The sequence below is a fragment of the Apium graveolens genome, chromosome 4, assembly GCF_009905375.1.
Source record: "Apium graveolens cultivar Ventura chromosome 4, ASM990537v1, whole genome shotgun sequence".
NCBI classification, from domain to species: domain Eukaryota; kingdom Viridiplantae; phylum Streptophyta; class Magnoliopsida; order Apiales; family Apiaceae; genus Apium; species Apium graveolens.
The window spans coordinates 241,445,905-241,517,993 of record NC_133650.1 but is presented as its reverse complement, the minus strand read 5'-3'; the positions used below and the strand labels follow the sequence as shown (position 1 = coordinate 241,517,993).

Sequence of the window (72,089 nt, the reverse complement as noted above, 5' to 3'; positions counted from 1 at the left end):
CTGTAATTCTGTGCACAAATTACTACCAGACGCTTCTTTACTTTTAAGGGAAAGATAATCTACTGCATCATTAGCAGCAACAATATAAGTTTCATTGGGAGACCAGCATGTTTTCAATGTATCTTCATCTATGCAAGACCTGCCTACGACAACACCAATGCCATCTGCAAGTTCTTTATTGCATCCAACATCTGACAAAACCTCTTTGCACACTACAGACTGCCCATCTCTCTCGGCTTCACACAGAACATCTGGACTGCTCCGTACCGTAGAATTTTCTACGTTGAATTTTTCACAATGAGTACCACCAGGGACAATTTCTGAGTAATTCATCTGACTATCAATAGGTGTAACATCATCTGGCTCTTCCCATGCTTCCATCACAGTATTCAGGTCCCAATGTGCACGGCTTCTAGCTACACAATCATTCTTATTCTTACTAACTGCAGCAATAGTTGTTCCATCAACAGCCGACTCCCCCATACCATCTTCATTTACCAGCTCAGTACCAGTAATATTGCTTGTTACAGGTGAAACAATACTTTCTAAAAAAGGTATAGTGGTATTAGGGAAATTAACATCTTCCGCCTTTGCAACTGCTTTCAATGAACATGTCTCCTCTAACTTGACATTACTATCAATGCTGCTACTGCAAGCAGCTGTAGCAAGCAGTTCAATACCAGAGAAGTCATCATTACTAGCATATTTCGCTTTTGGCATTTCATGTTTCTTACCATCTGGAACCTCATCAAATTTGTCTTCACACTTTGGTACTACAAATTCATCAAAAAGCCATTTCGTACTGCCGTAATGAAAACCCGGGGGAAGGTGTTTACCTGCACCAGAAGGTTTAATATCTACAATATGGTCATGCTCTATTGCGTGTTGAGGAGTCTGCTGCTGATGCAACAAAGAACCTTTGTGATCTGGTAAAGGGGTTCTCGGTGGTGGTGATTGAGGCCTGATTGAATATCTTCTTTTCTTAATTGGAACATCAACTAACTTCTCAGCAAAGCGTCGTCCAAGAACAGAAACACCAAGCTGCCATTTAAAAAATAGGATAAGCGGCATGCTAATAAGTATATGTGAAAAACAAAAATATTAAAAGATTCATACTTTCTCAGATTCAGGCGAGTCCTGATCCCTATTGCAGTTCTTGTTACTCAATTCCGTGCCAACATTCAAATTTTTATTAAGAGAATTCCTAGATCTCCTAGTTGTACTCCTGCAGCCTTTTTTAACTGTCTTCCAAGTCAGCTCAGGATTGATGAAGGTACCAAGTTCCAGATTGACTGTACTAAGCATGCTTGCAGATTCAGGTTCTATGTCATCAACCACCGTTCTACCAGCACCTTTACGAGCTGCTGCCTTCTTCAAATCCTTGCTCTTCCTGTTTCTCTCAAGCATCAATGCTAAAATCTAAGAGCAACTGCAAATTCAAGTCTGCACGAAGATAACAAAAGAGTCATTTATATAAACATATGCATTTTTTTAACCTATGTTGTAGGTAAATACTTAAAATAACCCATATAAAATATAAACCACCAAATCATGGACAAGTCGACAGATCAATAAAGATGTTGTAAATCACTAAAAAGAGTAAACCCGGATCTGTTACCATACTTGAGTATGGCAGAAATCCAGCATACAGTAAATTAGAGTAAAGCAGAAATCCAGCATACAATAAATTACGAGTAAATAAGCACTAAATCTTCCAACAATAATATCCCACATCAGTAAAAGGAACTAGTTTGCCTTGATAACAACTTAAGAATAAATACTTTCCCCACTATACTCATTCTTGCTTGCTAAGAACTCAAAGTATCGCCCCAAATCGAAAATCGAAATACTACATAAGACGAAACAGCAAACCACCAAGATAATCAAAATGGCCTTCATCTCACTTGAACAAACTTTAACATCCTATTATCATACAGTGAGTTACATAAATCTTTCGGCGAACATTGTCAAGGAATACGAGTAAAACCAATCCAAAACTTTAAAATAAATAAAAATCACTATATACTTAACTAACACATACACGACCCTTCCAGAAAATAAACAATCCCGAATCCGCGATCAATCAAGTCGTAATAAAAACAGCGATTAACAAATCAATTAAACTAATTTAGTAAATCAGATAACAAATAAGCCTTGAATCCATCAATAAAACAACTCGCCGCCGTAGAGAATCACCGAGAGTGTGTAAGCGGAGCAACGTATTCATCGAAAAACAACACCAAACCAAAAGTAGCGCCGTGTTACTGGTTATATTATCAATACCTGAGTGTTTCGAAATCGAAAATCGATCTGATTTCAACGGAATATCTTTGAGATGTATAAATTAAATCTTCGTTCTTCAATTGAATGTGTAAAAATTGGCTTATTTAATACTTAGTACATGTGCATATTGTATCATGAGGGAGGGATATCGATACGATATATATAGAGCTGCCCTTCACCATGTATTTTGATTTTTCCAAACCTGATAGAACTTTGAAAATATTTCAGCCCGGAAAAAACCGGTTCGGTCTGGGCCTTGCTTATAAAACCTTCTTTATTTTTATTTTTTATTTATGGAATGCTGGTTTAAAAATCTTAACAAGGTCCTGTAATTTTTTAGTTCGGTCGGGCCAAAATTTGGTAGTTTTAAAAAATACCATCAATTAATATAATCAGGACCGAAAATTTTATTAATTTTAAAAATTATTATTAATTAATTTCAACAATTATCAAATAATATTTTATACCAAATAAAACTTAATGTAAATATAAAAATTAATATAAAATAAACACTTTACAAAATTATTATATTATAAAAATTGAAATATTAAAAATCTAATCGTATATTCTGGATGGAAATAATGAAAATATTTAAAATATTCTTAATACAATCATAAATAAAAACTAATTATATTATTCTTCTACTATTCAAAAATCAGAATACGATACAATGTTCTAATACAATCCTAATTTAAATATTTAGAATTTTTTTAATTGATTTAAGAGATCTTTTTTTTGTAATAAGGTAAAATCTTGATCTTCTATTTTTTTATCGTAGATAATATGCGACTGCTGGTAAACCCTACGGATACACGCAATAACTGCAAACTACGTGAAGGTTACCCTCTAAGGTTAGAAGTAATCATATTCTATTTAAAATTGTATTATTGTATAATATTTTGTTGTTTGAATAATAGTAATCATCTGAAATTTCCGGTCAAAATTTCGTCAATTTGATCGCAAAAAGTCAAACATGCCAGATAAATTGGGACGGAGGGAGTATAATTTTTTTATATTTATGATCGGTTGAACCTCTAATCATATTCTATTTAGAATTTATCAGGACATTATATCACATTCTAGTGTTTAGTATTAGTAGAACAATATAATCACTTTCTATTATGATTATATTAAAAATATTTTTAATTAATTTCAGAAATCTTTTTTTTGTTTTGTTTTTTTTTTAAATAAAAATCTATTATATATATAATACTACAACATCAAGTTTTGGGGAAATATTTTATTCATGAAATTACTATTTTACCCCAGTTTATTTTTAAATTATATAAAAATAATGTTGTCAAAGAGTTTGGAAACCAAGACTTCTAACATGAAATTAGAGGCCTTAACCAATTAAGTTAAAGACTCACTTGATAAAATAGAGAAAACAACTTACTATAATCACGTGTAACTGAGCTTATATTTAATCTAATATTTCTTTAGTATTGAAAGATGCAATGCTTTTGGATTCATGTGATTAACTTTTGTTGATATACTAATTTTATACTTGTAAGTTATAGCGGGATTATTAATATTATTTGTTGTGTTCGGCATATATATAATTTAATATTAAATATAATAGTCATATAAAACAAAATAATTCGAGATATGGGTAACTAGCTCATTTTGATATACATATTTTATACCCATGGGCTACAGCGGAATTATTATTATATTTTAGTAAAAAAATTTGTTATGCTCAGCCTATATTTAACTTAATATTTATAACTTTATACCTGTAAGTTATAGCGGGATTATTAATATTATTTGTTGTGTTCGGCCTATATATAATTTAATGTTAAATATAATAATCGTATAAAACAAAATAATTCAAGATATGGGTAACTAGCTCATTTTGATATACAAATTTTATACCCGTGGGCTACAGCGGAATTATTATTATATTTTAGTAAAAAATTTGTTGTGTTGAGCCTATATTTAACTTAATATTTATTTTTAAATTAATATAAGATAAATGATTAAAGATTTGGGTGATTAACTCATGTTGATATATCAACTTTATACCTGTGGGTTACAACGCGATTACTACTAACAACATTATCTAGATGCTCGCTTTTTTATTTTTTAATAACATTAATTATTGAGCTAGATGATAATTTGCTTTTATTTCGAAATTACAATTTTATGCCCGAATTCAGATAATTATTTAGAATTATTGTTGTCATTGGGAATTAAACCCAATATATATACGTTTAAATTACTAACATCAACCAACTTAGTTATAGGTTCACTTTTTTACTTTTTAATAACATTAACTATTGAAGTAGATGACTATTTATTTATATTGGGTGTCTCAACCTATATTAAATTTACCATTTATTTTAGTACTTATATAAAATTAAATAATTCGAGACTTGGCTAATTAACCGGTTTCGATATACTAAGTTTAATTCAAATTTATAGTTGATCAATTTTTGGTCATTAAAAGTAACGTATAATTTATACATGTATTATATTATCACCAAATAGTTATGTTTATCCCGACGGGAGTAAAAAATTCACGGGTTGGGCGATATATAACAAACTCAGTTCTCTTTTAGTCATCTACAAGAGGAGATCATAAAAAATAGATTTAAAATTAAAGAATTGAAGGAAAATATTTTTTATGTCAAAACGTATGTAAATTTAATGACAATCTTATAATAAAAGCTAATGATCTTTTTCTATCAACCGGTAATTTTTGCAAAAATGTGAACATTAAATAATATTTATGAATATATAATCCTGGAATCACTTATACTCATAATCATATTATATGTGTTGTAGTCTGTAGAGTATGTCCATGAATTGCACGGGGGAATGAGTCACTATTGCTGATAGTGTAATATGACGGAAACATAAAAAAAATAATGAATCTCTTGAAACGACAACATGATTATAATTATTTTTGTAATTTACATTAAATTCTATTATCATTTTTTTTTCATATTTATATAAAATAAAATGATTCAAGATTTGGATAATTAGCACATTTCAATATACTTACTTCATGTACGCCAATATGATTATAATTATTTTTTTAATTTATATAGAATGTTAAAATCAAATTTAGAATCAGACATGCATACATTAAATATATAATTTTTTGATAATCATAATAAGTAATAATTTATTAATCATAGAGACTTGAGTGATTAACTAATTTCGATATACTAACTTTATACTCGTGCACAACAGTATGATTATGATCATTTTTTAATTTATATAGAATTTTATTAACAAATTTAATCATAGACATTCACACATTAAATAATACTTTTTCGATAATATATTACTAGTGAACTATACTTTATTAATCATGCTATTTTATGTTTCAACCTTCGTAGTTTAATAGCCTCCATGGAAACAAATCACTGACTTAATAGTAAAGCACTATTTTCATTTATAATGCTACACTCTAAAATCTACATTAGCGATATAATATAACACTACAAGGAAAATAGGATGTAACAACGATTTATGCCAGTTATCTGAGACCCTCAAATATTGTTGAGTATCGAGATGCTGTCCGAGACCTGTATCAAACAACGGTACGTAATCGTTATCTGAGATTCGGTAAGACACCAACTATGTCTTTAAAAAAGCATTGTAAGAATGTTGGATGCAACAATAGTTTAGCACTACTGATCATTGTAAATCATCTAATTAATCAAGTATTTTTCAGGTGATTATCAATATGTAATCTCCGTTACTACAATGTTTTCAAACTACAACCAGCTTTGTGTGTCTTCCATGGAAACAACACTAAGTTCTTTGAGAAATATAGTAAGAATGTTGATCGTTAAACAACACTCCAATACTACTGACTATTGAAATACATCTACTTACTCAACTCATTATTAGATGATTAACAATAGATTATCTACCGTAACACAACGGTTTCAGGTTATACCAATCGTTGTATATCGTTCACTAAGACAACGTCATGTTCTTTGAGAAACGTTGAAAGAAGGTCGATCAAACAACACTCCACTATTACTGATTATTGTAAAAGATCTACTTTGTCAGCTTATTGTCAGGTGATTAACTTATAAATTCAAGTATATTCATCGACGCATTAATCGTTCTAACTTGAACCACAAAGTATCGTATTAGTAACACACAAATATTGTAAATGAGTACAGGAAAATCACCAATAATTTTTATCAAAATAGAGCTAGCCCGTGCCTTGCACGGGTAATAGAGCTAGTTATCCTTTATAACCAAACAAGTTATATCTAATTAAACTCCATTTAGTAAATTGGTACATACATATACCTATTAATAAATTTTATAAAATTTTAAAACTATAGTATAGTAGTACAAAATAAGTATTATTTTTAAATATATGAGCAAGTATCAATCTTTATTTTTATGGTTAAACTTTAAATTTATCCATTTTGTAACAATCGGGATTTTCAAGAATTATATTATATGAATAAAATATAAAATATATGGTTTATGTGCAAATTATGTAAATTAATAAAGAAATATTTAAAAATAAATTATTCTAATTTAACGAGTCAGTATAAGATCTAAGAGATGATATAAGATTAATGCATGAGTCGGAATGTCAGTCGGGCCGTCAACTGAGACGCAACCCGTAAAAGGTGTTTATACAAAAAAATGGATTTCATAATATTATAGAAAAATAAAAATTGAATTGATTATGTGAAAGATATGTGATACAAAGAGTCGTATGTGCCTTTATGATTATTTGAATTAGAGTATGTAGAGTTGTATCGTTATTTGAATTATTATTATATGATGGGTACCTATATATAAAGAGAGTTATAAATCGCGTTTAAATAGAAAAATTAGTAGATATGAGATTTGTTGGTTGGTATCTGTAAGTATATGTTATTTGACCCTTACGTGATTGAATTTGTGATTGTAGAATTTTTAAATAATTTAATATGTGAAATACAAGCTTTATTGACCTTTAAACATTTTTATAAAAGTATCAGAATATATTTATATTATAAAACTTATTTTGTTATCTCTGAATTAGCTTTAGAGACTTTTTAAAAATAAGTGTCGGAATTATTTTAATGCCTTAGTATTTTAAAATGATTTTGTGAAAGTTATTTCTGTTAAAACACGTTATCTTGCAAAATTCATTGAAAAACAATAGTTCGTTCAAAAATTATTTTTAAAATATCGGGGGATAGATATTTTCATGAACTTCAATTTAAAAATGAATTCTGCATTGAAAAGTTTATTTTCTTAGTTATTAATTATTTTCAAATAAATTTTCAAATAAAATTTCAGTACTATTTAAAAATAGAAAAGGAAAAAAGAAATGTAGTTGGAAAATTACCATTTTACCCTATGTATAATCCCTTAAAACTCATCCCATTCTTCATCCCCTCTATAATCTCTCGTCTCTCTCTCATGTTATCTCTCGGTACTCCTTCTCTTTCTCTCTCTCGTTCTTCCTTGTTTTCCAACCGATTCTTGATTTGAGACCATGGTTGTGTCTCTTTTCGTTTTTAGTTGCCTGTCTGTGTTTGCATGGATGAATTGTGTTGATTCAAGTTCAAACCCATTAAACCCACTTCATGTTTGAACTCGAATTTGGGCAGTGTTTGTTTTTGTGAAATGGGTGATTTTCGAGAAGGAAACTCTGATTTGGAGCACCGCCAGAAATTTCCGTGATCGGTGATGAACTCCGGTGAACCGGTGGTGGACCGTGATGTCATTACCGAGCCCTACAAAACATAAATTTAAATTTATGATGTGTGCATGTCGTGATTAAGAAATTTCAGATTTTTAAAGTTCTTGATTCTTTAATTTTATCTCGGATTGTGCTTGTGATTGATGTATGATGATTCGAAATCTTGTGTTTGATATGAAAGTTGAGTTCATGTTACATTCAATTCTTTTCGAATTTTTCATAATTATTTAATTCGAAGGTGCATTTTGGATCGAGTTTCTCAATTATTTGTATCGAGTTTCAAGTTCATATTTAGTATAACGACTCGCTATGAGATTATATGATTGAACTATAGTCACATGCCACGTTATAAAATTTTCAGATTGATTAGAATCTAGGAATGTCATTTTTGTTTCAGTTTTGAGAATCTTGGTTGCAAATAATAGGTTTGAGTTGTTAATTGTAATTAAGGGTTCGATTAGAGCATTATTCGAAATATATAATTATTTGCACGTGTCTAGTTGATATGCAAAACATATGAGTTTGATTTGCGAAGGTTGAATTAGATGACTAGATGGCTTGATGATTATTGATTGATTATGGTTATATGGCTAGCGTATTTACGAATAGGTCATGCCCAATTTTCGGGAGAATTATTATGAGATAATCCTATAAGTTAAAGTAATTGTAGTATAACTTTTGAATGTTAGTTCTGACATGGGTGATATATGATACCTATAATCGAATATGTGTTTATATGGCTTTATATTTACTTGGTTATAAGTAATGGATTAAAAGTATTAGCGTATACTAGAATATAAACATGAATGTGTCTTATGTGACTAATATGAATAAGGTACATGTAAGAGTTGGTTATTTTAACGCGAATGGGGTAAGAAAGTTAGACGTTCGAAGAAACGTCGATTGTTTATAAGGTCCCTAATTAGGGTTTATTGTTGTGTTGTAGATTCGAAAAGCGTGGACGCTCGAAATAGGAAAGGAAAGGAAGTATTAGGTGATAGTACCCCTGATCCAAGTGATCACTGTGAAAAAGGAAAGCACTTAAGGCAAGTATTGCCCTTTCTTACAGTAATTGTGTTATGAATTGAATAGGGGGTGATCTTGATATAAAGAAAGTGATTATGTTAATACCATTATTCCAATACCTTAATTACCTTTGTTATTCTAGGTTACCTTAGTATGGCTTTAGATGAGACTAGCGGGGCTAGTCCGATATAAAGGCCAATATAGTGTCTTAGATAACTTATGACCGGAATGGAGGTCAGTACGGGCTGATCACCCGTATTATATTTAAAAGATGGATAGTCCAATCGAACACTATCGAATTTATAAAAATGAACTTTAAGATTTTATATTCATGCCTTAAGCAATATTCTTATAAAATCATTATGATTAGACTTTTAAAAGAGATCTTGAGACTCTCAAGATTTGATGGAAGTTTGTTTTAAAAGATTTATCCAGCCAAAGTACTTAATCCTTCCAGAATCTTGAACTTGAACCCTTAAAATCCTGAACCAGAGATCTAATCTTATTACTGTTAAGTTACTGCCAGTTGTTAATACTTAGAATTGTTCTTATAGTTACTTGTTGAGCCTTTTTTCGCTCACATTGTTTTGTGTTGATCTAACCTTAGAAGTTAAGCCAGGGGATGGTCATACTTAAGCGCACCACTCATAAGAGTGTCTATTACAGTCCCTTCCGTACCGTTAGGTTTCACGTGCTAGATCAGGTAGAAGTCTGTTGTGAGGAATCGTCAATAGATTTTTGGTGATGTAATCTTTTGTTTTCTGATACAATTGGATTATCTGGAAATTATAATTCGGAAGTGTAATATTTAATTATAAAAGTGTTGTAATAATATTTACCTTTCTGGTTGGTAGTTATAATCTTGTCTCATACTTTATCATATATCAATCCTTGTAGCTTTTTCGGGATTTTTATATTGTGATTATGCAAATTTGAATTATTATAAATGTGTCGTGGGTCCTCATTCTTAACCCCGAGTTTGAGGGCATCACAAGTTGGTATCAGAGCTACAAGATTCGGTCCTTGAGACAAGTTAAGATAAAATGGTTTTACGTTAAATTTGAAAGTAAACGAGAGTATTCGAATAATATAGAGTTGAGTTAAGACTACTGGCAATAGTCTTAAGAGTTAGGTCTAATTAGGAAGTTGAGTTGGTTTTAGACTTAAGATAACACTTATGTTGTTTCCTTGTTTGCGTGTTTTATATTTTGATCGTAGGATCCAAATAGAGGTACCGATGGAAGTGATTTTGATTCAACCCATCCTGGCTCTCCTATTGGTACCCCTCCACCCCCATTCGAAGAGCCACCGTACATTAGTTCCAATACCGAGGAGGATCCATCTAAGAACACTACTACCCTTATGCATGTTTTACTTATGGTGCCACCACCCGCACCTGTTAGGGAAGATTCTCCAGCTCCCACTATTGAGTCTCCAGCTCCTACTAGGGCTACTACCATGACTATGCTTGCCCATGTTAGTGCTAATTTGGCCGAGATCGTGACTTTGTGTTTGCTCGTATACCTGAGTTGAGAACCCTTGTGGATAAGATAGCTTATGAGTCACGACAGAGGATGATGGCGCCAGAGCCAGAATGGCATGTTCGTATCGGAATGGTTGAGCAGATTGCGCATCGACGCCTTGATGAGGAACCTTCTTCTAGTGATGATACTGTTGAGGCCCGCAGAGTTCATAAGCTTCTGAGGTGGATGCTTTCTGTTTCGAGGGAGATTCTTGATCGTGATATTTAGATCCGAGATGTTACTTAGTTGTAGACTAGATAGATTGTGGAGCCCGTAGTTTATGGTTGTTATTGTTTTCGGCGCCGGTAGGCTTAGAATGACTTGGTCAAATGTCGGGTTTCCCCTTATGCTGTGGTTTGTTTCTAGTACATATTAGTTGTTGTATCACTAGCGGTTAGTTAGAAGTTAGGGGTAGATAGGGGATATTTTTCAGTTTTTCCCTTATTTAATCCTATTCGTTGTTGTATCTTTAACCTTGAACTACCTATCTGTTAGGTCCGTAATACGACTGTAGAGGGGGTGAATACAGTTTATGCAAAAATCGATAAAACTTAATAGGATCAACAATTTTTATATTAACAGATAAAAACTGATTACAAAAGTACTCTCCCAAAGGATGAACGATTATCCTTGAGAGCTGCTAGGTTATTTGAAAAATATAACAATTCGTAACACATATAGTGTAAACCTAATATGTGCTTATATAGTGCACAATTACACAATCAATAAGGAATCCAATTCTATTACAATAAGAAAACATAATACATATCCATGTATGATTGCTTCTATTAGTAAAGTCCTTCACTGCCTTGAATTCTGCAATCCCTTTCCTTCTTTGATATATACTGATGTGATAAATACTGATAGAAAAATGCTGATCATCAAATACCGACAGACAGATACTGATGACGTCACCTCCAGTAAATTCGGATATCAAGTACTAATAATAACTCCTGATAGTTTACATCCTGATATCATCAATTATATCTAACAATCTACCCCAACTTGTGCATTATGTAATTATGTACAAGTTCTAATTGATGATGTCGAAAACTATATAAATGCATAATTCAAATAAATATATACATTCTTACAAACAGTGATTATCAGACTTTATCTTCAATTCTGAACTCTAGCACAGTCTTCAGCTTCTTCAAGGAAATTCCTTAATAGATTTTGCTTCCATAACATCCAAGTACCATTGCATCCTCTGTTTGATATCTTTAAGCTCATCTGTAGATTCATCATTTTGGTAGATGTCTACCCTGAGATCATGTAGCTTTGAATTTCCAAATGATAGATCATCTAGTTCCAGAAATCCAATCTTCTTTCCATCAGGATTAAAGGTTAAGACTTCCCTTCCCAGACTCATTATTACCTTGGCTCCTCCAAAAGGTATTTCAACAGTATATTCAGTTTGATCAATATATTTTGGAATGTAGTTAGATTTGTAAGGCATCCCTCTATGCTTCAACTGTATCAAGTTCTTCAAAAATGCAGACTATCTTGCAATTACGGGATTGGTTACCTTAAGAATTGTAGCAACAAGTTCTAACTCCTTCCAGGGTTTATCGCTCATCTTCTCTTGTGTCAACCTCAACCTCCTCTTAGACTCCAGAAAATAAATCAGTTTCTCTCTATTAGGTCACACACATTGTAGAAGGGGGTTGAATACAGTGTTTACTACAATCAAATCGAATTAAAGAACACAAGTAACTGAACACAGATTTTATTCAACACAATAAACTCTGTTACAATATGGAACTGTCCTCTCTTAGTGATGAACAAATTATCACGAGTGCTGCTAGGGTTACAAAGAATAATAACTTCGATAATGATAACACATATAGTGTAAACCCTATGTCTGTGTTTATATACTACACAGTTAAAAAATAATGTTCTAATTGATATGGAATATAATTCTGCTTCCTAAAATATATCAACTAGTTATCTTTTCTTCCAAGTATTCTAATCTTCATAGAATTCCTTCTTCATGCATATTTCTTTCTGTCTTAGTCTCGATCTTCTTTCCTTTCGATCAGCCGCCTGCCTTATCTGAAAGTCTCCTTAAGTCCTGATATTATCTCCTGATAAATATCTTCTGATATCTTAAGTTTTGTCTTCAGTATAAGTGCTGATTTCCAGTTAAGTACTGATTTGTCCTGTTAAGTAAGATCTGAAAACTAGACACAAATCATATTAGCCATGACATCACAAATATATCTAACAATCTCCCCCAACTTGTAAATTAGCATAATATACAAGTTTAAAAGATATTTGATGATGTCAAAAATATTAAGTACAAATGCATGAGAATTTGACTAGATAACTACAATTTACAGTCCTTTCAGCTTTACCATCCTTAAGATCTGATATCAGCTTCAGTCTGTATATACTTCAGAATTTAAGCAGTTGTAGATCTTCGACTTGGCTTCAATTTCTGATCTCTTTGATATCAAGAGTTGTTCTGAGATAGTTCTTCAACAAACATCTCTCAGCATATTCAAGTTCATTAACCATCCTCCTTTTTGCATCTTTCAATTCAGCTGTATCTTCACCAGTTTGAAAAATAGCTGCTCTGAGATCATTTATCTTAGCTTTTCTTATCTCCAGATCTAGTCTGATCAGATATGCCTTGTCAAACTCTAGATTGAATTCCACAGCCTTATAACCTAGAAAAGTAGTTATAATCTTAGCAGTGGTAGGCTTCATTTCAACAATATCACCTTTGTGATCTCTGTACGTAGGACAATATGTGATGTCAGACTTTACAGAGTAAAGCTTCTTCTGTCTTTGAATTTGTGACTTTAAATAACCTGCAACACTATCTGTTAATCTGTTTCTCACTTGAAGTAGGAATAGAACATATTCCAGTTCTTCAAAATACTTCAGTGGAATAGCATTTTGCCTGATATGGAATACCCTTCCATCTGTCATAAAATATAACAAGATATGTTCTTTCAAAACAGAATGGTAAACCATTTATACAGATTCAAGTCGATTCAATCTTTCAGGAGTTGCTCCAACACCTGGTTCACTTAAGGAAGTTGGATCACTGGTAGTGTTGTGTACTCTTCTTTCATCAGAACTACCCAATCCAGATTTATCTCTTGCTTCCTTTCCTGTAACAACTCTTGCTTCAAAACTACTTGTTGCAATCTTCAAAGGTTGAGTCTGTTTAGTTTTGGTGAATCCTGGTAAGAGTATCTTTGAAGGTTTAACATGAGCAATGTCAGAGGTTTCCTTTTCCTTATTTTCTGATATCAAGTCAACTTGAGCTATGTCAGAGGTTGCTTGCTTCACTGTCATATCAGAACTTACTACTGAAGGGTTTTTAGCACATAAACGCAACGAAAACATAAATTTAAATCTTAAAAAAAAACAAAACCCTCTGCAGGATCCATGCAAAAAATAATATTTAATTCGTAGTTCAGTATGTTTACCTTAAGAAGCTTTAAGTTAATGGAAAGATGGAGGTCTTTAATAGCGATCCAAGAACGATGAGCGGAGATCCCTAGCATCTGCTCCTCAAGTGTGAAGCACTCCACCGGTATCCACCAAGAGATCAATGTAATGGAGGAGGAAGAGGTTGAGAGAATTAGTTGCCTCCCTCTATTTCTACTTTAGAATTAGGGTTTTTATTTGGGTTGAGGCAAATAGGGTTTATAATAGTATATTTATAGGCAAAATTTTCAGCTGAAAATTTTCCACAAAATATTATTATTATTAACCCTTTAATTGATTATTCTTATTAACCAATTAACTAATAATTAAAATACCTTTTAATCATTAATCCCTTTTCTAAACACTTTAGAAAAATAATTCTCTCACTTAATTTAATTTCCAAAATTAAATTCTTAATTAATAATATTAAGAATTAATTAAATCTTATTTAATCAATTATTAAATCTGCTAATTAATTATTTATTTCACAAATAAATAATTACCAGCCATTATTAATTAATTCCTCCGCCATTAAATTATTTTCTTTTATGGTGTGACTTTGTAGGTTCAATATTAAGCCGGTAGTAGAAATAAATAATAATAAAACTATTTTATCATTATTTATATAAATTCTCTAATTCATTAAATATGATTAATTAATAAATTAATCATATTTATTCTACATCGTGAGGGATACTTCTCAGCATATCACGACTATCCGGATAATACGAATTCACTGCTTATAATACCAAGAACCTATTCAGTGAGTAGTTACCGTACAATCAATTCCTTCTACCCTGGAATGTCACGATTAAATACAAGGCATGGAACTTGTGTCAAGCCTATCTTATTTAATCATTTGCTTTCCCATTCACTATGCTTAGTTCTATTTAATGTAAATTAGAAACTCCTTTCTAATTTCATTCACTTTGGCCAGAGATTCCTGAACTAGCATAAGTAGATCAGCATTGAACATTCTCTTCCTTCACTGGAAGGGGTAGATCCTTTATTGATCATACACTATCTTCGTGTACAAATTCCTATACCCAGTAGAGCCCTTATAATTGTCCATGGAGACTAAGAACTAAACCAAAGCATTGTTCAGTGTACACAAGATGACTATGATGACCTCAAGTCTAAGGATATTTGTACAACTATCACTATATAAACAACTGATGACACGTGAGTGAACTCCATCAGTTGTTCAGCTGTGTGAGTCATGTTCAGTGAACTTATTCTATAATAAGCACCTACATACTAGCTATAGTGTCACCACACAAATGTGTATGAGAACATACATCCTTCATAATGAAGCAAGCATAGTATGTACCGATCTTTGCGGATTACTAATTACCAGTTAGTAATCCTACGACCAGGAAATATTTAAGTTTAGAGTTATCATCTTTTAGGACTCATTATTATGATCTCATCATAATCCATAAAAAGCTTTACTCTAAACTATGGTATATCTTATTTAAACACTTAAATAGATAAAGCCCGCAATAAAACCAAAACAAGTCTTTTATTAATATCAATGAAATCAAAACATATTACATAAAAGTTATTCCTAAATCATCATACATGATTGGACTTAGGACACATCTCTTTCAACTACATCTTGACTCTGAACAACATGAGCCATGTCAGAAGTTGTTTGAAAAATCTTCTTTTGCATCAGAGTAAGACTAGCATCTTCTTCATCAATTATTTCTTTTTTCTTGACTGGCAAATAAACCATTACAGGTTCATCAACTTTTTCTTTGCCCTTGGACCTTGGATCAATTTCCACTTGTGATTTGGCTTTGGTTGCCTCAGAATTTGTTCTTTCCTTTATCACAATACCCTTAGGCTTTGGAAATTTCTTTTCAACAACAGAAGCTTTAGATTTTATCTTGACACCTTCTGCTTTGAGTCTAGCTTCCTCTTCCTTTAGACTCTCAAAGTCCATTCCTGGATTTTCTTTAAGAAATAATTGCTTTGAAATTTCTTCATCAAGTTCCAGATGTTCACCAGAACTTATCCTTTACCAGTATTAAAACTTACTCTTCTCCCAGTATCAGAACTTGTTCCTTGACTTGTAATTCTAGCTTTACTTGATGAAAATCCTTTGTTTTGACCGTGACCTCTACCCTTATCAGAGTTTCCCTGGTCATCATTTCCATCATCCTTTCCCTTCCATGTCTGAATAGATTTGCATTTGGACTTAATCAATTTCTCCCCCTTTTTGGCATCAGCAGGTAAAAGAAGAGAGATAAGCAATTCCACTGAGGATTGGATCTCATTGAGTTTAGCTTGCTGAGAAGCTTGATTCTTTAGAATTTCAGAAATCTGATCTTGTTGCTTCTCTTGATTTTTCTTAATGTTGGCAATTTTGTCAAAGGCTGGCTTGAAAAATCTGTTCTTTTCAAGTTTCACATTCATATCTTGCTGGATCAAGGTTTCTTGAATTTTATTCACCTTGGCATGAGTTGTTGAGTGTTGACCTTGAAGGTGCCTAGTACTCAATGCAGTAACTCTCAGTTGTGCCTTAAAATCATCATTTAACAGCATTTCATCAGCTTTTGCCAGATGCTCAGCAAGAATCTTTTCAGAACGAACAAAACTAAATGTGTTCCATTCCTTAGTCCACTCCTTTCCTCTAGGAGTTTCACTCCAAGGTATCGGTGCTTCCTTAACAAACTTCTTGATTAGATCATCTTTATTAACTATTTGTTGAGGTGCATATCCTGATGGACCAACTGCATCAGCATCTAAATTAGCAGCAGCTTCACCAGTTATATCCTCATTGGCAGCATCAGAACTTGTAGATCCTGCAGGATTAGCATCCTCTGATAAAATAACAGTATGTGAGGCTATAGAGGCTTCTACATCATCCTCTAAATTCTGATCTGTAGCCAGGTTCCGATCAACATCCAAAATTGGTGTAGTTGGTGGAGTGAGTTGAATTGGTGGAGCTTCCAAGTACAAAACCTCAGGCACAATCAAGTTATGAATATCAATTTCAGTACTTGTACCTGGTTCTTGAGTATGTACTGGATCAACTATAGGTGACATAGGAGGTGTAGGTATTCTGTCTTGAGCAGTTTCTGGTTGTGCAGAAGGAAGTGATTCAATAATAATTGGTTCTGTTGAGATCAGAGATTCCTGATCCCCTTCCTTAGCTGCTTCCACTACATCCTCTGAATCTGACTCAACTATGTCCCTGTGAGCTCTCTGTTTCTTTAATTTCTTCAAATGTGGAGACACTGTAGGAGCTTTATCATCAGAATTTAAATTTCTAGGCCTTTTGAGGGGCCTAGAACTCCCAATTACAGTATCTTTCTGAGAAGAGATCTTCTCAGCTTCTACAACAACAAGTTCTGATGTTTGAACCTATTCCTTAGTTGTTTCCTCAAATCAACGGAATTTAATCAAAACATTCATCACAAAATAGAATTAAAAATCGATGAAATTAAGATTAATAAATTGCAATTAAACATGCACAGTCACATAATTTGAGAAACAAAGAACAAATCTTGCAATTAAAGAAAATTTCATTGATATATCAGATGAGTACATTTCATGAAATTTATCAATTATATGCAAAAATTACAAGATAGTCCTATTCTACGATTCTTAACATCAACAACCATAGTCCTAAGCTAAGAAGCCTGACAAAGCTGATGGTGAAGAGAAACAGATGGATGACAATTAAATCTTCTTCCTACTTTCAATAAAGAGAACAACAAGATGAATCATTTGCTCCTATTGTTGAAGAATACGAAGATGAACTTCTCTTTGGAAAGACAACAGATCATTTTTAATGTTCTCTGGAAGTTGAATCCAGATGACGAATGGAATGTTGTTGATAGGATGTGAAGTCGGAATTCTATTTCGAAAAATAGTTACAGTTTCTGTGCCATAACAGTAATACCAACTAAAATGTGCCACCGTTTGAGAGAAATAAACATATGTGGTTTTACTAATGAATGATCAGTCATTTAAATAGGCAATGGAATACTAAGGGACGCGAGGACTGGTTAAAATTTACAAGTAAAAATAATGACCCCTCGACTCCCTAGACTGATGTGTAATAATAACAGTCAGTAAAAGATCTAAAGCCAGAGTTAATGGGCACGGGATATAAGAACAATTACTATGCGCATGCAGTTTTTCAAGACATACACGCTAACCACTAACCCATAATGATTATGACTGTTTTATCTCACATTAACCAATATTCTGTAAAAATATTATCGTTCAAGTAATGACCAAAAATAAATCAAGTAAATAAATACTGCCACGTCAGCATCAGAACTTGATTATTATCAGGATTTAAAAGTCATCATAATATGGCTCCTTAAATCGAAGAGTGAATGTTTATTCCTATAATTCTTCACACAAATACTGATATGGTTTCATCAGAACTTAATCATCAGAACTTCCATCAAAACTTATCCTCATAATTTATGCAATCTGACACATAAACTGTTCATCTAAAACAACATTTATCACCACAGTCATTTTCATCATTCATATGGAGTGTATATGTGTGCATTAAGCTAAATATCAGACAAAGAGTAAAGTCTGATTCACTTCAGTACATCTTAGAAATAAGGCATAACTAAGAACTTTGCTTAAAATCTGTCATTATTTTGAAGTCTTCTGTAGCACGAGTTCATGCATGAGTCCACCTCAACTGTTTTGTGCTCATTTTATGCATCTTTTGAAATTCCATTTTACAGTGGCTTCTCAGTGTAAGTGCGTCACGGCTGCTTATCAGAATTTATGCTATTATCAGAGTATTTCTCCAGTAATCATAGAGTGTGAAAAGTTACCAAGAAAAAATTTGCTTTTCTAATGCATATTACTTAATACCAACAATGCACTTGGGTCTTCCCTTCCACATTTTTTTACTCTAGATCTCAAAGGAGTACTGATATTTATTTCTTTTTTTTCTTTTTTTTTGATAAGTGAGGCTTATCAACACTTAGTACATCCTTCAGATTTACTAACATCAGAACTTAACAGATAAAAGCACTATTCTAGTTTTTGACTTAGTAAGAAGATACACAAAGTAAACTTAACTAAGCTTAATATCAGAATTTGCTTGTGTTAAAAGATTTCCACATAAATATTTACTTCATATATGGGATCTTTAGTATATTAAAGACTACTAGGTCATCATCTAGCACAGTTATCCTCATTGAATTGAATAGTCACAGAAACATTCATATCACTATCAGAGTTTAGAATTCACATCAGACAACAATCAGCACTTAAGCAAATTTCAATTTAAGCACAAAATACACAAAGATAGTAATATCTGTAAATACTGATCATAAAGTCTGATGTATCAGAACATAAACTAGGAAGATTTAGAGAAAGAACCTAAAACCATTCCAAGTTCATTTACCAATCTTGTAAAAGTAGCTTCACACAGTGGTTTTGTGAAGATATCTGCTAGTTGTTGACCTGTTGGAACAAAATGCAATTCCACTGTACTTTCATCCACATGTTCCCTTATGAAGTGGTACCTTATGCTGATGTGCTTTGTCATTGAGTGTTGAACTGGATTACCTGTCATTGCAATAACACTTTGATTATCACAGTAAATAGGGATTTTAGAAAACTCTAACCCATAATCCAGTAACTGATTCTTCATCCAAAGAATCTATGCACAACAGCTTCCTGCAGCAATGTATTCTCCTTCTGCAGTTGATGTGGAAATTGACTTCTATTTCTTGCTAAACCAAGAAACCAATCTGCCTCCAAGAAATTGGCAGCTTCCACTTGTGCTTTTCCTGTCAATTTTGCATCCTGCAAAATCTGCATCTGAGTAACCTATTAGCTTAAAGTCTGATTCTCTAGGATACCACAATCCCAGATCAGTTGTACCCTTAAGGTACTTGAATTTTTTTTTCACAGCTGTTAAGTGAGGTTCTCTTGGATCTGCTTGAAATCTTGCACAAAGACAGGTAGCATACATGATATCAGGTCTACATGCAGTTAGATAGAGTAATGAGCCAATCATACCTCTGTAATCAGTAATATCTACTGATTTACCAGTATCCTTATCCAACTTTGTTGCAGTGGCCATAGGAGTGGATGCACTTGAACAATCTTGCATTCCAAAGTTCTTCAACAAATTTCTGGTGTACTTAGATTGATAAATAAAAGTTCCTTCTTCATTCTGCTTGACTTGAAAGCCCAGAAAATAGTTAAGTTCTCCCATCATACTCATTTGATATCTTGACTGCATCAGCTTGGCAAACTTCTTACAAAGTCTGTCATTTGTAGGACCAAAAATGATATCATCAACATATATCTGCACCAAAAGTAAGTCATTTCCATGGTTGAAGTAGAACAATATTTTGTCAATAGTCCCTCTGTTAAATCCACTTTCTAGAAGAAACCGAGCTAAAGTCTCATACCATGCTCCTGGAGCTTGCTTAAGGCCATAAAGTGCTTTATCAAGCATGTAGACATGATTGGGAAATTTGGGATCTACAAAGCCTAGAGGTTGTTCAACATATACTTCCTCTTCCAATTCTCCATTAAGAAAAGCACTTTTCACATCCATTTGAAAGACTTTAAACTTCTTGTGAGTAGCATAAGCCAAAAATATTCTAATGGCTTCCAATCTAGCAACTGGTGCAAATGTTTCATCATAATCAATTCCCTCCTGTTGAGAGTATCCTTTTGTAACCAGCCTTGCTTTATTCCTTGTAATTATGCCATCACTGTCAGTTTTGTTTCCGAACACCCACTTTGTACCAACAATAGACCCGTTCTTTGGTCTTGGCACTAGGGCCCATACTTTATTTCTTTCAAATTCATTTAACTCTTCCTGCATTGCTTGCACCCAATCAACATCTTGAAGAGCGTCTTCCACTTTCTTTGGTTCAGTCTGAGATAGAAAAGAATGATAGAGACATTCATATGATGTAGCTATTCTAGTTCTGACACCTGCATCAGGATTTCCAATAATCAAGTCAGGTGTATGTGCTTTTGTCCACTTCCTTGCAGATGGAAGGTTATCTCTAGAACTGGATGCTCCCCCATGATCCATGCTGTCTCCATCAACATTTTCTGATCCTCCCCCTGAAATTATACTCTCTGAGTTGGATCCTTCAGAATTTGAGTTTTCAGAAATATCAGAACTTGGCTCATCAGAACTTGAAGAGCCTGTTGTAGATTCTGATACTTCTTGAGATGTGGTTGGATCTTCAATATGCTCCCCCTGCACAGGTGCATTTTCCTTAGGCGTAGTCACCACAGTTTCAATAACATCAGAGTTTAATCCATCAAAGTTTGCAGTATCAGGATTTAGACTGTCAGGATTTTCAGAATCAGAATTTAAAACTTCATTTTCAAATATCTGCTGATCATGATCATTGAAATCTTCAAGTCTAGTAATTTTCTTATCATCAAAAGAGACATTGATAGATTCCATGACAACCCTTGTTCTTAAATTGTAGACTCTGAAGGCTTTTATGGAAAGTGGATATCCAATAAAAATTCCTTCATCAGTTTTTAGATCAAATTTGGATAGCTTTTCAGGATGAGTCTTAAGAACAAAACACTTGCATCCAAATACATGAAAATACTTCAGATTTGGCTTATTTTTCTTCACCATCTCATATGGTGTTTTTCCATGCTTGTTGATAAGTGTTGCATTCTGAGTAAAACAAGCAGTCTGCACAGCTTCAACCCAGAAATAGGTTGGTAACTTTGCTTCATCAAGCATAGTTCATGCAGCTTCAATAAGAGTTCTATTCTTTCTTTCAACAACTCCATTTTGCTGTGGAGTTCCAGGAGCAGAAAATTACTGCTTTATTCCATGGTTTTTGCAGAACTCTTCCATAATCAAATTCTTGAACTCAATGCCATTATCACTCCTTATGATTTTCACAGAGTCTTTGACCAATTTATCCAGTTGCTTGACATGATCAATCAAGATAGATGCAGTTTCACTTTTTGTGTGCAAGAAATACACCCATGTGTATCTGATGAACTCATCCACTATGACCATAGCATACTTATTCTTTGCAATAGACATGACATTCACTGGACAAAATAGATCAACAAGTAGTAGGTGATAAGGCTCAAGAATTGATAATTCAGTCTTGCTCTTGAATGAAGATTTTCTTTGTTTTGCCTTCTGACATGAATCACAAAGGCCATCAGGAGCAAATAATGATTTTGGCAGTCCTCTCACAAGATCTTTCTTGACTAGTTCATTTATATTGTTAAAATTTAAATGAGGGAGTTTCTTGTGCCAATTCCAGCTTTCTTCAATTGATGCTCTACTCAACAGACAGATTGCAGAACCATCAGTACTTGTTGAAAGCTTGGCTTCATAAATGTTACCATGCCTGTATCCCTTCAGAACAACTTTGCTTGTAGATTTGCTTACAACTTCACAGTATTCTTCAAAGAAATCCACATGATAACCTCTGTCACAGATTTGACTAACACTCAGCAGATTGTTTTTAAGTCCTGAGACCAGAGCTACTTTTTCAATGATGACATTCCCAAGTTTGATATTGTCATATCCCAGAGTTTTTCCCATGTTTCCATCTCCATAAGAAACACCTGGGCCAACTTTCTCCATAAAGTCTGATAGCAGGGCTTTATTTCCAGTCATATGTCCTGAACATCCACTGTCCAGAAGTAGGATGTTCTTCCTGTTGCCCTGCAATCACAAAGACCACTAATGATTAGTTTTAAGGACCCAAACTTGCTTGGATCCTTTGGCCTTATTAAGGTTTTTAACATTTGTAGCGGATTTAGCATCAGAGTTTATGCTAACAGTTTTCTTATCAGAATTTGTAATATCAGACTTTGCATCAGAACTTACACTAGAAGGAATAATGCTAACTTTCTTTACAGAAGGTTTTATTTGATAATAATCATAGTACAAACTATGATATTCCTTACAAATATAAATGGAATGCCATAAACTACCACAATGAAAACAAGGATTTTATGGCCTATATCTAACAGACTGACTCTTAACTCCCGATTTTAAAGGTAAGGAGTTTATGTTCTTATTCTTCCTGCAAAAAGAAGCCAGATGGTTAGAATTTCCACAGTTATGACATGTTTTTCTAGGAGCATTAGGAACAGGCTTATAATTGTTACTTTTGTTTACACCTTCCTTTCCATTCCTATTTTTCCTAGGTGGCTTTACCTTATTTACATTTTTAACCTCTTTCAGCTTATGCTTAAGCTGCTTCTTAGTCATTAAGCCTATGTTAACTTCAGTTGGCTTATCCTGTTTAGGTTTGTCAGAAGTTAATTTCTCCTTAACTTCTGATTTCTCAATATCAGTCTTTGCAGTTACAAACTTAACAGGATTTACCTTTGGTTTTTGTTTAACAACTATAGGCTCAGTTTCTACAGTTCCCTTACTGTTCTTATCATCTCCATAACCTAAGCCCTCTTTCCAGTTTCCACTACTAAGAATATCCTGAGTTGCTCTACCAGAGTTAGTCCAAGTCCTGATAATCTCTTTTTCCTTTTCTAACTCAGTTTTTAGAGATTCATTCATTTTTAGCACTTCATCCCTAACATAAAAGGCATCATCTCTATTTTTCTGAGTTTGATGGAACATGACTAACTCTTTTTCTAAATAATCATTCCTCTTTTTATAAGCAAGATTTTTAGAAGTTAATCTTTCACATGTTGAAGTTTGATCTTTATAACTAATGAACATGGTTTTAAGATATCTTATCAACTCAGTAATATCATCAGTATGAAAGGCATAAGTAGTTTGAGGTACCTTTAAGTCAGCAGTATTAGAACTGCTATCAGCATTTGCCATCAAGGCATAGTTTTCCTCATCCTCAGAATCTGAAGCATCTGACCAGCTTTTCTTCTTTGTGACAAGAGCCTTGCCTTTGTCACTCTTCCCTTTTCTGCAATCAGGAGATATGTGTCCTTTCTCACCACAGTTGTAGCATTTAACATTTAAGTAATCTCCTCTGTCAGACTTTCCTCCTTTTCCTTGAGATTTTCTGAAACCTTTCTTATCAGAACTTGCACCTTTCCTGGAAAACTTCTTTCCTCTCCTGAATTTCCTGTATACAATCTTTGTGATTCCTTTCACCATAAAAGCACACAACTTCATCAGGGTCCATCTCAGGTATACTCTCAGTTTCTGAGTCATCATCAGTATCAGAACTTGATGACTCAGTATCAGACTTTGTGATGAGAGCTTTTCCTTTGCCTTTCTTTGAGGCAGCAACTTTGGGACTTTCCTCCTCAACCACAAAGGCAACTGTCCTTGACTTTCTTCCATTCCTCTTGCTTCTTTGTTCCATCTCAAGTTCATGAGTCTTGAGCATCCCATAAATTTCATCAAGAGTTGTTTCATCAAGATTATAGTTGTCTCTTATTATTTTGGCCTTCAAATCCCATCTTTCAGGAAGAGCTAACAGGAATTTAAGATTTGAATCTTCAATATCATACTCTTTGTCAACTAGTGACAAATCATTCAAGAGTTTGACAAATCTGTCATATAAATCAGTTAATGACTCATCAGGCTTTGAGTCAAAGTGCTCATACTCTTGAGTGAGTATTGTCTTCCTGTTCTTCTTGATTGAATTAGTTCCCTGACACCTTGTTTCCAAAGCATCCCATATCTCTTTTGCAGTCTTGCATTGAATTACCCTGTTTGACATGACATTATCAATGGCACTATGTAGCAAGTGTCTTACCTTTGCATCCTTTGTAATCGATGAGATATCTTCAGCAGTGTAATCACTTTTCTCCTTTGGTACAGACTTTGCTGGCTGACCTGCAACTTTCATAGAGAGTTTGGTTGGCATATGTGGTCCTTCATTAATCCTGTCGAGATATTCTGGATCTGTAGCTTCCAGAAACATAGCCATCTTCACTTTCCATATGGAATACTCAGAAGGTCTCAATATGGGAACTCTTATAGTCTCATATCGTCTATGGGTTATGGTTTTTGGAGGTTCTTCAGTTTTGGTAGGCTTGGTTGGAGTTTCTTCTTCAGACATGATTATTTTTGGATCTTAAACTGTATGTGTGTTAACAGATCGCTCTGATACCACTTGATAGGTCACACACACTATAGAAGGGGGTTGAATACAGTGTTTACTACAATCAAATCGAATTAAAGAACACAAGTAACAGAACACAAATTTTATTCAACACAATAAACTATGTTACAATATGGAACTGTCCTCTCTCAGTGATGAACAAATTATCACGAGAGCTGCTAGGGTTACAAAGAATAATAACTTCGATAATGATAACACATATAGTGTAAACCCTATGTCTGTGTTTATATACTACACAGTTACAAGATAATGTTCTAATTGATATGGAATATAATTCTGCTTCCTAAAATATATCAACTAGTTATCTTTTCTTCCAAGTATTCTAATCTTCATAGAATTCCTTCTTCATGCATATTTCTTTCTGTCTTAGTCTCGATCTTCTTTCCTTTCAATCAGCCGCCTGCCTTATCTGAAAGTCTCCTTAAGTCCTGATATTATCTCCTGATAAATATCTTCTGATATCTTAAGTTATATCTTCAGTATAAGTGCTGATTTCCAGTTAAGTACTGATTTGTCCTATTAAGTAAGATCTGAAAACTAGACACAAATCATATTAGCCATGACATCATAAATATATCTAACACTCTCCAACAAGATAAATAACAATTTTTACTGATATAATCTTCTGCAAGTCTTCAAGCATCATATTGTCTCCAATTTCTGTCAGATTTGCATGCTTCCTTAGAATCAAAGCATCATCCATAGATGGATTAGCACCTACCTTCCCAGACCAGTTGTGATTCTAGGTTTTGTAGCATGAGAACTCCCACTGTAAATCTTCTTTAATGTTTCAGAGGAATCTTTTCTAGGTGCAGGTTTCTTGCTTCCCATAACAACTTTCTCTTCTCTTCAAAAGTAAGCTCTGGCTTATCATAGTTTAAGTTCTCGGGATCAGGATTTGTTGTCTCAACTTTAATTGAGTTTGAAGAAACAACAACATGAGTAGTATTACAGGTTGTGATTGGTTGAACACCAACATTTGCTTCTTCATTAACTTGAGCAGTGTGAGAGGTTAACTTCAGTTTTTCAGCCCAATCAGCTCCATGAATCTTTCTTCTTTGATGAGCTTGACTGATTTCATCTTCTTCAACTCTTTCTTTAGTATCAAAGGATTGAGCAACTGTATAGACTGGATCTATCAGTATTTGAGATTTAGGTGCCTTAGATACTGATTTCCTTTTAGCAACAGCTTTAGCTTTAGGCTTTGGTGGCTTGGAATTCTCTCCTATCTTCTCTTTCCCCTTATGTCTCCTGTCAGCATTTAAGATTGCTTGGGACCTTAGAGGTCTTTCAGCATCTGCTTGACTCACCTCCCTTATAAATACCCTTTTAGTTGATCTGTTGGAAGGAATATCTTCATAAGGTACTTTAGGGATAACAATATCAGTATTTATTGTCCTCAAAGATCTGAATTCTTCCATTATTTGCCTAAGCTTCTCTAAATCAACTCCTGTATTTTCCTTCTCAAAGATTCTTCTACTCACCTCAGAATCAAAGGCTTGAATCTTTGGGTCCTTGTAGAAAAGAGTTGTCTTTTTACCTTTGACTTTAAGAATTTGAAGATACTGACTAGCTTCTACACCAGCTTCTATCTCCAGAAAGCCTTGGTCATCAACATTTGTAACTTTCAGAGGTTGTTGAGTTTTTGTAGTCATAGTCAGTTCTTTTGATTATTGAACTATACTTTTACTCTTCCTTCCTCCACCTTATCTAGATTGAGACCTAGTGGCTTTTGATGAACCACTAGTCCCAACTAGATCTTCACATCTCCTCTTTTTCACAATCTCCTTCCTTCCTTCCTTATCACCCCTACCAGGATTTGTATCATTAGCACCTTTCATTGTCAGCTGCTTGCATTTAGATTTAAATTTCTCCCCCTTTTTGGCATTATCACCAAGCAATAGGGAAAGAATCAGCTCCATTGAATTGCTTACCTCAGCAAGTTTCCCAGACATTTTCTCCTGATTGGCCTCCAATCTAGCCTTATTGGTTTCTATTTGTGTTTGTCTGTCAATAATAGGTGCAATTTGCTTCTTAATCTCCTGATTGATATTCAACTTTGTAGGAATAAAGGAATATCTGATTTGATTAATTTGTGAAGTTGTAGCTTATTGAGCTGTATGCAGAAATCTGACCAAAAGAATAAATGCTTTAAATGATGTAGCACATCAGGATTTTGAATCGATTGTGCAGTTGTGTCCAAGTGATTGACAACATGGAGGTTGGATATAGGATAATCATCATCCTTCCACTTGACATTCCAGACCGTATCATTGAACTTCTTTGTGTTCCGTGCATCTCTCTCCTTCAATTTCTCATGGCTCACATGTTTGGGCATATCTTCAGGGAAGAATAGATCATTCTTAGTATCTATAATAGCATTTTGATTTGATGTATAAGCTTCTTCACCATCATTAGATTCTGTCTCAAGGACGGATCCTTCATCAATAACTGGATTTTCAACTATCTGCTGAACTTCATCTCCAGATTCAGCATTTAAGATTAAATCAGAATTTAGGGTTGTATGTGATCCAGCTGCCTCAAAAACTTCTAAGCCATCGACATGTAACTCCATATCTTCAAAAATAGTAGACAGGTGAGGTGGAGCTTCAGTATTTATCTCCAAGACCTCAGTACCTATGGAGTGCTGTGGTGACCCTGCTATGAATAGATCTTCAGGAGTGGACTATTGTGCATCTACATCTTCAGCAATAACAGGGAGAATTTTAGGTGATAGAATGATAGAGTGACTGGACTGCAGGAAAGTATCAGTATTTAGACCTGCAGGGAGTTTATCAACACTTGGTACATCAGAGTTTAACCGAGGGTCAATAAACAGTTGTTCAGCAGCTGTTTCTTTTATACTATGTGCACCTGCAAAATATAACAAGTAACACTTAATCTCTATATTCTTCTAAAGTAGTCTCACTACTTCTCACACCACACAATTCATAACTTTAAATAGTTAGAGGTCCCCACAAGGATTACTAAATCTTGACTCCCATCTACCTCTCCTTTTGCCAGGAAGGATCCTGCCTCTCTTAAATTCTATTTTTCTCTAAATCTTTTCTCTCATTCTCACATGAAAGGCTCAGATAATTTTGACCTACAGAAATAAGAGGTGGCTAAAGAAAGGTTGTCTGTGGTCATACAACTAGAGGTGGTCTTTAAATAAAGGTCTAGATATAATCATTCCAACATGATTTATAACATGAAAAATAAATGCCGATAATACAAAATCAGTATTTAAATTAAATGCTGATAAAGTGGAATCAATATTTATACCTTGTGATTCTAAAGACTCGGATGGTTTGAAGACATCCAATGGAGGTACTGATAAGATATCAGTAGATGGTGGTGTTGGATGAATCCTGCCTTCAACATCTATAGCCAAGATCATTGCTTCAGGAGTTAAGCCTTCATTGCAACTTTGATTCAATGGTTCTTGTGGGGATGGAGATTCAGGAGTTGCTGGATGACTTTGACAACCAGATTCTTGTGTACTCCTCTCCTCAGTTGCAGTATCTAACTCCTGAGCTGATTGAACAAAGTGACAAATATCTTTAACCCTTGAAAATTCAGCTTTGATCCTAGCAGTTTTATCATCATACCATTGTTGAATGGACTTTTCAGCAAGAGGCTCTAGTTCTTCAATATCTGTTGCACTACTTTGAAGTGCAGGTTCTCGTGGGATTGGATCAGAATTTATAGATGCTGTATCCCTTTGAGATACAGGTTCTTGTGTGCCAGATCCAGGGAAAAGACCTTTCACTTGTAGCCTCTTGACAGTTTCTTGAACTTGCTCATGAGAGATTTTCTTGCTCTCTTACTCTGCTGCTTCACAGGAGAATCAGACAAAGCCACATGTGCATCGGGATTTGTCTGAAAATCAGGATTTGGAGTGTAAGCATCCCGTGTCTCCTCAATAATTTCCTTCTTGATTTTAAACAGATTCTGAGCATAGTAGAATTTGGTCAGCTTCCTTTTTTTTGACCTTGGACTTGTACCAGAATCAGTATTTCGGGCACTTTCAACAGCATCAGTAGTTGTGCCTTCCTCAGTTGGTAGAACAACTGGTCTTGGAGAAGAATCAGATGTTAGGTTTGGAAATTTGGAAAATAAGGTAGCATTATCCTCATCATCATCTGACTCTAATCCTGCAAGCACAAGCTTCCTCCTGACAGATTCTGAAGGTTGAGAAGATTGAGGAACTTGTGATGCATTAGCTTTTGACTTTGCTACATCAGGATTTGTAGCCCTTTTAGCCAACTATTTCTTTCTTTTTACAACATGTGTCATTTGAGAGACACATGATGATTGGAACATGCGGAAAATCTAAGGATTGATTTGGAAAACTTGAGAAAAGAAAAGTAGTGAAGACAAGTAGTTAACAGTTAGCAGTGAAATATGAATTCTGGTTGAAAGAAATTCAGTTTATCGGGCATGTAGTTAGCAGTGAAGGCATTAAAGTGGATGTCACAAAGATTGAAGCTGTGATGAACTGGAAAAGACCTAAGACTCCAATAGAGGTAAGAAGCATTCTAGGATTGGCTGGTTATTATCGAAGATTTGTACAAATTTTCTGATATAAAAGGCAATATAGTGTCGTAGGGTACCTTATGAGCGGAATGGAGGTCAGTGCAGGCTGATCATCCGCATTATTTTTAAAAGATGGATAGTTCAATCGAACATTATCAATTTTATAAAAATGAAATTTAAGATTTTAGATTCATGCCTTAAGCACTTTTTTTTAAAATCATTATGATTAGACTTTCAAAAGAGATCTTGAGAGTTTTCAGATTTGACATAAGTTTGTTTTAAAAGATATATCCAGCCAAAGTACTTAATCATTCCCGAACCTTGATCTTGAACCCTTAAAACCCTAAACCATAGATTTAAACTTATTACTGTTAAGTTACTACCAGGTGTTAATACTTAGAATTGTCTTATAGTTACTTGCTGAGCCTTTTTGCTCATATTGTTTTGTGTTAATCTAACCTTGGCAGTTAAGCAAGAGGATGGTCAGACTTACATGCACTGCTCGTAAGAGTGTCTATAACGGCCCCTTCTGTACTGTTAGGTTTCAGGTGTCAGAACAGGTAGAAGTCTGATGTGAGGAATCATCAGTAGATATTTGGTGATGTAATCTTTTATGTTCACATACAATTGGGTTATTTGACAATTTCAATTCGGAATTGTAATCTTTAATTATAAAGGTGTTATAATAATATTTACCTTTCTGGTTGGTTGTGTAGTCTTGTCTCATACTTTATCCTGCATCAGTCCTTATAGCTTTTTCGGGGTTTTAATATTATGATTATTGTATAGTTTAATTATTATAAATGTGTCGAGGGTCCTCACTCCTAACCCAAAGTTTGAGGGCGTCACGCGTTTTATTATCTATCATAACTAAAAAAGAATTTAATATGAACTCTATCTTTATCTATCTAATTCTATTATAAATAAAAAAGAATCTAATATGATATAATTCATAAGATTAACTTTTAATTGAATTAGTATTTTTATTAAGGTAGGTTTATTTTTTATTGGTCTCCTTTTTTAATTAGTCTCATTTTCAAGTAATATGGTATGTTCTTATTCGAATAAGATATAGTCTCCCGATAAAAATTAAAGTTAGAATTCTGATCGTCTTAGAAATATCAGATCAACGGTTGAAATTGTTTTGACGATACATGACCAAAATTTTGGACAATAAACCCATGATGCTTATCATATATAATTTTATTTTGATATAGTCAAATTTGCCTTGTACTCCATTGAGATATGTAGGTGGGATGTGGGATAAAATGTTTACGACAAGTCCAATATATTAGCTATTAAAATTCTAAAATTAAAATTTAAGAAATGGGAACAAAATTTGTGCTTCAACAATTTTTTGATAATTCCTTAAAATCATTAAAATCACTTTTTCACTACTTATTTTTAAATAATAGCTCCCTCTTTTAAAAATCCCTGAAATAATATTTTATAATAACTATATTAGTCACTATTTTTCTATCGCTTTTACATTGTACTTTACTGATGTGATGTATTTTTAATAACAAAATATTAAATAAAAAATAAGAGTAACGAGTATTCTTGAAGACATACATGTTTATTTTTTTGTAAGTTACTAAAAGTTCAGATTTAAATTATATTTAAATATTGAGTTAGAATTGCTCGATTTACTCTCATATAATATGTATTTCACTTGTTATTTTAAGTTGTTAATATTTGTTTCTCTCGTAATATCCTACAAGGAAATTGAAGATAATATTTTTCTTTCAATATAAAGTTTTTAGTAAATTTTGAATCTAATAAAATATTAGGTGTGAACTCAAATTGTGTGTTTTACTTGTAAGACATATTATATTTAATAAACATATAATCTTAAGATACACACAGTATTTAGTCATGAGAAAAAATCAAGAAATGTTAATGTTAGGCCTTAAATATATTGCGGAAGAGGGGTTGAATACAGAATCAATAATCAATTTGATAGTCAATACACGATATGAATAATAATTGTCATTAATGTATAAAAAGTGATAAGAAAATATGAAATACTCTCTCAAATATGAATATATATCCTTAGAGGTTAAATTACACGGATGATAATAATAGTAAACACCACATATAATGTAAACATAATCGATCTTTACATATCACACAATCAATATACTTATATAAAGGAGAAGAAATGTGGCGCCTCTCAAATCGTCTCATTCTATTTTTCTAATTTTATCAACTTTTTGAGTTAATAAATATCAAAAATTACAATTAGCTTATATTCTTCTAAATATATTATCATCGTTCGTAATATTCTCCTAAATTTTTTATAACGTATTTTTTTAAGAGATTTGTAAATAAATATTGAAGATCGATATCTTTTTATTTAAGTTAATGCTTCTGGAATATTTTTTTTAATAAAGATATTACTTAAAAAGGTTGTAAAAAATTTTAGGAGCAAGTTTCATAGAATTACTTAATTAAAATTAGGGATAAAGTATCTATATAAGAATCATGAAATTATCGGAAAAAACCACATACACGAGTTCATCAACAAGGTACATCCTCTTCTTTTTATTTTTTCTTTTGTTTCTAATATTGGTTTGGTCATGTATGGCTGGTATATAATTATTATACATGCTTTGGTTGATAAGAATCAGGTTATGCAATTTATAGTTTATTTTATTTATTTTGTGTATTTGTCGAACTCGTCTTTTCGTTTGGTTCTTATACATGACACCTTACACATCTAATTAAAATCATGTTTGGAAGTCAAGAGTTGTAGAATTAGTTGGCAAAATAGTTATGTAAATTACTCACATGTGTAGGTTTGGCAAATGAGCTATGTACAGATTTGTGTCAGTGACTAAAAAGTGAAAATAAAAATCTTTTGTAATTTCATATGTTAATCACAATTGTGAGTGCACACAATTTATTTTAATAAACTAGATACTACAAGTGCTTTAGTTAAGTATCAATACGTGCTTTATGCATTATTGTGCAAGACATTCCTGTACTATAACAAGACTAAGTCAAATTGACAACCCTAAGTAAGTTGTATGGTAATCTAAGTTTGCATTATGTATTGTAACACTTAAGTCTATAAAAATGTAAATAAACTAGACTGGAGTATTTTTTTGTAAACAGTCTCAAGCCTAAGAATAAGCTCTGGAAAAAATCATGAAGATCATGCCTCATAGAAAGTATGAAGAAGCTTAGAGTTGAATATATCTATTTTGTGAAAAACACTCTAAGTCAAGAAGTCTACAAGTCACAGACTTTGTGTTATAGAGAAGTCATTCGAGAACTCCAGAATGACTTATCGAGAAGTCAAGAAAAGCTATTAGAGAATTCAGAGATATCAACAAGCCAAATTGAAGACATGAAGAATGGAGATATCGACAAGTCATTTCTTCACTAGAGAACTCTGAGTTATCGACAAGTCAAAATATCACTAGAGATCTCTGAGATATCGATAAGTCAAAATGTCACTGGAGATCTTTAAGATATTGTTAAGCCAATTTGTCACTAGAAAACTCTGATAAGTGGAATTTATATCCACTTGGAACACTTCATATCAGCTTAATTTGGTGTCTTGGACTCAAGTATGTGGTGTTTTTAATGTGTTTTGTGTAATTGCATTGCAGGGCACTAGTCAGGAGGAGGAATGGAGTTTTTCAATGATTTTATTCTAATAAGAGGTCAGGAATAGAGTTTCGGGAGATCGCACGAAGAAAGGAGCGCAAAACAACAAAAAACAGAAATTCAGCAGAACCTCAGCGCGCCCGCGCTCAAGACGGGGAGGTCGCGCCAGTTTGGCAGAAAGGTAGCGCGCCAGCGCTGGAAGCGGGGCGGCCGCGCCTGTTATTTTTTCCAGAATCCTGATCTTATTTTGATTTGAAGAATTGAAGCGTCCAGATCATTCAGGATCCTATATATAAAAACAAAAAGACGTTTTTATGAACAAGGAAGCAAGGGAGAACATTAAGAAGATCTAGAGCACACGAGACGGCTAAGGAGAAGAAGATCTAGTTTTATACTTTTATATTCTTCGATTTAGGCGATACTTTTGGATGCTTGTTTTGTTCTTGTTCTAAACCCTATACTTTTATATTCTATCATAGTTTTCTGAACTTATTTATTACCATGTTTTCATTGAAACCCATGGTGACGATATGTTCGATCATGAACTAATCGTTGTCATGGGGTTCTAGCAGATTTATTTATGGATTTCAATAGTTGATTGTTCTAATCTTTAGTGTGTGGTGATTTATGATTTTCTGGTTTGGTTGTGCTTATTTGTGTTTAATGCGTAGCTAACATCTAAGATTGTTTGTTAATCTCTATTGAAGCAAAAGTGAATATAGAGGTTTAGAACTTGTCATGCTAGCATAGGTTTATGTATGAATTGACATGCATAATTCGTGGGTAATTTTAACCATCTTACACACCCTATGTAATCATAATAGATAACTTGCTCTTAAATCATTATGTTTTCAAATCTTATAGACATATAGGGTCTAAGCATAATTGTAAGTCATATGTCATAGCCTATTTGTATATTCGAGGATTCAACTCAACTCAAATAATAATGTAACAAGTAAATAGTGGATCTACCGTCAAAAGAGAACTCACAGAGTAATATCTGTCAAAGGATTCAGAAACAAGGTTCATCTACAGACTTGAGGAATTAATTCACTGGAAGAAGTTCAAGAAATTGATCATGCCTCAGTGATGTAAATCAAGAGTGTGGATTTAATCAAGTGACAGAGATCTCGTCAGAGTATCATTAATTACAAGGATTTAATCTGAAGAAAATCAAAGTATCAAAGTCAAGACATGAAGAAATGTCACGGAAGTTAGTCACTCATGAACCAGACAGTACATCGAGTGTCAACGTTGAAGTGGTGGAATTGATTCATAATTCTCAGTGATTTTCAGAAGATATTCAGAAGATTGGTTGATGCTCAGGGTTAGTATTAATTCTCTATTAATTAATTAAGTCATATAATTTAATTAAGAAAATAAATTATATCTGCAAAGATTAATTTATATGATTAATTAAATTAATTGATTAATTAATTCAGAATTAATATTAAGGTTTTTCAGAATTTAAATTGGATTAAAATTCATTTAAATTCAGCAAGTCAAACTGATTGTACTAGTATGACAATCGGTATGACAATCAATAGTCATACCGAAAGTCATGCTAGTACAAACAATTATCTTGCCGAAAGTTACACTGGAAGAGAATTGGCTTGCTAGTTCAATCAGATTGTCTTGCTAGTACAAACAATTGTCATACCGAAAGTCTCTCTAGTTCAACAGATTGTCTTGCTAGTACAATTGGATTGTCTCACCGATTGTCATTGCAGTTCATTCTATTCTGTTGTTTGATTAAAAGAAGCAGAAGCAGAACACAATCAATCATCCAGAACACAGAAGTCAAGAACAAAGCAGAAAAGAAAAACAAGAAGAAATATTTCATCTTTTCATCTGCATACTTCAAGATTAAATTTCTAGATTGTAAAGTTAAATCCAATCCACTAGAAATCTTTATCTTGCTCTTGTGTAACAATCTAGCGGATCAAAATCCTTAGAACTTAATCTCAAATCGCGTTTAGCATTTGATTCTAATTATTGCAAAAATAGAAAAAGTTCATGTCGAATTTATTCTAAATTTGTGATAATTAATTTGAGATTAATTCCTTGTAATCGATACAGTTGTTGTAACACCTTTCAAGTTTAATAATATTCTTATTTAACTTGAATTTTGTTTCACATTTTTTATTCCGCATTTATTCGATTATTCGGTACCATTTGTATTCAACCCCCCTTCTACAAACGAATTGGGACCTAACAATTGGTATCAGAGCCTTCTGATTAACGAATAAATCAAGATGCTAGACTTTTGTGATTTTTCAACTCCTTGAATTTTTATTCATTCAAAAATTCATAATGACTTCACAAAAAGTTGGAACCGTTAAAATTCCACAATTTGATAAAGAGAATTATATTATATGGAAGAAGAAGATGCTCTTGTTTTTACAAGTGGCAAATCCCAAATATTCAAACTTGTTAAAGAAGGGGATAAAAACTCCGATGGTTATTGAACCGGAGGTGATAGTAGATAATGTTGTGATCACCAAAGCCAGAACCTATCCTAAAGATCCTGAAGATTTTACTCCTGATGAAAAGGAAGAAGCCTCCTTGGATGCCAACCTTCAATTAATTTTAATTGATTCCCTTGATCCCTTGATGAATAGACATGTGATGAACTGTAAAAATTCCAAACACATGTGGGAAACTATTGAGGTGATCAATGAAGGCACAGAGGAAGTTAGGGAGAACAAGTTGGAGATCCTAACCTCTGAGTATGAACATTTTAAATCAAATCCAGGAGAAGGAATTACTGAAGTGTTTGAGAGGTACAATGCGTTGATCAACAACCTGAACATCAATGGAAAATTTTATTCAATCAGGGAGGTCAACAAAAAGTTCCTTTTAACACTGCCAACTCATCTTGAACATAGAATCACTGCCATTAGAGAAGCTAGAGATCTGAGTGAGATTTCTTTGGACAGGCTCTATGGAGTGTTAAAAACCTATGAGTTGGAGCAGATTCAACAGAAGGAAGTCTACGGGAAGGATAGAATGGTCAGCACATCTACTGCACTTGTAGCTGAAGGTCAACAACAACAGCAATCTCAATAATTGGAGAGAATGGTACAGTGTTCCTAGGCTGAGGAAAATATGTTAGTAGCAGAATATGATCCTCCTACTACAAATCAATCAAATGATGATTTTTATTCCTTGGAAGAGCTGGAGCAATTGGAAGACGAGTCAATGGCCCAAATTGTCAAGAGATTCTGCCATGTCAGATTCAAGAGGAATGCCAAGCTTAAGTACAAGTCCAACTACAACAAATTCCAGAAATGTGGATCTTCATCCTCTAACACCAGCAGTGGTGGATACAAAACAGGGATGGTTGATCGGAGCACCATTAGATGCTATAACTGCAATGAGTTGGGACACTTTGCCACAGAATGTAGGAAGCCAAAGCAAGTAAGAAAGAACTCTGAAAGGGCTTATCTGGCAAAAGGAAGAAGCTGGGATGATACTGACATTGAAGATGAAGAAGAAGGAAATCTTGCTCTTATGGCTATTGATGGAAAAGCTTCATCGTCAAGAATAGAGGTAAAACTTTCTGATGCTGAAATGGTTTATCATCTAAGAGGCAACTTAGATAATGCACGTCGTGATAATGAACTGTTAAGTTTACAAATCAAAGACCTTGAGAAAGAAGTCAATGAATTAAGACTTGTGAATATTAATCAAGACAAATTAAAAGAACAAGTATCTTTTCTAGAGAATAGAGTTGACTGTTACAAAAAACTCGAAACTATTCTTAAAGACAAGATCACCGGTCTTGAGACTAAGGTTAGAGCCTACTTTAATTCTTGTTCGAAGGCTAAAGAGTTCTACAGTAAGCAAGCTGTTAATCAAACATCTGGAATAGGTTATGATTACAATGCTGCTATTGGAAAATTAGGCATAAACTCCCCTCCTCGTGTCTGTGCTAAAGGGAGGGAAGTACCACATGTGCTTAAGGGTGTTGATGAACCCCTCTATAAACCATCAATTGCTGAAACATTTGATGCGACCTCTTCTGTTATTCAGGAAGAAATACGTGCTGAAGATCATGCTAATGAGAAGGTTGTTTCCAAGTCAAGTGTGTCGAAAGTTCCAGTCAAAGTTGTGAAAGCAACTGAGACTAACTCAGGCACACATGAGTTGGATAACAAAAATGCCATGTCTGCCATGCATAAATTGCCTGCTATTAATCACTCTCATAAAGCATGTGGTGTTTCTAATTGTATGTCTTGTGCTTTTAATATGATGTATGCTTATTTTAATGGTAAGCATATTTCTAATGATAAGACTACTCCTCGTCAGCATGTGAATAACAAGAAGCATGATAGGTCTAAGACTGCTAGTCCTTCTAAGGCTAGAAAGGAGACATTTGTGCCTAAGCTTAAACAGAAATTTGTTAAGGCTGTTTACAAGGTCAAATGTTCAGTCATTGAGAAAGTTGAGACAATTAAAATTAAAAATGTTGTTTTGCCTGACAATGGACAGTTCTAAAAGTATGCCGGGCCCAACCAAGTTTGGGTTCCGAAGAAGGGTTAATCCATTTGTGTTGCAGGGCATAAAAACAGGTGAAACCGGAAGTATGGATTCTTGACAGTGGATCATCAAGACATATGACCGGAGATAGAGCCCTGCTATCAAATGTGGATTGAGAAAGCTGGCCCCCCTGGTTACCTTTGGAGATAACAGCAAAGGTTTATCTGGGGGATATGGCTGTTTGCAAGCTGGATATGTTATCAGTGAAATTTTGTATAGTGTGCTAGGTTATTATCAGGAAGCAGTATCTAACATATAGCACCAGTGACGAGACTTGAGAATATTACGACATATCAGGCACCTGATGCACATTACACTTGGAATTGGACTCTAGTAAGATGTGTACAAGTGTACTCCTGTTTGGTGAGTCAAAAGAGGAAGTCAATACACCACAGTTCATGGACTTTGCAGCTGCAGATCTATTGGACTATGTAATCTCTTCTTCATAGTCTCACTTCAGGTTGGTATGAACTAGTGTACTACTCAAGCAATCGTCAAGAACATGGTATGACACTCTAACTGAAGTTACAGTTTAATATGAACTAGTAGAGTCATCATATTAATAACTCTCTTATCACTAGGCACAATCATATTGTCTAATATGTGCAGTGAGTTTTAGGAGTAAATCAAACTTCTTTCTACATTAGCGATTTCTTATTTCATGTAAAATCTTTTGAAATCACTATTGTACATCATTACTCTCAAAAGATTAAATGTATAATTTTCATTCATTATATATCTTAAGTACATTTTATCTCTCTATATTGCCCTATGTTCTGTGATACAGGTTCAGTCTCCAATGGCTTTCTTTCATTGACAGTCATGAGGTTGAAAACCCACAACGTCTATCCCAGACTGTAAAGACAAACACAGAAACAGAACCAACCAACACCCTCTTACCACTAAATGTAGTATGAATGAGCGTGAGGGAGATATTGCCTTAGTGCACCAAATAAGGAAGGTTCTGTAGTCAACCCAGTAGCCCTGTCTCCTACATAGATGAGTAGTATTTAAACCGAGACAACTGCTAGCCCCCATACATCTTCTCAAAAAGATGTAATGGCTGAAAAGGCACAAAAACAGTTACTAGATTCATTCTCTCAACAGGGTGCGTCTATTGAATTTTGTCTGTCGGCCAAGGCATCCGATGTAGTGTCACCACTTCAAACATAAACAATTCTTGATGCACAAGGAGAGGTTACACACACAAAGGATGAGTTGATGAAAACAAGAGTTTTGACCATTTTAAGGTCAGATTCGATTTTTTAAGGTTCGTTAATGGACCAATTGCCTTTACAGGTGTTAGGAGAGGATACTGATCCAAAAGCCATATACAATGGTCAGTGTCTACCTCCCCAGGCTTAAATCCCCTGGATGCATCTGCGGATAGTGGATCTGACATAGGCACAGATCGGCAACTTGTTGACAATAATTCAGATATTACCTGATGAGTCACAAGGAAATGTCTTCACAGGCTGTAGAAGGGAACTTTGATCTTTATGCTAAATTCTTTGGATCATTGTTTGCCTTCCCAGAATTTAAATCTGGAACCCTAAAAGGGAGACTAGCAACTTGTAGATTATGACTCAGATTCATCTGACGAGTTTAACAAGGATGGGGATTTGCGAACTCCCATTGCACCACTTGTGACCTCCTTAAGGATGGTTCAGGTGATTTTCCTTGCAGGTACAGCTGGATTATGGAGCTATGAGAGAAGAGTGATACACTTGTGAGAATGAGTGTAAACACGAGTGGAGAGAAGAGCGAAACACATGTGAGGTACACTAAACAGAATCACACACTCACAGTGAGGAAGAAAGAGAAACTTCTTGTTATTTCTTTTCCAACCAAGTGAAATATGAGAAATCCTTCAGACGACGGCATACATTCCTTCTTTAAGGGGGAGATAAAAGCTTAAGTAATAGTTTGGAGGATTCCTCAACTAAGGGGGAGAAATAATAGGAAGGAAGAAAAAGATCCTATATGTACACTACACCACACCATTGTTGTTTGTAACTACGGATCCTATTGTACGGGAGAGGTGGTAAACACAAGGTGATTTTCTAGTAAGGGAAGAAGCTGTTTTCAAAAGGGGAGTACCATTGGTTTTTATCTGCGGATCCTATTGTACGGGAGAGGTGGTAAACGAAGGTGATCTTCTTTAATCAGTTGATTCTCATAGGGGAGAAACAAGAGAGATATGAGCTTCTCAACAGGAAATGTGGTTGTACAGAAGAAAATGGAACTACTTGAAGATATGTTCAGTCTAGAGGAACATCTACTTGGAATCTGGAAAATGTTAAATCTAGTCCAGAACTTTTCTACTATTTACTTTGCATTTCTTTTTATATCTTTTTCTTATTTGTTAGTTGAGTTATCCTCTAAGTATTTGTGTGTTATTGTCTAACAAACAAATAGGGGGAGATTGTAAGTCATATGTCATAGCCTATTTATATATTCGAGGATTCAACTCAACTCAAATAAGAATGTAACAAGTAAATAGTGGATCTACCGTCAAAAGAGATCTCACAAAGTAATATCTGTCAAAGGATTCAGAAACAAGGTTCATCTACAGACTTGAGGAATTAATTCACTGGAAGAAGTTCAAGAAATTGATCACGCCTCAGTGATGTAAATCAAGAGTGTGGATTTAATCAAGTGACAGAGATCTCGTCAGAGTATCATTAATTACAAGGATTTAATCTGAAGAAAATCAAAGTATCAAAGTCAAGACATGAAGAAATGTCAAGGAAGTTAGTCACTCATGAACCAGACAGTACATCGAGTGTCAACGTTGAAGTGGTGGAATTGATTCATAATTCTCAATGATTTTCAGAAGATATTCAGAAGATTGGTTGCTGCTCAGGGTTAGTATTAATTCTCTATTAATTAATTAAGTCATATAATTTAATTAAGAAAATAAATTATATATGCAAAGATTAATTTATTTGATTAATTAAATTAATTGATTAATTAATTCAGAATTAATATTAAGGTTTTTCAGAATTTAAATTGGATTAAAATTCATTTAAATTCAGCAAGTCAAACTGATTGTACTAGTATGACAATCGGTATGACAATCAATAATCATACCGAAAGTCATGCTAGTACAAACAATTGTCTTGCCGAAAGTTACACTGGAAGAGAATTATCTTGCTAGTTCAATCAGATTGTCTTGCTAGTACAAACAATTGTCATACCGAAAGTCTCTCCAGTTCAACAGATTGTCTTGCTAGTACAATTGGATTGTCTCACCGATTGTCATTGCAGTTCATTCTATTCTGTTGTTTGATTAAAAGAAGCAGAAGCAGAACACAATCAATCATCCAGAACACAGAAGTCAAGAACAAAGCAGAAAAGAAAAACAAGAAGAAATATTTCATCTTTTCATCTGCATACTTCAAGATTAAATTTCTAGATTGTAAAGTTAAATCCAATCCACTAGAAATCTTTATCTTGCTCTTGTGTAACAATCTAGCGGATCAAAATCCCTAGAACTTAATCTCAAATCGCGTTTAGCATTTTATTCTAATTATTGCAAAAATAGAAAAAGTTCATGTCGAATTTATTCTAAATTTGTGATAATTAATTTGAGATTAATTCCTTGTAATCGATACAGTTGTTATAACACCTTTCAAGTTTAATAATATTCTTATTTAACTTGAATTTTGTTTCACATTTTTTATTCCGCATTTATTCGATTCTTCGGTATCGTTTGTATTCAACCCCCCTTCTACAAACGAATTGGGACCTAACAATAATTGGTGTCTACTTAACTTCTATCTTGATTGTGGATGCTTAGTAGTAGGTTATACGTATAAGCATATACTAATTTCGTGTTATCTGATTAGTTATCATCACCATCGCATACTATTGATAAAGACATAACCTTTGAATGAAGTATTTAATTAAGTTAGAATCCCATGTTTTATTCTCATATAAGTAAATCGCTTTTAATCTCTTAGTTAATGCATGCTAGTATAATCTCTTAAGTAGTTAATCAACTCAAACTTGTTACTTGTCTTAGCTGTGAATGATAATCATATATTGTTGCATAAGTGCATAATCTAAACTTAACCTAAACCAGTCTCTGTGGGAACGAACTCGACTTAAATCTTATACTACTTGTAATGACGTACGCTTGCGTGTATTTTCACCTGTGTTTTAGTGCGAACAAGTTTTTGGCGCCACTGCCGGGGACTCGTTGTTAATTTTTAGTTTATGTGCTTCACATCAGTGGTCGTTAAAGTTCACTGACTCGGATTCTTTTACTTTCACGGTTTACTTGTTTGTGTTTCAGGTACTCGAGAGAGCGTGTATGCGAACACGTTCTCAATCTCTTAAGGAAACTATTGAAGAAGTTGAAGAAGAAGTTCTTGAAGAAGTTGATAAAGTTGAAGAAGAAAGTGAAGAAGAAGAATTAATCATTACAATGGGAGATCCCGAAGCAGCAATGAAAGCGTTGAAAGAGTATTCTCAACCAAAGATCATGGACATTCAATCGAGCATTGTCAATCCATCGCGGCTAATACCTTGGAAATCAAGCCTCGCACGATTCAGGTGGTACAGAACTCAGTTCAGTTTGGGGGTTCTCCAACAGAAGATCCCAATATGCACATTAGGGACTTCATCGAGATCTGCGACACCTTCAAGTTCAATAATGTTTCTGAAGACGTTGTGAAACTGAGACTTTTCCCATTCTCTCGGAGGGATAAAGCTAAGAGCTGGTTGCACTCTCTACCACCAGGTTCTATTGCGACATGGGAGGATCTTGCTCAAAATTTTCTTACTAAATTCTTCCCTATGGTAAAGACAGCTGCAATCAGGAAAGCTCTTACTCAGTTCGCAAAATAATCGGGTGAATCTTTATGTGAAGCTTAAGAGCGCTATAAGGAGATGTTTAGGAAGTGTCCTCATCATGGAATGCCTAACTGGATGGTGATCAATTGCTTTTATAATGGTTTGGGAGCACAATCAAGACCTATGCTCGATGCAGCATCAGGTGGAGCTTTATGGGCTAAGAGCTATGAAGAAGCTTATGAGCTTATTGAGATGATGGCTGCAAATGAATATTAGAATCTAACTCAGAGGCTACCACAGGAAAAGGTAGCAGGAGTTCTTGAGGTGGATACAGCTACGGCTATCACTGCTCGGCTAAAGGCGATAGCAATGAAAATCGATTCTCTGGCTAATTATGGAGTTAATCTGATAGCCAGTGTTTGTGAGATATGTGCAGGTGCGCATGCAACGGAGCATTATGCTATATCTTGTGAATCAGCTCAGTTTGTGAGCAACTTTCAAAGGCTGCAGCAGCCAGTTCCTGCCATGTACCATCCTAATAACCGTAATCATCCAAACTTCAGCTGGAGCAACAATCAGAATGCAGTACAAAAGCTGCACCAGCAGTTTGGAAATAAGCAATTCAATCCTCCTGGTTTCCAATAACAGTTTGCACCAAGAAATCAGTTTCAGCCACAGAGGATGCAACAACAATCTCATGGAAGTCCAGGTCCATCTGTTATTGAAAAATTTGAATTGGAGGAGTTGAGGCTTATGTGCAAAATCCAAGCGGTTTCAATCAAGACTCTGGAGAACCAAATAGGGTAAATTGCCAATGCACTATTGAGTCAACCTCAAGGAACTCTTCCTAGTGATACAAAAGCTAATACAGGCAAGAAGGAAGTCAAAAAACAGATTAATGCAATCAACTTGAGGTCTGGAAAGGTCGCAAACCCTCAAAATCATCAAGAAGAAGATTCTAAAATAAAATTCCAGAATATAGGCGCGCCCGCGCCCATATCAAGCGCGTCCGCGCCCTTGCCAATTTCAGAAAGTGAAAAAATTGATGATTTAGTTGTGAAAAAGGATGGCGAAGCGGAAACGAAAAAAAATTCTGCTAAAAACACTACTCCTGAGTAGAATACATGGGAGAAACAAGACTATTCGCCTCCCCCATTTCTTAAAAGGCTTCAAAAACATAAGTTCGACAAGCAATTTGCCAAGTTTTTGGAGGTTTTCAAGAAGCTGCATATCAACATACCTTTTGCAGAAGCTCTAGAACGAATTCCAAGCTATGCTAAGTTCATGAAGGGTATTCTATCTCGGAAGTTGAAGCTTGAGTAGTTGGAAACCATTTCTCTAACGGAAGAGTGCAGTGCTGTGTTGGAACAAAAATTGCCTCCGAAGCTTAAAGATCCTGGAAGCTTAACTACTTGGGAGCTAACATCAATCTGATGCCCTTATCTGTCTTCAAGAAACTTGGTTTTTCTGAACCAAAACCGACAAACATGTCCTTACAGTTGGCCGATTGGACCATCACTTATCCACGAGGTATAGTGGAGGATATCTTGGTCAAGGTGGACAAACTCATCTTCCCTGCTGATTTTGTAATTCTGGATTTCGAGGAAGATGAGAAGATTCCCATCATCTTGGGAAGACCATTCTTGGCTACAGGCCGAACTTTGATCGATGTGCAAAAAGGAGAGCTTATGATGAAGGTTTAAGATCAGAAGGTCACTTTTAATGTGTTCAAGGCAATAAAGTTACCGACAGATAAGAGGAGTGCTTTAAAGTAGAGCGGGTCAACTCTGTCGTGAATTCGAAGCTTGAGCTATTGCCAAAGTCAGATACCTTAGAGAGATCCTTAATAGGGGAATCAGTTATTGAAGATGAAGAAGGAGCAGAGCAACTGCAGGTTTTAAATGCACCTCCATGGAAGAGAAAGTTGGATATGCCATTCGATTCTCTTGGGTTAGCAGAGCTGAAAATTTCTCAGGAGCGTCTCAAGATGTCTATTGAAGAAGCTCCCACGCTTGGGCTCAAACCGCTATCAGATTAGTTGAGTTATGCATTTTTAGGTGCTCCCCCTGACAAGAGGTTGGAATATATCTATGGTAATCTAAAGGGTGATCGGCTGGTTCCTCCCGTGCTTATAGAGAGTCCCTCTCGTGCACCACAGACAGTTGATAGGTTTGGTCTTGGTGATGCGCAGTATATAAGGTTGATTCGGCTTATTGAGGCCATGCATGACATCCACCGACGTTTTGCTGAAGATTTGACACACGCTCTCGGTACTGTTTTCCGAGATATTGGTGTCGAGGTTGATTGGCCACCTGATCCGCCACCCGAAGAGGGTGATCCTTCCGCTAACTAGGTATGCCTTGTATCTTTATTATTACCTTCAATGAGGACATTGAAAATTTTAAGTTTGGGGGTGATAATGTAAGGACTAGTCGAGTGTGTTATGTCCATATAGATTCATATTGCATGTTTAGTTGTAGTTCATTAGTATTTTTGCATGTTTGTTCATTTAGTTCATATTATTTATTTTTATGTTTGTTCGTGTTATTATGTGAGTCTATTTAGTTGCATTTTGCATGCATATAACATGATCCCTTAGGTTAAGCTGTTCCGATTGATTTGTTGATGTTAATTTGAGTGTAGAGATGTCGAACAGAGGGATGTTTAAGTCCTAATGAATTGATTTGCATGTGCAGAAACAAAGTTTTTTCACAAGTCTTATAGGTTGCTTTCGAACTAGATCATAATCATACTTGTTTGTTGTTGAAATTTAATCACTGGGTTATATTTAGAATTTGTGCTATTCCCGTAATGACAAAGTAACACTGATTTTTAAACTGGAGAAAAACTTGGATATCATTGCTTATTGTGAATAAGGCTAGGCGTTAAATGGCTAGTAGCCGGCTTATATTTTTATGAGGAGTCTAGGGTTGAATGAGATGGAGCGAAACACACTCATTCATAAAAAGAAAAAAAAAGAAAAAAAAATGTGTATATGCATAATTGGCCAAGAGTGAGCTCTTTAATACTCGAGCTATTAAGTTCTCGGGGACTTTGTGCCTAGTTGTAATAACCCCAATTTTTGGAAATTTTTGAAACCCTTATGAATAGTGTTTTTACTGAATGAGAAAACTTTTCATGCCACACTATGTAGGGGTTCTAATATGGATATTCTGAGATTTTATTAGTACTTTATATGGGATATAAGTGTATGTAAAGATCGTCAGAATCCAAATTCAAACACTTTGGTTTTTCCCGGAAATACACTATATACGGAGAGAATTGAGTATAAGGTAACAGGATAAAAAGGATTTAAATTAAAGGATTATAAGAGAGGATCATAAAAAGGAATATAATGTATTGAGAAAGGTTAAGGGAACCCAAGTAATAAGATCCCGGGTATGATCCCTCAAACGATAAACGAAAACGAAAGTTAAGCGAACCGTATAACAGATCAGCGGTCATTAGGCAAACAATTAGGAAGTTAATCAAAGGGATTAGAGAGGATGATGTCACCCAACCAATGAGAAGAGGACAAGGAGGGACATCATAGCATGACACAAGCATGACATAGGAGGGAAGGAAGTGTGGTTGAATTATAACCACACAAAATCAAGGTTAATTAGGTAATTAACCTAAAACAAAACAAAACTACAACCAACCAAAAGCAAAACAAAGCAAAACACAAAAATCTCTCTTTCTTCTACATCATGCTCTCAGCTTCTTTCTTAAAAAATGAAGATCCAAGCTCCACCACTTACTATTTAGCAAGGTATTTATCTAAGCTTCCCCATGGATAGTTATTGTTAGGAATATATGTGCATTAGTTTGATGATATGTTTAACAAAACACTTAAGTAGAAATCTAGTGTTTGTAGCCTCAACGGATAAGACCATTTTGGCTATCCGTTGATGGTGTAGCTTTACTTAGAAATAAGTCTAGTGTTGTAGCACATTTCAGTCTCTGAATTTGAGATATAATTCTTAAATGTTGAGGGAAATTATAAGTCATGTTGACTACTAGAGGATATGCAGATAGGAAGGCCAATTGTAAATATTTCATGCCTTGTAATTTTGTATAAATGAAATGGTGTCAACGGATAACTTAAAGACCTTCAACGGATGAGAAACAAAGCTTCAACGGATGTCTCTAAAGCTTCAACGGATAACATCCTTCAACGGATGAGTGCATCAACGGATAGAGCTTCAACTGCTAACACATCAACGGATAAAGCCATCAACGGATGAAGGCTTCAACGGATGTTCTGTTAAATAGCAGTTGACAAGTGGTAGTTGTACCTACAAACAGAGGTACATGGGTTGACAGAGACAACTGAGATGTGGTAGCCTATTTCAGGAACATCAGAAAAAGCAGCCATTCTACTCTAGTATAAAGAGGCAATAGTCAACAATGCACTGGAGTAAAATGGAGAAGAAACAAGTGGAGAACTTATTTTATTATTGTACTTTTTATCTTTGTCTTCACTTGTAAACTTGGTGATATATAAACCAAGTAGCAGCTAGTAATTAGATAAGAATTTTTCCAGAGCTGTTTAGAAAAATCTTGAGAGAAAAATTATCTAGTTTGTACTAGGACGCAACTGTGATCAACTTCTTGATTCACAGATTTTCTGAAATACCATCTCTGGTGGAACAACAATCCACCAGAAAAGTTTTTAAGGTCTGTTGTGTTCTTTACATTAGTGTCTGTATTAGCTTAAAGCAATTCATACACTTGTTTATCTTAAACACATAGCCTTTGAAACTGCTCAAAACCAGAAAAAGTTTTGAGATTTACATTCAACCCCCCTTCTGTAAATCTCATTGTTAGTTCATTAGGAATAACAATTGGTATCAGAGCGAGCTCTTGACACACAAAGAGTTTAAAGATCTTGGAAACTAACAAAGATGAGTAAGAAGGATATTGGAGTAAAAATCCCAGTTCTTGACAAAGACAGTTATCACCATTGGAAGGTGAAAATGCACCTTCATCTACTCTCCCAAGATGAAGGTTATGTAAACTGCATTGAGAATGGTCCTCACATTCCCCACAAAGTAGCCACAGTTGCTACAGCCATAATTGCTGTTGGTCAATCCATTCCAAAACCTAGAGCAGAATGGACAATGGAAGACACAGAAGAAGTCCACAAGGATAAGAAGGCTATGAACATTTTGTTTAATGGTCTTGACAAGGATATGTTTGATAATGTGATAAATTGCACAACTGCCAAAGAGGTTTGGGACACAGTTCAGCTACTGTGTGAAGGTACAGAACAAGTAAAAGAAAACAAAATGCAGCTTCTCATTCAACAGTATGAGTATTTTCATTTTGAAGAAAATGAATCTTTAAATGACACATTCAATAGATTCCAAAAGCTGTTGAATGGACTGAAGCTGTATGGTAGAGTGTACCAGGTGAAGGATTCAAATCTTAAATTTTTAAGATCCTTGCCAAAGGAATGGAAACCCATGACTGTCTCCTTGAGAAACTCTCAAGATTATAAGGACTTCACTCTTGAAAGATTATATGGAATCTTGAAGACTTATGAACTAGATCTGGAACAGGATGAGGTATTAGAGAAGGGAAGAAAGAAAGCAGGTTCAGTTGCCTTGGTAGCTGAAAATGAGAAAGAATGCAGACAAGAAACTGTGAGATCTACATTAAACTCCAAAGATGGCACAAGCAAATCAGAATCAAGCAAGGGTAAGGAGCAAGTTGCTGAGAATGAAGACAACTCCAGCCAAGATGACTCTGATGGTATTGATGAGCATCTTGCATTTCTGTCCAGAAGATTTACAAAGATGAAATTTAGGAAAAACACTAGAGCCACTAAACCTCATAAGAACATGGTGGACAAATCCAAGTTCAAGTGTTTCAATTGTGGTATAAGTGGACACTTTGCAAGTGAGTGCAGAAAGCCAACTTATGAAAAGAAGAAATTTGACCAAGTAGATTACAAAATGAAATATTTTGATCTGCTCAAGCAAAAGGAGAGGGCTTTCATTACTCAAGAAAAAGACTGGGCAGCTGATGGAGAAGAAGAGGATGAAGATGTGGAATATGTCAACATGGCTCTCATGGCTGATTCTGAGGAAAATGAAGTTAGTTCATCAAGCAACCAGGGAAAAAGAAGAAATCTATTGTACTTGGACAGTGGCTGTTCAAGACACATGACAGGAGATTTCTCCCTGCTCACAGAGTTTAAGGAGAGAGCTGGCCCTAGCATAACCTTTGGAGATGACAGCAAAGGGTTTACTATGGGATATGGCTTGATTTCAACAAGGAATGTCATAATTGATGAAGTTGCATTAGTTGATGGTCTCAAGCACAACTTACTGAGCATCAGTCAACTATGTGATAGAGGGAATACAATTTCCTTCAATTCAGAAGCCGGTGTTGTCACCAGTAAGAAAGATAACAAAGTGGTTCTAACTGGAGTTAGAAAAGGAAATGTGTACTTAGCTGACTTCAACTCTACAGATGCAGAATCTATTACTTGTCTCTTCAGCAAAGCAAGTTCAGTTAAAAGTTGGCTATGGCACAAGAATCTATCCCATTTGAATGATCTAGTCAAAAAGGACTTAGTTAGAGGAATTCCTCTTGTTGAATTCTCAAGGGATGGTTTGTGTGATGCTTGTTAGAAAGGCAAACAAAGGAAAGCATCATTCAAAAAGAAGCTTGAAACAACAATTGATGAACCATTACAGCTGCTACATATGGATTTGTTTGGACCAGTCAATGTATTATCAATTGCAAGAAAAAGATATTGCTTGGTGATTGTAGATGATTTCTCAAAGTTTTCATGGGTCTATTTTCTTGGATCAAAGGATGAAGCAAGTGAAATCATTATCAATCACATCAGGCAAGTCAATAATCATCCTGACTTGAAAGTTAGGAATATCAGGAGTGACAATGGAACTGAGTTCAAGAATTTGACAATGAGGCTGTTCTGTGAAGAAAATGGAATCATGCATGAGTTCTCAGCTCCAAGAACACCTCAGCAAAATGGGGTAGTTGAAAGAAAGAACAGATCTTTAATTGAGGCTGCTAGAACAATGCTTGAAGAATCAAAGTTACCAACATATTTCTGGGCTGAAGCTGTTAATTGTGCCTGCTACACTCAGAATATTTCTTTGATCAATCAAGCTAAAGGCATGACTCCTTATCAGTTGTTCAAGAGAAGAAAACCAACTCTAAACTTTCTTCATGTCTTTAGATGTAAATGCTTTATACTGAGAAATCAATCTGACCATAAAGGGAAGTTTGATGCAAAGGCTGATGAAGGGATATTTGTTGGTTACTCAGCTGGAAAATCTTATAGGGTCTACAATCTAAGAACCAACATTGTTATGGAATCTGTGCATGTTGTGTTTGATGATAAAAAGATTGATGGACTAACAGATGAGGGACACCATGAAAGACTTAAATTTGACAACATTGAGATATTTTGTGATGATAGTGAAGAGGAGATTGATGGAGATGACACTTCAAAAGGGATTCAAGATATGCCCTTGGATAATGCACAGAATTCTGCATCCGTTGAAAGAGGCAATGCAGTATCCGTTGAAAGACATAGTGCATCATCCGTTGAAGTACATAATGAAGCATCCATTGATCATAGTTCATCAACGGATAATCGATTTACATCATCAGTTGATAGAACTCCAAGTTCCCTGCAAAGGACCAACAACTCAGGGGGAGTTTCAACTGATTAACACTCTGTCTGACATCACGACAATACTGAGGCCACCTCATCTAGAGCTCATCTTCCACCTCAAAGGAAATGGACCAAGAATCATCCCTTTGAACTGATCATTGGTGATGCATCATCTAAAGTGCAAACAAGAAAAGCTACTCAAAATGAATGTATGTATAGTAGTTTTCTATCTCAGGAGGAACCTAAGAAAGTGGAAGAAGCCTTAATGGATCCAGATTGGATATTAGCTATGCAGGAAGAGCTGAACCAATTTGAGTGAAACAAAGTTTGGAAGCTGGTACCCAAGCCAAAGAACAAGAGTTCCATTGACACAAAATGGGTATTCAGAAACAAGATGGATGAAAATGGCATTGTCATAAGGAATAAAGCCAGATTGGTTGCTAAAGGCTATTCTCAACAAGAGGGAATAGATTTTGATGAAACATTTGCTCCAGTTGCAAGACTTGAAGCCATCAGAATCTTTCTAGCCTATGCAGCTAATGCCAATTTCAAAGTCTATCAGATGGATGTCAAGAGTGCATTTCTAAATGGGGAATTGGAGGAAGAAGTTTATGTAAGCCAACCTCCAGGTTTTGAAGATCAAAATTTTCCAGACTATGGATGAGGAACCAGTTATTTGACTATGGTATGACTGTTGACAAAATTCCAATATTTAGTGACAACACAAGTGCCATTGCCATTACTGAAAATCCAGTGCAGCACTCAAGAACCAAGCACATTGATATCAAGTACCACTTCATTAGGGAACATGTGATGAAAGGTACAGTGGAACTTCATTTTGTTCCAAGTGAACAACAAATTGCAGACATATTTACCAAGCCACTTGATGAATCAACATTCACAAGATTGGTAAGTGAGCTAGGTATGCTTAATTACTCTTAAAATTCATGTCCTTATTGCAATTTGAATTGAAGCCTGAAATGTATTAGCTGCTAGAACAAATTTGATTTTTAACACAGATTATTTCATCAACGGATATTTCCTATCCGTTGAAAGTCAAAATTGTTCTGTCAACGGATGTTCATTATCCGTTGAAAGACATATACATTTCTGGAATTTTTATCCGTCAACGGATAAAACTGAAGTGCTCTTCAATGGATGACAGTTTACCTTATCCGTTGAAACATCACATCAGTCGATTCAGGTGTTTCACAGCCGTTGATTCTATTGTCTTAACCGTTGATACTCATACATACTGCTGTATGTATTTGTTTTAAAGGTAGTTTTTAGAATACTTACAGTTTATTCTTAAACGGCTGAAATTCACTTACATATATTTATTGTTTAATCTTTTATTTATGCTTTTTAATTTAAGAAAGTATATAAGCCCTTCTGATTTTTCATTTTTACTTTACGCTTTCTTGAAATTTCAAAGCTTTTACCATTTTCTCTCTGCAAAACCTTCAAATTATTCTCTGCAATTTCTACTCATAACAATGGCACCAGTAGTAAAGATTATGTCTCAGTCAGGATTCATCTATGAGAAGAACAATTTCATAGCTTTGGTAGAAAAGAATGAAGCCCACTCCGATTATCACAAAATGATGGACTTCATCAAAAACTGTAAACTTAGCTATACAATGCTGGAAGCCCCAACGATTTACTGTGAAGTAGTTGAGGAGATTTGGACAACTGCTCAGTTCAACTCAATAGATATGACTATCTCCTTCACCCTCAAAGGTAAAAATCATTGTGTTAACTGTGATGATTTACTAGCATGTTTTAAATTACCTGAGAACAATGCCATGACACCACACACTGATAATGATGTATCCAGCATGTTAGATTCCATAGGTTATTCTCTTAACTCTACTAGTTTAGGGAGTATTAAAAGAAAAGGCCTTAGGAAAGAATGGAGTTTTCTTGGGGATGCCTTTATCAAGGTTTTCTCTGGGAAAATTAGCAATTTTGATGCCATAACTTCATCTCTTGTTAATATGCTCTATATGCTTGTTTCTGATAGGTATTTTAATTTTAGCAACTATGTTATGCTAGAATTGGGTACTAGATTAGGTAACAAAGCTAATAGAACTAATAATATCTATTATGCTAGATTCTTTATGTTATTGGCTAACCATGTTGCTGAAGGTTTGGTCATAACCAATGAGAATAATAAACTCAAGTGCTGGGCACAAGAGAAGAGAGTTCTTGCAGATTTATTGAGAATGGATCTCAACAGCAGTGTGTCATTGGTATATTTACCAATCATGAATGCACCTCAGGTAAGTGAGGTAATTGCTTCTACAACTCCTACTTCTTCCAACCCCTCTATTTCTTTATCTTCTAGTGTGGCCATGGAATCTGTGACAATGCCCCAACAGATTCCTACCAAGGTCACCAAAACTAAACTTTCAAAATCAAAGACAAAGAAAACTACCTCTGTTGTTTCTCAAAAGACAACAGTTGTAACATCTACCATTAACCCTGAAGGGAGTGAACAGGGTGTGAGTGGTGAGGGGAGGGGTGAACATCAAAGAAACCCCCAGGATAAGGAAGGAGAGATAAGTGCTTCCCAAGCTAGCCAAGCCACAGTTTCTCAAAAAGCTGTGGTGGTTGAAAAGGTTACTAGCATATCCCTAGCTGCATCCTCCCAAAAGGATGTAACTATTGAAAATAGTTCCCAACCAGGAACACAGAACAAACGAGGGAGGGACAATAAAGCCAAACACTCACCAACAAAAGCCTTTATTAGAAGAAAGAGAGCCAGGACCCAATCTTCTACACAGGGTGCACACACTGCACAGATACATCCATCTGTATCTATGCCTTCTCAAACTCAGTTTGATGTGGCTCCAACAAATATGGAGTCACAGCCCCATTCTCTCACAATTAACACACATCAATCACCACACACTTCTTCACCATCTCTAGATGTGGATATGTTATTCCCATCAATTCCTGATTCTCCCTCTTTACAACTCAGGGAGGAGCCCCACTCAAATACAGGTGATCATCATCTTTTAGATGATTTGTTGGATCACCCGCAAATTCTTTCAGATGTAATTGAAGGATCTGTGTCACCAAAACTCATATCAATCTACACAGATTCAACAGTTATATCACTTTCAATTTCTACTTCTTTTCCTTCTTCAACGGATATCACTCATCCGTTGACAAGTGGTTGTTCTTCAACGGATAAGCTTAACAGCAGTTATCCGTTGATACCATCAGTTTCACCTTCAACGGCTATTCCGCATCCGTTGATAGTCTCTACACACACAACTGAAACAATTCCAAGTGTAGAAGACTTGATTACTGTACAATCACTTCTAGGACTGAGGGAAGGGAGTGACAATTTGAGTGAGAGGCTGGGTTGCTCCCAGGAAAAAGGAGAGATTGAGAGCTCAAATATGCATGCTATTTCTTCCAGCATGGCAAAAGTAAGTGAGAGGAGTACCACCTTAGTAGGTGAAGGTGAGGGAGTGAGTTGTGTGAGCCAGGGGGAGCCCCTGATGCAAGAACATAGAGAAAATGAGAGAAAGGCAGGTACAGCAGATATAAGGATGGATCCAGCCATTGCTAGTGAGTCAATGATTGTGAATGATGCTGAAAAGGAAAGACAATTTCAGCAACATTATAAAGCTGTAATTGATAACATTTCCTTGGATGCTAACACTTTTACTCATCCTGTTTCAGCCTATCAATTGTTGGCTGCACAGGGCAATGTGGAGGCAGAAAAGACACTACATCTAGTACATACAACAACATCTCTTCAAAGGGACAAAGCTGCTATTAACAAGATGCCTTCAAAAGCTGGTGAGTCATCTGAAGAATTTGGAGTAAATTCTGATGATGATGACTTTGTTTCTTCTGATGGAAGCATGAACTTAGGGGGAGATGAAGGCCCTAGTTCTATTCCAAATCTACCTGAATGGGCCTTGACAAAGGAGTATACAACAGGGCAATTCAATGTCTCCTTAGTCAAACAAATCAATACTATCCAACAGGCCATTCAGAAAACTTCTCATGCAGGTACAAAGGCTATCCTTACAGCTCACTTGGACTCACTGCATCTCATGAAGTTGCAGCAAGTAAGACAGAATCTGAGTGTGGATGAACTCAGAAAGGATATTGCTGACTTGAAATCCTACAATTCTGAAAAATTGGATTCAGTCATGCCCTATGGTACAATGCAGGACATTTTGTTGAGATTGAAAAAGGAATCACATACTGAAAAGAGGCTGGCCAAATTGGAAGACAGAGTTCAAGTTATTGAAGATTCCGTGGCCACCATTCTTCACAACCAACAATCTCAAACAAATCTACTTATGCAGCTGGCAAAAGCACAGGGCTTGACCCCTCTCCTTGATGATAACAAAAAGGGGGAGAGTAAAAGGGAAGGGGAAGGAGAGCCATCTACAAAAATCCAAATATCTAAAGTGCTAGTTCCTGCCATCACTACTTCTCCAATCATTCAAATCAAAGGAAAGCCTGATGGAATTGATTTAATCCAGCTAGCAGCAGCTGAAATTCAAGTGAAAGAGCAAAGGAGGAGAATTGATGAAAGGATGCAACAGTTGTTTGTCTCTGCACAAGATAAATCAATATCTGTGAAACATAGCACAAAGGTTGAACCAATCAATATGGAGCACAAGCCAGAAAGGAGAAATAAGGTTGGAGAGACTTCTTTCAAGAATCTAAAACCTATGGTTCTCAAGCCCAACACTAGATCCAGCAAGGACTCCACAAAGAACCCTCTAGACTTTGCTCAAATGGAAGAAGTGGACTTTCCTCTTCCAAAGCCTGATGAAGACAAAGTTTTGGGTACTAGCATCATAAAACACAAGGAGACCATGTATGAGGCAGTAAGGAGAAACATGGCTATTATCTTTAGAGAGGGAAAGAGCATATATGTGATGCAAGGACATCCCAAATTCTCAATAGCCAAGAGGGAAGAAACCAAAAGGTTAAAGAAAGAAGCTGAAAAACTCAAGGCTGACAAAAGAGCACAAGCAAAGCTTGAACAACAGCTAAAGTCAAGTCTAGTTGAAAATGAGAAAGGAATTGAAGTCAGGGGTGAAGACAAGATTGCAAACTTAGATGAGGTTTTTGGGAGTATATTTGGTGAAAGTATGGAGGAAAAAGAAGAATGGCAGAAGGGAAACAGAAGAAAGGCCAAGGCACATAGAAGGATTGAAGACAACACTGAAGAAACTAAATCTCTACCTTCCATACCTGAACCCTTTGTTGCTGATCCCACTATAAACATCCATGGTGAACCAATCATCCCTAAAGAGGAACTTATTGATTGGGATACCATCAATTTGCCTACCTTTTTAACTACTCTTCCACTATCAAAGAAACAGAAAAGAAAATCCAAATCTACACCTCCCCTAAACTCTAAGAAATTCACTCAAAAACATAAACCTAACCCTAAGCCACCCATTTCTAAAGATGGTTATGTTCACATCTGTGACATAAAAGAAATTTCAGACATTAAACTCTATCTGGATGAGCTGGAGGATGTAAGGGGAATTGCTGCCTACAGACAGCTACCAGAGAGATTGGTGTTCAGATATAAAGGAGATGGGGAAAGAACATGGTCTCTCTACAGGATTCTGAATGAAGGCTACTCTACCTTGATCAGAGTCTTTTCAGCCATACAAAAGGATTCTGGCTTTACCAGGACTGCCAAGACTGAAATTCTCAACAAGATTGCCAACATAAGGAAAACTTGGAGGGAGCCCAATGCTTTGCCCAGAACCTTACTCATTCAAGAAAGGGGAACTACAATTCACAAATCACCTTATTGGTTGATGGAATTCAGAGATGATAAAGGAGTCAGAAGATTTTTCAGAATTGAAGACCAACTCAAGATTGCCAACAATGAAACTCTCAAAGAAATGCAATCTAAGTTGGATATCAGTGATGAAGATGAAGCTGAATTCTTCAGACAACTCCAACTCCAAATTGAGGAAAATGACAAAGGGCTAGGAAAGAAAACCAGGGAACAAAGAAGAAAAAGATGATTTGCTCAGGCTAGAGGAGCACCCTTGGGAATACTGTAAATCTTCAATTACCTTCTAGTACATACACTTTTGCAGCACTTTTAAATTTCTACTTAGTTTCAGTTCATATATTTGTTAAGTGTTTTGTTATCATCAAGTTAACCTTGAATTTATGTCTACAATTCTTATAGACATAAATAGGGGGAGATTGTTAGGAATATATGTGCATTAGTTTGATGATATGTTTAACAAAACACTTAAGTAGAAATCTAGTGTTTGTAGCCTCAACGGATAAGACCATTTTGGCTATCCGTTGATGGTGTAGCTTTACTTAGAAATAAGTCTAGTGTTGTAGCACATTTCAGTCTCTGAATTTGAGATATAATTCTTAAATGTTGAGGGAAATTATAAGTCACGTTGACTACTAGAGGATATGCAGATACGAAGGCCAATTGTAAATATTTCATGCCTTGTAATTTTGTATAAATGAAATGGTGTCAACGGATAACTTAAAGACCTTCAACGGATGAGAAACAAAGCTTCAACGGATGTCTCTAAAGCTTCAACGGATAACATCCTTCAACGGATGAGTGCATCAACGGATAAAGCCATCAACGGATGAAGGCTTCAACGGATGTTCTGTTAAATAGCAGTTGACAAGTGGTAGTTGTACCTACAAACAGAGGCACATGGGTTGACAGAGACAACTGAGATGTGGTAGCCTATTTCAGGAACATCAGAAAAAGCAGCCGTTCTACTCTAGTATAAAGAGGCAATAGTCAACAATGCACTGGAGTAAAATGGAGAAGAAACAAGTGGAGAACTTATTTTATTATTGTACTTTTTATCTTTGTCTTCACTTGTAAACTTGGTGATATATAAACCAAGTAGCAGCTAGTAATTAGATAAGAATTTTTCCAGAGCTGTTTAGAAAAATCTTGAGAGAAAAATTATCTAGTTTGTACTAGGACGCAGCTGTGATTAACTTCTTGATTCACAGATTTTCTGAAATACCATCTCTGGTGGAACAACAATCCACCAGAAAAGTTTTTAAGGTCTGTTGTGTTCTTTACATTAGTGTTTGAATATATATCTGTCTGTATTAGCTTAAAGCAATTCATACACTTGTTTATCTTAAACACATAGCCTTTGAAACTGCTCAAAACCAGAAAAAGTTTTGAGATTTACATTCAAACCCCCTTCTGTAAATCTCATTGTTAGTTCATTAGGAATAACAGTTACATACTTCCTATAAGTTTAAGCTTCTAATTCCAAGCCAATCTTTTTCTATAAATCATGGAAGAAGATGGTGAATAGTGTTTTTCAAGAATTAAAATTTGTGTTCTTAAAGTTTTGTTTAGATTAAGCTTGGATAAGGACTTTAAGGGTGATTCCAAGCCATTCTCTTGATTCTCCACTCTCCAAGGAAGGTATAAACTACAAACCCTAGCTTTAGTTTTAAGTAATTAGGAATGAATATGTTTGACATATTATATGTGAAGCATGATGCTTGATTGTTTGAAGTTTGGTTGAGTTGTAGAGATTAGTTGGTTTTGTGGTATTGTTGGAGTTGTAAATCTTGATAATTAGTTAAAGAACCTAAGTAAAGCTTTTAGTTCATGTGGGGAATAAGTATAAATGGTTAATGTGGATTTGTTGGGGCTGTTATGATGTGGTTTGGAGGGATGTGGGTTGTATGATTGATTTGGGGTTGAATTGTGGTTGGTTTTGAATGGTTTAAATTTGGAAATCACGTAAACATAGCCGTCGTAACGTCCGGTTTTCTTTAGACTGTTTTTGTGCATAACATTAGGACCCGAGAACCCCCTGCTAGATTATGACCATTGCCATGTCTAGATAGCTCGTGTTACGAGCTTCGTTTTGATATGTAGTTCGTTCGATTCCGATGCACGGTTTAGGAGAAACGACCATTTCAAGTAACGGCGTTTCGCGAACGAAACATTTCCCCTCGCCTTAATTTGAAACATAGGTTAAAGATCAAAAAGGGTTAATTAATGTATGAAACAATTATGGTAAGAGTGTTAGGCAGTTGGTAAGACACTCGCGAAGGAATCACTTTAAAACTCGTAATGGTTAATTTATTAAAAATGGTGGAGCCGAGGGTACTCGAGTGACTTAAGAGAATCAGTAAGCGCAAAACGATCGTTAGAGTCTGAGTTGGTTAGAGTATAGATTTACAAGTGACTTTGGTTTAATTCCAACTTACTTGTTGTTTATAGGTTACCAGACTCGTCCCGAGCCATTCGTAACCCCCAGTCGCTCAGGCAAGTTTTCTACCCGTTATATTGTTGTTGTGATGTATATGTGTATATGCATGATCTTGTGATAAATGCATATTTGTTATTAGCAAATTCTTGCGATATATTGTAGCATGTGATATGGTATATATACATGCCTGTTTCGTATTCTTGATTTATATGTCTGTTGGTTCAAATGCTTATTCGTTGCATAATACCTATGCTAGAGATAAGCGGTATTTGCGTATACCCTTAGTATAGGGGATCAAAAGGTGAACTTTTTCTAAAACCGGGAGGCGAGGCTCCCGAGTATAATATATATTTATATATATATATATATATTGATATAGTTTTTAAAACTATTAATCGAATAAGGTTTATTCGATAACTTTATTTTATTTAATGAATATTATTACGAATATTGATTCGAGGGCTTATGACTTCTTTATTTTATTAAATGAATATTATTTTGAATATTCATTCGAGGACTTATGACTCCTCTTATTTTATTATTTGAATATTATTTGAATATTCATTCGAGGGCTTATGACTCTTTTATATTATTTATTGAATATTATTTGAATATTCATTCGAGGGCTTATGACTCAGTTTATATTATTTAATAAATATTATTTGAATATTCATTTGAGGATCTATGACTCCGATTATTTGCTGAGATATGTTCTTTATTTTATTAAAGAATAAGGTGTCGATAATCAAACTTATCTTTGATTATTCAAATAAAGATAGTACTTTCGTATAAGTATATCTTTGATTATTTAATACTCATTTCAAGTATAAGTTTTAAAACTTCTACTTCAATTATTTTTATAAAGATGATTCTTTATGGGAATATTATTTAAATAATAATATTCAGATATTTTCTAATATATTGGGACTGATTTATTTCATTAAATCAGCATTACTCCAAACACTCTTTAAAGTGTTTTCGAGTCTTCAAAATGATTTTTAAAAGTTAGAGCGGATCCCAAAACTCATTTTTATATTTAAGATCTTCCTTTTAAAGGGGATTTAAATACTCGTTCAAAACTTGAGGGATCCGGCTCAGTGGTGTATTTTACATTCGCAACGAGGTTGCTGTTTTGAGAAAACATCTTGATTACTTGCCCATCGTTCGGGAAGTAAGTTCATCTATTTGAGTCGGCATAAGCAACATGGGCTCAGTGGGCGTCCATGAAAGTGTAAGTGGCTCAGTGGGAGTCCATCAAATGCGTAAGTGGCTGAGTGGCAGTCCAGCATAAGGTCCTATTGCGGCCAGGGTGATGACCAGTGGGGAATTCGTCCATCTACTAGTAGAAAAGGTTACTTATTGGTATCTTTGCCTGATCAACAAGATATCAGGTTTATGCCAAGGTTTTCTCCTTTCCAAATTTATTGGATATTGCAACTCTGTTTATAATTTTCATAACAGAGGTTTTCAAGGAGTGTATGAAATGTATATATATAGGTGTATATATATATCAGGATTTAATGAAGTATCTCGTAACTTCATTATTTATAATGATATTCAAAGATTGAATCTATTCAAATCTTGTCTTTTAGTCTCATCTATGTGATGAACTTTTGAACTGATTATAACTTGAACGGTGGTAGTTCAAGTAATATTTGGAAAAGATATAAGTATATTGGGGTATCTTGTAACTTCATATTTTCAACTTATATCTAGTTAATGATTATCTTATGCATATCAAAGATTTTCAGAAAACTGTTGAGACAAGGGTAGATATATGAGATCACCTTGCAACGATATTTTTATACAGTTATAAACTGGAACTCTGTGTATATTATGCATGGAAGAGGACTTCCAATATTTTGAAAAGTATATATGTATATATATACTAAATATTTTGCGACTTCATCGCATTAAGATATCAACTTGGTTCATTTCTTTTGACCAAGACTTTCATGAGTACTATGAGAAGGCTCATATATTGTTAATCATTATACATATTATTTTGGTGGGCTTATTGCTCACCCTTGCTTTCTTCTTTCATCACACAACAACAGATAGAAAAGATGAACAGGACCAAGCTCCCGATTCGAGAGCGGATAGGAAACGTTCCGCAGTTTCCTATAGGCGTTGATGCCGCCGTAGCTGAGGTAGGAGCTACCAATAGGCTAGGCTTTCAACTTTTGATGTACCAGATTATGTATATTTATTAATTGTAATAATGGCAAAGAAATGTAAATCTATTCAGAAACCCTTTACGGTGTAATGGCATATAATTTTGGAATAAAATGATTCGTGTTACTTTTGGATATTCATCTCTGAGACTATAACTTATGGTGTGTGTGTTTATTGTGGGGTCACAGTACAGAGTAGTTGATTGTTTATTAAGATTGGGTGTTATTAAGGGAAATGGAACTCGTGACAACCCGGATTCCCGACCCCGGATTTGGGGGTGTTACAGAAGTGGTATCAGAGCTAAGCGTTATAAACCTCAGAGATGATGTGACGTTAAGATAATAAGTTCACTAAGATAATAAGAACTCTTGCCAAGTTCATAGTCGGGCTACCTAACGTAGCATTGACAGTTAAAACCCTTATGGGAACCCTTATAAATATCGTGATAGAAGCGTAGTTCGTTATCGTAGATGGTAGCGGGACTCCGAACCCTGAGGTTGAGGAGCAACATCGCGATGATGTTTATTACTAATTGGAGATCGGATTGTGGATCCGATAGAGTGTCCTAATGCAGGACCGGATGATGTTGATATTGAGGATGTAGCGGTTGAGGATGTTGTCCTAGAAGGGATAGTTGCTGAGGAGGATCCCATGGAGGATCCTGACAAGAATAAATAAAGGACCATGGTTAGGTCGACTACCAGAGGTAGGATTGGTCGGTCACTACCGGAGGTTCGTTCAAGTTTGTAAAGATAGTAGCCCCTTTAACGCGGCTTACTCATAAGACTGAGAAGTTTAAATAGACAGAGAAATGCGAGAACATCTTTTAAGAACTGAAGCAAAGGTTGGTGACGGCCCCTATGTTGGCATTGTCGGATGGAAAAAGGAGATTTTGTGATTTGTAAGTGATGCTTCGCATAAGGAATTAGGGTGCTTCTTATATAGCACAACAAGATAATCGCGTACGCGTCAAGATAATTAAGGGAATATAAAATTCGATATCCCCACCTATGAGCTTGGGCTCATGGCAATAGTTTTGCCCTAAAGATTGGAGGCACTACTTGTATGGAGAGAAGTGCGAGAATTACCTAAGCCATAAGTGCTCTAGTACATTTTCACGCAGAAAAGAGCTCAACATGTGCCAAATGAGGTGGTTAGAGCTAATCAAGGATTACGATTATGAGATTCTTTATCATTCGGGGAAAGCCAATGTGGTGGCTGATGCCCTTAGTAAAAAGGAGAGACTCAAGATGATAATGTCTTTGAGAGAGTTTATAAGAGATTTTGAGAAGATGGAAATAGAAGTGAAGGTAACCGGAGCCGGTACCGAAAAGCTGTTTGAGATTGCAATAGAGACCGAATTATTGGAAAAGAGCATATTATGCCAGAAAAAGGTGATGAATGAAGGCAGAGAGCCAACAAATAAATATGAGATTAATACCGAGAAAGATGATAAGGGAATAATGAGGTATTCCTATAGAATTTGGGTTCCGAAAGTTCAAGAGCTTAAGGATGAGAACTTAGATGAGAGCCATAGTTTGAGGAATAGGATTTAGGGCAAACCCTGAATGTGATAGTCAGGGAGGTTGCCATCAAGAAAGAAAGAACCCATAACATAATAGAGTGGAAAACAAGGTTTTTAATGTATAAGATAACCCCGATTATGGGAGAAGGTTGAAACATTTCATACTAAGGAAATAGAAAGTCGAGTAAGGAAAGGAGACCCGAGACAGTACTCCTATACGGCAATTTATGGACCTGTCTAGACAGAACTTAGACTATTATCCCCAACCACCACCTTGAAGAAACAATGCGATAGGAAATTCTTTCAGGACCTTTAAGTCTCTAAGCTCTCAGAGTTCCAAGGAACAGGTTGACCTAGTCGAGGCAAGAGCCTGGCTAAAGGAAATAGAGGAATCATTTGAGATTCTGAATGATTGACGAACCACAAAAGACTATTTTTGTCACTTACCCTCCTAAGAGAGAGACCACCCGCTGGTGAAAGGCCAAGGAAGGCACGGAGCAAGAGATTATAATAAACTGATTTAAGTTTAGACAATTATTTTCGGGAAAGTACTTCCCAAGGTTATGGAGGTAGTGTAAAAGCTTTCGAGCTAGAACAAAAGCGGATGAGTATGATGAATTATGAATCTAAGTTGTAAAAGTTATCAAGATTCGTTCTGAGGACACGAATCCAGAATGACGGGATATTTGAAATCAATGCTTATGTTGTGTTAGTTCATGAAATAATGATAAGAGAAAGGAAAATAAAAAAAAAGAAACTGAAGTGGAAAGGAATATAAAGGCAATAGAGTTTGAGGAATGATAAGGAAGTTGGGTATGAGGAAACCCTAAAGACTCGTAGTAATAGAAATAGAAAAGTATGTAATCGTCAGGATGAGGGTGATTCACCATGAGTTAAAATTGATGGTTGAGGGCATAAGAGATACATATATATTATCCCCTGTAAGTTGGGAGGATTCGAAGAAACCTTGAGATAGTTCGAAGGATAAATAATGAGACGCAGATAGACTGAGGAGACAAGAAAGTAAGAAATTAAGAAAATTGGATGAAGGAAGTGACCTTCAAGAATGTGAAGTGTAAGATCAGTGGCTTGATACCCAGGAAGGGAGACGCCAGGTATGAAAGATATCCCAACATTGAGATGACTGTTGAGATAAACAACAAAAGTAAATAAGGATTTATTAAGAAGAAGTTCACGTTGAACACACCAATATCTTCCAGATCATCCATGTGATCATTACCAAATCAGGAAAGAAAAGCGGATAACCATTTTTATCTTTTGGAGGCCATGTGGATTGACCTTAACTTGAATAAGGATGCTATTGTGAAATTCGATATAGACTATTGAGGTGGAAATGATTGAATAAGATACCCTTATCAGGGATATATGACTTTATTTATCCATGGAAGGATGCTTGTACCTTTTTAAAGGTGGAATTAAGGATAGAACATCGGTAACTTAAAACGAATCCTAGGGGAATGCATAAAGGTTGGCATTTCACCCTTAATAGGGATAATATGAGTTTTGACAGTTTGAACTAGAAAGGATTAAGGTAATAATAACCTTTAAGGATCAGTGGAGAAATTTTTCAGAAGTATATAGACAATGGTTCTAGTATTAGTAAATGGTATTTTGATATGCCCTGTATATAGGGAATACAGGAGGAACGATTGAAGAATAACCTTAGAGGTTTTACAAGGAGAAAGGTAATATTCAAAATTCTCAAGAATAGAATTGTTGATAAAGGAAATGTGTCGTAATTATAATGATGCCAAGTGGGGCACGTGTTCCACCACGAGAAAGTATGGATCGAACCAGTAATGGTCGAAATTGTTCAGGGCAATTAGGACTTAAGATAAAAGATGTTCTAAGTATGATTGAGAGTCAGTCGTGACAGTGATTAACCTCTAAAGACTGAGGCAATAACTTATGGAAAAATGGTGATATTTTTTTACTTATCAGATTTTAAGGAAAACATCTTCACATAAGCTGTGATTGAAATGAGGTAGAAAATTATTTGGAGGTGGTTAAAATGACATTGACTGTAAGGAAATTTTACTATCAGGATAGGCCAAAGAGGTGGCCGACACTTTAAAGGTAAGAGGATAATTATAGGCACTTGTGCCAAAAGAATACAGTGATGATGGCTAAAGCTGTGAAGGTTGTATTATGGTTTGGAAGATTGACATTACTTCTGATGACTGTGCAATACCCAACCGTAATAGTAGTTGGTAAAAGTTTAATTCGTGTAATCGCCATGAACGGGCTATCTATCTTAGAAAGGTCCTATCCTGAGATAAGCCAGGACCATGTTTCAAAAAGGACTAGACGAACCTTTGAGTAAGTCTTCTATTTAAGGCATATGATTTAGAATGGTATTAACCTGCTATCGTTGCTTTGATTGAAACTCTTCTGCAATTTTATTCTAGCTTCATGTCATGTATGTATGTCAGGATCAAGAGTGTTCTTCATGAATCAGGAATGGTGATTATGTTACCTCCTTAGAAGGATTTGATACGACATGTATGGACTCCGTATGGTTAGATATTAAGATTTCATGGAACGTGAATGACGACAGTAGGTCAGTAGTGGACCATAGTAAGGCAGCAATGATTCTGCGAGTAATGAGCTGATTACAACCGTGAGAGTTGTATTGGAATGGGTGTTGAGATTGAGTACCACTAATCGGGTCATGGTAGTGTATAAGTTATCATTGATAGACTAATTAAGTAGAGTATCTACCTATTGAATATTATTCTTTCTTATCAATAGAGAGTCGTATTACTATACAAGGAAGGTTGCGGTGCAAGCATAGAATTCTATTAACGATGATGTATAAAATGAGATTCCAGATTCGATTTTCGATGTCGAGGGAGTTTCATAGGTGATTGAATATAAGCTCGAGGAAGAGCATGGGTCCGTAGAATGATGGGTGGAATAATAAATATTTAGGCATGTGAAATACGATGCTATAATACTTGATGTTGATATAAATACATATATGTTTTGTTCTCCTATGACAAACCTCTATAATTCAGAGGTAGGTTCCAAGCCAGATATTTTATGGCAATATTTTTTTTCATATATACAATTCTCTTCAGTTCGTTCTTTTCTCTTCTTTTCATTTCATATAACTGAGAAGAACAACCCTTCCAGATAGGGAGGTATTGCCGAATGACTATCTATCTGTGTGATAGAAGCCGAGTAGGATACCAGCTATTGTTTAATTGCTTGTCAAGTACCAAAGGCTGGCCACCTTCTGTACTAACTATGCAATGTAACAAGTGTTCTTGATCATAGTGATCTCTCAACAAATTCCTTTACTTTTATATGATTGATCAAACTTTGGGAAATAGAAACAGCTAAAAAAGGAGTAGTAAAGTTGTGGTAGTATTCGGAATGGAAACACATTCGTGGTACTAAGGTTGACGTGGTTATTAAAAGGTTATAGAACGCTAACGAGCAAAAGTATAACCAGTATAATATTAGGAACGGAAGGTAGTAGCGATTACGAACTCGAAAAGAATGGGTATTGAGAAGCAAAAGCTCTAATGCTAAAAGCTATAATGAGAGTCTGTGCAATAGACTTGAAAGAAATTGGAATGATCACTTAACACGGATTGAGTTTTCTTACGACAATAGATCATATGTCATTATCGAGATGTCGCCTTATGAGATCCTTGAGGGAAGACAATGTCGATCTCCCTTATGTTAGGATGAAGTTGTAGAGCGCAAGATGCTCGGACCCGCAGTAGTCCAAAGGACCAAGGATATAATAGATCTAATCAGAGGACGGCTGGTAGTAGCCCAAGATGGACATAAGAAGTATGTCGATTTGACACGAAAGGACAAGGAATAGGAAGTAGGGGACCTAGTGTTGTTATAGGTATTCCCTTGGAAGGGGTTAATGAGATTTGGAAAGAAAGGAAAACTAAGCCCAAGATACATTGAACCTTTTGAGATACTAAGACGGATTGGGAAGTTGGCTTACGAGCTAGCCCTACCCCCGAACCTGTAGCAAGTCATAACGTGTTTCGCGTATCAATCTTAAGGAAGTGTAATTCAGATGCCAGACAAATAGGGGCATATGAGCACATAAACATGCAACCCGACGTAACCTATATGGAGTAACCAGGAAGGGTTATAGATTGAAAAAGGAACAAGTGCTTAGGAGAAGGGTTATCAAACTATTCAGAGTTTGATGGAAGAACCACAATGTGGGAGAATTTACTTGAGAATTAGAAAGTGTAATGCTAAGAGAGTATCCCTATTCATTTTCTATCTGATTCCGGGACGGAATCCTTTTAAGGAGGGGAGACTGTAATAACCCCAATTTTTGGAAATTTTTGAAACCCTTATGAATAGTGTTTTTGCTGAATGAGAAAACTTTTCATGCCACACTATGTAGGGGTTCTGATATGGATATTCTGAGATTTTATTAGTACTTTATATGGGATATAAGTGTATGTAAAGATCGTCAGAATCCAAATTCAAACACTTTGGTTTTTCCCAGAAATACACTATATACGGAGAGAATTGAGTATAAGGTAACAGGATAAAAATGATTTAAATTAAAGGATTATAAGAGAGGATCATAAAAAGGAATATAATGTATTGAGAAAGGTTAAGGGAACCCAAGTAATAAGATCCCGGGTATGATCCCTCAAACGATAAACGAAAACAAAAGTTAAGCGAACCGTATAACAGATCAGTGGTCATTAGGCAAACAATTAGGAAGTTAATCAAAGGGATTAGAGAGGATGATGTCACCCAACCAATGAGAAGAGGACAAGGAGGGAAAGATGACATCATAGCATGACACAAGCATGACATAGGAGGGAAGGAAGTGTGGTTGAATTATAACCACACAAAATCAAGGTTAATTAGATAATTAACCTAAAACAAAACAAAACTACAACCAACCAAAAGCAAAACAAAGCAAAACACAAAAATCTCTCTTTCTTCTACATCATGCTCTCGGCTTCTTTCTTAAAAAATGAAGATCCAAGCTCCACCACTTACTATTTAGCAAGGTATTTATCTAAGCTTCCCTATGGATAGTTACATACTTCCTATAAGTTTAAGCTTCTAATTCCAAGCCAATCTTTTTCTATAAATCATGGAAGAAGATGGTGAATAGTGTTTTTCAAGAACTAAAATTTGTGTTCTTGAAGTTTTGTTTAGATTAAGCTTGGATAAGGACTTTAAGGGTGATTCCAAGCCATTCTCTTGATTCTCCACTCTCCAAGGAAGGTATAAACTACAAACCCTAGCTTTAGTTTTGAGTAATTAGGAATGAATATGTTTGACATATTATATGTGAAGCATGATGCTTGATTGTTTGAAGTTTGGTTGAGTTGTAGAGATTAGTTGGTTTTGTGGTATTGTTGGAGTTGTAAATCTTGATAATTAGTTAAAGAACCTAAGTAAAGCTTTTAGTTCATGTGGGGAATAAGTATAAATGGTTAATGTGGATTTGTTGGGGCTGTTATGATGTGGTTTGGAGGGATGTGGGTTGTATGATTGATTTGGGGTTGAATTGTGGTTGGTTTTGAATGGTTTAAATTTGGAAATCACGTAAACATAGCCGTCGTAACGTCTGGTTTTCTTTAGACTGTTTTTGTGCATAACATTAGGACCCGAGAACCCCCTGCTAGATTATGACCATTGCCATGTCTAGATAGCTCGTGTTACGAGCTTCGTTTTGATATGTAGTTCGTTCGATTCCGATGCACGGTTTAGGAGAAACGACCGTTTCAAGTAACGGCGTTTCGCGAACGAAACATTTCCCCTCGCCTTACTTTGAAACATAGGTTAAAGACCAAAAAGGGTTAATTAATGTATGAAACAATTATGGAAAGAGTGTTAGGCAGTTGGTAAGACACTCGTGAAGGAATCGCTTTAAAACTCGTAATGGTTAATTTATTAAAAATGGTGGAGCCGAGGGTACTCGAGTGACTTAAGAGAATCAGTAAGCGCAAAACGATCGTTAGAGTCTGAGTTGGTTAGAGTATAGATTTACAAGTGACTTTGGTTTAATTCCAACTTACTTGTTGTTTATAGGTTACCAGACTCGTCCCGAGCCATTCGTAACCCCCAGTCGCTCAGGCAAGTTTTCTACCCGTTATACTGTTGTTGTGATGTATATGTGTATATGCATGATCTTGTGATAAATGCATATTTGTTATTAGCAAATTCTTGCGATATATTGTAGCATGTGATATGGTATATATGCATGCCTGTTTCGTATTCTTGATTTATATATCTGTTGGTTCAAATGCTTATTCGTTGCATAATACCTATGCTAGAGATAAGCGGTATTTGCGTATACCCTTAGTATAGGGGATCAAAAGGTGAACTTTTTCTAAAACCGGGAGGCGAGGCTCCCGAGTATAATATATATATATATATATATTGATATAGTTTTTAAAACTATTAATCGAATAAGGTTTATTCGATAACTTTATTTTATTTAATGAATATTATTACGAATATTCATTCGAGGGCTTATGACTTCTTTATTTTATTAAATGAATATTATTTTGAATATTCATTCGAGGACTTATGACTCCTCTTATTTTATTATTTGAATATTATTTGAATATTCATTCGAGGGCTTATGACTCTTTTATATTATTTATTGAATATTATTTGAATATTCATTCGAGGGCTTATGACTCAGTTTATATCATTTAATAAATATTATTTGAATATTCATTTGAGGATCTATGACTCCGATTATTTGCTGAGATATGTTCTTTATTTTATTAAAGAATAAGGTGTCGATAATCAAACTTATCTTTGATTATTCAAATAAAGATAGTACTTTCGTATAAGTATATCTTTGGTTATTTAATACTCATTTCAAGTATAAGTTTTAAAACTTCTACTTCAATTATTTTTATAAAGATTATTTTTTATGGGAATATTATTTAAATAATAATATTCAGATATTTTCTAATATATTGGGACTGATTTATTTCTTTAAATCAGCATTACTCCAAACACTCTTTAAAGTATTTTCGAGTCTTCAAAATGATTTTTAAAAGTTAGAGCGGATCCCAAAACTCATTTTTATATTTAAGATCTTCCTTTTAAAGGGGATTTAAATACTCGTTCAAAACTTGAGGGATCCGGCTCAGTGGTGTATTTTACATTCGCAACGAGGTTGCTGTTTTGAGAAAACATCTTGATTACTTGCCCATCGTTCGGGAAGTAAGTTCATCTATTTGAGTCGGCATAAGCAACATTGGCTCAGTGGGCGTCCATGAAAGTGTAAGTTGCTCAGTGGGAGTCCATCAAATGCGTAAGTGGCTGAATGGCAGTCCAGCATAAGGTCCTATTGCGGCCAGGGTGATGACCAGTGGGGAATTCGTCCATCTACTAGTAGAAAAGGTTACTTATTGGTATCTTTGCCTGATCAACAAGATATCAGGTTTATGCCAAGGTTTTCTCCTTTCCAAATTCATTGGATATTGCAACTCTGTTTATAATTTTCATAACAGAGGTTTTCAAGGAGTGTATGAAATGTATATATATAGGTGTATATATATATCGGGATTTAATGAAGTATCTCGTAACTTCATTATTTATAATGATATTCAAAGATTGAATCTATTCAAATCTTGTCTTGTAGTCTCATCTATGTGATGAACTTTTGAACTGATTATAACTTGAACGGTGGTAGTTCAAGTAATATTTGGAAAAGATATAAGTATATTGGGGTATCTTGTAACTTCATATTTTTAACTTATATCTAGTTAATGATTATCTTATGCATATCAAAGATTTTCAGAAAAACGTTGAGACAAGGGTAGATATATGAGATCACCTTGCAACGATATTTTTATACAGTTATAAACTGGAACTCTGTATATATTATGCATGGAAGAGGACTTCCAATATTTTGAAAAGTATATATGTATATATATATACTGAATATTTTGCGACTTCATCGCATTAAGATATCAACTTGGTTCATTTCTTTTGACCAAGACTTTCATGAGTACTATGAGAAGGCTCATATATTGTTAATCATTATACATATTATTTTGGTGGGCTTGCTGCTCACCCTTGCTTTCTTCTTTCATCACACAACAACAGATAGAAAAGATGAACAGGACCAAGCTCCCGATTCGCGAGCGGATAGGAAACGTTCCGCAGTTTCCTATAGGCGTTGATGCCGCTGTAGCTGAGGTAGGAGCTACCAATAGGCTAGGCTTTCAACTTTTGATGTACAAGATTATGTATATTTATGAATTGTAATAATGGCAACGAAATGTAAATCTATTCAGAAACCCTTTTAAGGTGTAATGGCATATAATTTTGGAATAAAATGATTCATGTTACTTTTGGATATTCATCTATGAGACTATAACTTGTGGTGTGTGTGTTTATTGTGGGGTCACAGCACAGAGTAGTTGATTGTTTATTAAGATTGGGTGTTATTAAGGGAAATGGAACTCGTGACAACCCGGATTCCCGACCCCGGATTTGGGGGTGTTACACTAGTGACCTAAGGTTTTTATAGTCTGGGATCCGCTAACCTAACGCTCGCTACATGGGTATTATTGTATAAGTCTTTTGGGACCTCATTCATTGCACGGTCAAATAAGCGCCTGTGTTTATGTGTTCACTATAAAAGCATGAATACTTGTATAACTCTAGTAAAATTGAAGTGTTGTGGGTCATTATGTGTTGTGGGTTATTATGTGTTTAACGCTTATTTTATTTATAAACTTGTGATTATTTTGGAAAAAGAATATGATATGATTATTGATCTAGTGTTGGGAGTATATCTGTTAAGCATCGCACACACGCACGTTTCTGGCTTGTGAGTTAGTTTATGGGATTTAGTTGATGTAACGCCCTCCAGACCCGGGGTATAAGTCTAGGGGTTACTAGCTAATCACCAAACCTGTACAATCTGATTAACAAATAATAAAGAAATGAAATTAAACCCCTTTAGACACTAATCAGGATCTTTTTAGGTTGAAGTATGAAAACAAGAACCACTAACTACTTTATTACAAAACCAAATTCAAAATCTCACAAGCTCTCTTTATTACAGACCATTGTCTAATTCATTTTAAACTAAGTTCAACTTTTATTCAAACACACACACTATCTATCAACACTCCACCTGTTCGGGCAACTCAAAGCTTTCTTCCTGGATTGGGATCAACACCTTGGGTATGAGAGGATCCCGAGGCTTGACCCGCTTCTTTACCACTCGAGTCCTGATGGGTTTCATATTCCTTCTTAACTGAAAACAATAAGGTGAATAATAACAAAAAGCGGTGAGCCAAAAATTGCTCAACAAGTCCACAAAATATAAACAGTGTTAAAGCATTTTAAATGAATCCGTAATCCGGGTATATCTGCAAAGATATAACCCCCACGAGAATAGAAAGAAGGCCATTACTGGCGAGTACAAATGAACTAAACTGGACACAAGTTCGTATCTATATTCTGCTGATCAGTCAGAATATAATGCAGATCTATATCTTAATATATAGATCCAGTCGGGTACCCAGGCACTACGGCCCATGTCGAGGCACCAGTCAAATCCCGGTCCTCAGGATTAAGACACACTCAATCCCAAAAAAATAGCATTATCCAGTCCATCGCTTAGCAACCGGAACAATCGGTATGCTTTGATATATTCTAAACACCAGAATATATCAATCTCAATGTATCATCAATGGAATATGAATCAGGAATTCAAAGGAATGTAGAAATCAAGAATCGAAATGAAATATGAACAAAGGAATAGCAAGTGTGTATCAGTGAATAAGAACAATAATCAAAAGAGTGCAAATGTGATAAACATCTGAAGAAATGTCACTATTCTGAAAGCAGAATAGGGGAAAAACTTGCCTTCTACGCGACTCACTGCAATTAGATCACTTTCATCTATCACCTTTGACTAATACCGACTCAACCTGCCTGGCTGGCTTAGCTTCTGTTAGCAA

The 72,089-nt window shown here is 35.1% G+C and overlaps 1 protein-coding gene and 1 non-coding gene across 2 annotated transcripts in view; both read right to left on the bottom strand.

Annotated features, from left to right (window-relative positions):
* Positions 1-2,495, bottom strand: part of LOC141720743 (uncharacterized) — a 5,162-nt gene extending 2,667 nt beyond the window's left edge. Inside the window, exons 1-3 of the mRNA XM_074523342.1 lie at positions 2,284-2,495; positions 1,117-1,443; positions 1-1,041 (exon numbers count right to left, since the gene is read on the bottom strand). The exon at positions 1-1,041 is cut by the window's left edge and continues 1,046 nt beyond it. Of these exons, the coding sequence (XP_074379443.1) occupies positions 1-1,041; positions 1,117-1,407 (1,332 nt within the window). The 5' untranslated portion in view covers positions 1,408-1,443; positions 2,284-2,495. The remainder of the gene's footprint in view (positions 1,042-1,116; positions 1,444-2,283) is intronic.
* Positions 2,496-42,539: 40,044 nt separating this feature from the next.
* On the bottom strand, positions 42,540-42,646 carry LOC141721913 (small nucleolar RNA R71). The gene has a single exon (XR_012574954.1). It is a non-coding gene; the product is annotated as a small nucleolar RNA R71 (small nucleolar RNA).
* Positions 42,647-72,089: the final 29,443 nt, after the last annotated feature.